General features: G+C 44.3%; 1 protein-coding gene across 2 annotated transcripts; it reads right to left on the reverse strand.

Moving 5' to 3' along the window:
• Positions 1-14,143: 14,143 nt before the first annotated feature.
• On the reverse strand, positions 14,144-33,126 carry GOSR2 (golgi SNAP receptor complex member 2). 2 transcript variants are annotated; one of them, XM_044298177.1, is made up of 6 exons: positions 32,976-33,126; positions 32,035-32,099; positions 30,862-30,970; positions 25,807-25,939; positions 25,048-25,188; positions 14,144-14,555 (listed from the first exon to the last, which is right to left on the reverse strand). In XM_044298177.1, exons 1-6 carry the CDS (start codon positions 33,002-33,004, stop codon positions 14,394-14,396), a joined length of 639 nt encoding a protein of 212 aa, XP_044154112.1. In that variant the 5' UTR covers positions 33,005-33,126; the 3' UTR covers positions 14,144-14,393. The 2 variants fall into 2 exon arrangements, with proteins under 2 accessions (XP_044154112.1, XP_044154113.1); XM_044298178.1 differs by lacking the exon at positions 25,048-25,188.
• Between the last annotated feature and the right edge of the window lie 38,963 nt (positions 33,127-72,089).

Genomic DNA, 72,089 nt, shown 5'->3' on the forward strand with positions numbered 1-72,089 from the left:
GACGCTTTACGGCCCTTAGACTTACCGGCAAACAGGATGAGGAGATTCTTGTCTATCCTGAACTCTCTGGATCTATCCACATAGACCTGGAGGCATCTAGAAATGTCCAGCGGGTCTCTAGCTGGAGTATCCAAGATGGAGGCTGAAAACAAAACTGGTAAAGAGATTACCTGGTTGATATTTTGGAAGGTTGGAACCTTAGGCCTGAAGTAGGGTAAAAACTTCTGGAGTACTCTGTCCTGCAGAAAAATGATGTAAGGGTGAATTGCGGAAAAAGCCTGCAATTCAGAGATTCTTTTGGCTGAAGCTACAGCCAGAAGAAAAACCATCTTTAAAGTCAAAAATCTGAATCCCACCTCCTCCAATGACTCGAAGGGGGGAGATGCTAGCCCCCTGAGCACTACTGAAAGATCCCACTGGGGAATAGGTTTCAGTATAGTAAGCTTTAGTCTTTCAGCTCCCTTAAGGAAGCGTTTGATGAGTGGGTCCCGTGAATGTGGCCTGTTAAGACAGGCCGAGATGGCACAAATCTGTACCTTCAAGGTAGCTGGAGAAAGACCTTTATCTAATCCATCTTGAAGAAATTGTAATATCGCAGGAAGGGGCGGATCTGCAGACGCCACCTGTTTGGAATCACACCATGACATGAAGATTCTCATGATCCTGGAATAGGCCTTCTTCGTAGACTCTGCTCGGGAATGCGACAAAGTTCTCAGGACCGACTCGGAAAGCCCTTCTATGTTGGGAAGGGACTGATCAACCTCCAGGCTGTCAGGTTGAACCTGTGCAGATCTGGGCAGAGGTGAGTGTCCCACGACACCAGGGTCTGCTCCGGGGGGAGTCCAGGATCTCTTGGGCCAGAACGGTATGATGGCTATTACCGAGGTCTGATCCTGACGGATTTTAGTCAATACCCTTGGTATCATGGAAAACGGAGGGAAGATATAAGCCAGCCTGAACCTCCACGGTATCGACAGAGCATCTATCGCCAGGGGGTTGTCTTCCCTGTATAGGGAATAGAACCTCAGAACCTTGGTGTTGAACCTGGTTGCTATGAGATCCACCTCTGGCATACCCCATCTGTGAACTAACTGCCTGAAGATCTCCGGGTGCAGAGACCACTCCATGGTCGGTAATCCTCGACTTAGGCGGTCCGCTTTCATATTGAGGGAGCCTCGAATATGAGTGGCAGATAGATGGGAAAGGTTCGACTCTGCCCACCGAAGAATTACCCTGATCTCTGAAAGAAGGGGCAATGATCTTGTGCCTCCCTGCTGGTTTATATAGAGAACTGCAGTCATATTGTCTGACTGGACTTTCACAGCTTTGCCCCGTATCTGAGGGGCGAAGTGAAGGAGGGCTAGCCGGATAGCTCGCATCTCGCGAAGATTGGAAGAGAGACGCCGCTCCAGGGGAGACCAAGATCCCTGTACTGGGGATCCGTCTAGGTGAGCGCCCCAGCCTACAAGGGACGCGTCCGTAGTCAATATGAGCCAAGCTGGTTGGGTCATAGACTTCCCTGCTGGTAGCCGAAACCACCATCTGAGGGAATTCCGGGTTTGACCAGACAGGGAGCACAGGGAATCTAGCCCCGCAGGGCTGCCGTTCCAAAAGCATTAGACCTCCGACTGAAGAGGACGGAGGTGCCATAGTGCCCAAGGGACTGCGTCCGCAGCCGCTGACATGAGCCCCAGCATCTTCATGAGAGTCCGGATGGAGACTCGACGAGGGACATAAAGGACCTTTGCCAGGTCCTGAATCCGCGCTCTCCTTTCTAGGGTCAACCGGAGGGACATCTCCACAGAGTCGACCACGAATCCTAGATAATGGATTGAAGTCGATGGGCTCACATTAGACTTCTGCCAGTTGATGATCCAGCCCAGGCGGAGGAGAAAGGAGATTGCGATCTGAAGATGGGGGGTAAGGATCGGAACTGAAGAGGCTAAGAAAAGCCAATCGTCCAGATAGGGGATAATAGTCAGTCCTTGAAGTCTCAAAGCTGCCACCACCGACACCACCACCTTGGTGAAGATAAGGGGGGCAGAAGAGATTCTGAAGGGAAGCGCGGCGAACTGAAAGTGCCTGCGAACCCCTAAAATCTGGACCGCGATCCTGAGGAACTTCCGGGAAGTGGAATGGATCGGGATGTGAAGGTACGCATCCTTGAGGTCCAGAGTAGCCATGACGTCCCCAGAGTTGAGGATATGGCTGACTGACCTTATGGTTTCCATACGAAACCTGGTTTTCCTTATAAATCGATTGAGGAATCTCAAGTCGATGATCATCCGGAGATCTCCCGTCTTCTTGGGAACCAGGAACACTGGAGAATAAATCCCTAGGCCTCTCTCCCCTGCCGGCACCTCCTCCAGGGCTCCCTTGGAGATATAGTCCTGAATATAAGACTCTAGGATCTTTTGTTTGGCAGACCCGAAGTTTCGCGTGGCGATGAATCTCTCTGGGGGGGGGGGGGGGGGAGATGAGATCTACCCAGTAACCGGCAGAAATTATATCCTGAACCCAGGGGTCTGCAATCTGCTGGGCCCAAAAGTCTTTGAAGTGGGAGAGACGGCCCCCCACGGGAATCTGGGGGAGGGGTACGGGAAAGTCTAGAGGAGATACTGCGGGGGTAGCAGGGCTTATCCAAGAGCCTCGGGGAGGCCCATAGTCAGGAGGGTTTCGCCTCCCTGGCGGGTTTGCGGGTGCGTCTCGAGAATCTACGAGACGCCCCCCCCCCCCAATCTCTGCGCTTAGCCTGCTGCCCTGAACGGTCTCCGCCTTTTTTATCCTGTCTGGGGCGTCCCCGAAAGGGCTGCTGGGGGAGACTCTTCCCTTTCTTGTCGCAGAGTCCCTCCGTGATTCAGTCCAATTCTGACCCAAACAGCCTATCCGGCTCGAAGGGGAGCCCACATAGATTAAATTTGGACGCGTTGTCCGCGATCCATGGCTTCAGCCATAGTGGTCTGCGGGCAGCCGAAACTAGAGCCATTGTTTTGGCAGCCAGTTTCAACTGCATCTGGGTGGAATCACACAAGAAATCCATGGCCAGATTGACTGACTTAAAAGCTGTCAAGATGTCGTCTCTAGAAACGCTCTGGTCCACGTCTGTCTGGATCTGATTAAGTTTGGAGCATAAGGAGGCTACTTCAGTGGCCGCAATGGATGTTGATGCGGAGGCAGCAGCCGCCGCGTAACCCCTTCTAAGGGTGCACTCTGCCCTCCGGTCTAGAGGGTCCTGCAGGCTAGACCCATCGTCTGCAGGGACCAGAGTGCGCCTGGACAACTTGGCTATTGCCATGTCCACCTTGAGAACGGAACCCCACGATTCCACCAAGGTTTTAGCCATTGGGTACATAAGCTTGAATTTCCTGGTGAGGACTGGACCTTTTTCTCCACTCTGTACGCATCACAGAGAGAAGGGTCTCATCCGCTCTAAAGACACGCTGTGTCCGTCCGGCGGGATCGGAGGACTCCCCCATGTCAACATCCTGGTCCCCAGACCTGATTGACATCAGCAACTTCTGCGTTTTCTCTGGCGGGTAGAACAGGGGGTAGGTCTCTCGACTGGTGCAGCCACTTCCATGGGAGTCTGAGAGGATCCTGGTAGCCTCTCATTAAGCAGGCGCACTACTCCTTTAATGGAATCATCCACGTAAGTTTTTGTCCACTGGAACATCTCTTGCATCGTGGGTTCCGTGGATGCCTGTGTGCGACAACTTTCACACCTTGAGTAAGGGCAGTTGTCGTCCAAAAGGTGTGTTACAATCGTAACAGGCCAAATGCTTCCTTTTGGCGCTGGACTTCCGCTGATCAAAATCTCTGGGGGAAGCCATAACTGTAAAGAAAAAGAAAAAACAGGTCATAACACCTACAAACACCAGGTGGAGGTGAAACGAGACCATATGGGCGCCCACCAGCACTTAAGCAAAATAGAGCCGTGAAGAAAAATACCCAAGCCAATCAATATATCTAGATAATATATCAAAAGCACAGGGAACTCTGGAGCTAGCTTGTGAAAGCGATGCAACCAGAGCACTGAATGACAGGCTCTGGGCGCTTAAAAAAAGGAAGCCCCTGGGCGGGGCCTCGATTGGAACAAGCCCAGAGAAGTAAAAGAGCCTAAATGAGGCTCAGCTTGACCCTATATGTCTCCCCAAGCTATCCTGACAATTCAGGATGTTATAAGGAGAAGAACAACCGAGCGGTGAGAAGAAAACCCCACTGCATCGGAGATAAGAAAAAAAACGGAAGTGACGTAGCGCAGCTGGTGCGCGTCACTTCCGGAAGATGGCGGCGCCCGTGGCGCCGCACACATGCGGCAAGGAGAGAGCGGGACACCGCAGAGATGCCGAAATCCAGGCGGTACCCTGTACAAAAATAGCCGCGATTACGCCTAAAATAAAGGCAAACAGCAACAAAAAGGGGCGATTTCCTTAGATTTAAGAAAAACAGAACCCCTCAGCGCTCTTCTGCTCCCTGAGGGGGAGCGACAAGCCAGTCCACCTGTCCAAAGGACAGAAAAAAACACGGTGGGCTGGGGGAAGATCGTTTATTGGTTCTTGGGCTCATTAAAAATTCCGCCGGTCCTACCAGTCCACAGGGGCAGTTAACCCCATCTGTGCTGCTGGTAGGACGTAAGGGAACCATTCATTTCAATGGTTCCACAAAAAAAAACTAAATGTACTCCGTATGCATTCCGTTTCCGTATTTCCGTTCCGTTGAAAGATAGAACATGTCCTATTATTGCCCGCAAATAACGTTCCGTGGCTCCATTCAAGTCAATGGGTCCGCAAAAAAAATAACGGAACACATACGGAAATGCATCCATATGTCTTCCGTATACGTTCCGTTTTTGTGGACCCATCTATTGAAAATGTTATGCCCAGCCCAATTTTTTCTATGTAATTACTGTATACTGTATATGCTATGCGGAAAAATGGAACGGAAACAAAAAAATGGAACAACGGATCCGTGAAAAAACGGACCGCAAAACACTGAAATAGCCATATGGTAGTGTGAATAAGGCCTAATATTGTTCTATGCCTGAAGGGCCGATCAGTGATGTGACTGCTGCACCCCTGTAGTAAAATGGCTGGTCAGTCCTTCTATAGACTACACTATCTGATAAACTGTACTCTTCCAATAAATCCACCCATAGATTATTGAAAATCTAGTATGGGGCTGAAATACTGCACTGAACACGAGTGAATAAACTGCATTTTGTATTGGAATTTTTGGAATGCTGCAAACTCTTTCATTTGTTATCTCTCATCTGCATCAACTTCATATCTACCTGCAAACATTTCAGTTTATATTTTGGAATGTCAAGGGAGATACCGCCCTCTTGTGGGTCTTGTAGAACATTTTTTTGTGTCGTTGTTCCCTTTGTTGACACTGAGTCCTTCTGCACACGAACGTATGTGTTCCGTTCCGTGCATTGGGGACCGCAATTTGCGGTCCCCAATGCACAGAGAACGTTCATGCGGCCTCCTGGACGGATCCAGACCCATTCAACTTGAATGGGTCCGTGATCCGCCCGTTCCGCAAAAAGATAGAGCAGGTTCTATCTTTTTACGGAACAGAAGTACGGAACGGAACCCCACAGAAGCACTCCGTAGTGCTTCCGTAGGGTTCCGTTCCATATTTCTGGATTTGCAGACCCTTTCAAGTCAAGGGGTCCGCATCTGTGATGCGGAATGTACACGGAACAGTGCCCGTGTATTGCGAATCCGCAATACGGCAATGGGACATCTACGTTCATGTGCAGGAGGCCTAAAAACGTTCATTTTCCAAATGAGCTCTGACTTTGGCAAAGTGGCAAGCGGGGCCTAAAACCATTTTGCACAAGTGGGGCATGCGCCAAACTTTACAACTTTTTGACACCAGTTGTCTGGGGTAAGGGGATAGATAAATGCTCCCTTTGCTGTCACTTCCACAAATAGCTTTTATTATGCAGAGGAAGTTAATACAAAGTATTACTAATGTATTGTTATTCTCCATCTTGCTTCCTTTGTTGGCTGGATTCGTATTTCCATCACATTATACACTGCTCGTTTCGATGCTTACGACCACCCTGCAATCCATCAGCGGTGGTCGTGCTTGCACACCATTGAGAAAAGCACCAGCCTATCTGAGCTCCCGCGCTCCCGGCTACCAGAGAGGCCGGTGCTTATTCATATGCTGATGGATTGCAGGGTGGTTGTAACCATGGAAACGAGCAGTGTACAATGTGATGGAAAAATTAATCAAGCCAGCAAAGGAAGCAATATGGACAATCACAATACATTAGTAAGTGCCTTGTATTAACTTTCTCTACATGATAAATGACATTTGCTGGAGTGACACAACCCCTTTAAGTGTACCCCCAAGCTGACTAGAATGTCTCTTGCCTTCACCATTCTCATGCTGCTCCTGCTCTGCCCTCCAGTCGGGGTCTGGCTGGGGGAGACTGGGGCAGGTGTATCCTGGCTATTGTTGGTGTGCTGCCCAGAAGTTCTGCTTGTCCTTGAATCCAGGTGGACATTGAAAGACAAGGAGAAATACTGGAGAATGTCACAGTGGCTGGAAACCTTGCGTGTCACTGCGGACACCGCCTATGCTCTGAGCGCAGCACGAGCGGCCAGCATACGGTCGTACTATAAATCTTTCCTCTGTCCATCATGTTCGACTGTTCCCTGGGTCTCCCTTCCGTCTCCTCTCTGTTTCCATTTTGCAGCTGAGTGGAAACTCTATGCCGCCCTCTCCAGCTTATAGCATATTCACACGCTATCCCTACCTCAGCACATGATCACGTATGTTAGGAGCTATGCTAATAACTGAATGTCTATGTGCAACCCATAGATGGAACTTGTTGCAGGATTAACGCCGAAATAAAAATAACTGGTTGCTAGGCGACACTTATACTAAACGAGGAGATCATGGCATTAATCCATAAATAGAGCATGGCTTTGCAGTAGATTTCATGAGGCTGACTCCTTGTAAATAAACATAGCGGGGCACGTTCCTTTATTAACGGCTGTTCGATGGGGGCAGAGTGGAGGCAGGTCTTCTGGCCCCAGCAAATGTACTAATTTTACGCCTGGAAAGTGGAGTAAATGTAGTAGAAAACTTACACCAGCTGTAGTTTTTTTAGCAGGTGCATACATTGCCATACACATGCCTAATTTATAGCAAGACGCATGCATGCGGCGTAAAAAGCGGTCTATGTAAATTACCTCCGGTAACTATTGCCTCATACTCTACACTACTCCTTAAAAAAAAAAACATTCTATTGCTTTATGTAACCTCCTCCTATTACTCCATATAGCCTCTCCCTATATCTCCTCCTATTACTCCATATAACCTCTCCCTATATCTCCTCCTATTACTCCATATAGCCTCTCCCTATATCTCCTTCTATTACTCCATATAACCTCTCCCTCTAGCTCCTCCTATTACTCCATATAACCTCTCCCTCTATTACTCCATATAACCTCTCCCTCTAGCTCCTCCTATTACTCCATATAACCTCTCCCTCTAGCTCCTCCTATTACTCCATATAACCTCTCCCTCTATCTCCTCCTATTACTCCATATAACCTCTCCCTATATCTCCTCCTATTACTCCATATAACCTCTCCCTATATCTCCTCCTATTACTCCATATAGCCTCTCCCTATATCTCCTTCTATTACTCCATATAACCTCTCCCTCTAGCTCCTCATATTACTCCATATAACCTCTCCCTCTATCTCCTTCTATTACTCCATATAACCTCTCCCTCTATATCCTCCTATTATTCCATATAACCTCTCCCTCTATCTCCTCCTATTACTCCATATAGCCTCTCCCTCTATCTCCTCCTATTACTCCATATAACCTCTCCCTATCTCTCCTCCTATTACTCCATATAGCCTCTCCCTATATCTCCTTCTATTACTCCATATAACCTCTCCCTCTATCTCCTCCAATTACTCCATATAGCCTCTATCTCCTCCTATTACTCCATATAGCCTCTCCCTCTATCTCCTCCTATTACTCCATATAACCTCTCCCTCTATCTCCTCCTATTACTCCATATAACCTCTCCCTCTATCTCCTCCTATTACTCCATATAACCTCTCCCTCTATCTCCTCCTATTACTCCATATAGCCTCTCCCTCTATCTCCTCCTATTACTCCATATAGCATCTCCCTCTATCTCCTCCTATTACTCCATATAACCTCTCCCTATATCTCCTCCTATTACTCCATATAGCCTCTCCCTATATCTCCTCCTATTACTCCATATAGCCTCTCCCTATATCTCCTCCTATTACTCCATATAACCTCTCCCTCTATCTCCTCCAATTACTCCATATAGCCTCTATCTCCTCCTATTACTCCATATGACCTCTCCCTCTATCTCCTCCTATTACTCCATATAGCCTCTCCCTCTATCTCCTCCCATTACTCCATATAGCCTCTCCCTCTATCTCCTCCCATTACTCCATATAGCCTCTTCCTCTATCTCCTCCTATTATTCCAAACAACCTCTCCCTATATCGCCTATTATTACTCAATATAACCTATCCCTATATCTCCTCCAATTACTCCATATAACCTCCCTCTATATCTCCTCCTATTACCCTGTATAACATCTCCCCCTATTACCCTGTATAACATCTCCCTATATCTCTACCTCCTACTCTATATAACCTCTCCTTATATCTCCTCCCATTACTCCACATAACCTCTCCCTATATCTTCTCCTATTACTCCATATAACCTCTCCCTATATCTCCACCTATTACCCCACATAACTTCTCCCTTTATCTCTACCTATTACTCCATATAACCTTACAGATCTTGAGCTGTCGCTACAGTCTGGGCTGGGATACAGTCTGGTTAAACGGTTCAATACGGTTGATTTTGAGATAGGCCTGTATAAGGCTATTTGCAAAATGCACCTCCATAAAATGTATAAAGACCCATTGTCATGCCCGCGGGCTACTAAACCAGGTGAAATACCAGCAGTAACCAATCCTATGGGGTTTAGTTTAGATAACTAGTTCCATGACAATGAAGTTTCTTGCTTGGAGTTACTCACTAATACTGACCTTCGAGGTGAGGCAGGTGGTTATACTGGAGGTGATAGATTCTGAGGAGGTATCAGATCTACTTTTTGTCCCCCTAGTCCGGCCGGTGGTGGCATCGACATCTTCCATAAACGGGTCCTAAGGTACATTAAGGCCCTTGTGTACCCTCAAGCACGAGAATCTCACTTCTGGTGAGAGCTGGATTGGCAGTATGGAGGATGTCGTTGTCAAGCCAGCAGATAAGGGGGGCAACATAGTGTTACTAACCCGAACATACTACATGCAGGAAGCATATAGACAATTGGGGGACAGCATTACATATGAGAAGTCAGGGCAGGATCCCTTAGCTGCCATATTGTCTGAATTGATAGTATTCCTGCATAGGTACGTCGCGGCTGATTTTATTTCTGAAGCCATGTTAGATAAGCTTATACCCCAGTATCCCAGGAAACCCTGTAGATAAGGTGCTCAACAAAACTGATAAAAGTGTCATTTACACTGAATTTGTCAGGGATGCATTTATGTTTATCCTCAATAATAACACCTTCAAGTTTGGCGAGCAATGGTACAGGCAAAAAGTAGGTACGGCGATGGGTACCCCTGTATCATGCACATGTATCTAGCGGTGTTTGAGGATAAATGTGTTCGCCCTGGACAACCCTTTTACACAATACATTCAACTCTTTTTAAGATATGTCGATTACATTTTCATCATTTGGTCTGGTACAGAAAACCAATGTAAGGACTTTGTGGCTTACCTAGATAGCAACAGTATGAATTTGGGGAACACCTCCCTGGAATTTTTAGATGTTTTGGTATCCATTCAAGGAGATAATCTACACACAGCTTGCTATCGTAAACCGCCAGCCACCAATTCTCTCTTACATTTTAATAGCTTCCATCTTAAAAACATCAAGAACTCGGTCCCATATGGTCAATTTATCCGCCTCAGGCGAACCAATAGCACGCAAGAAGGTTACAATAGACAATCTCAGGAACTAAAAAATAGGTTGCTATGTCGAGGTTATGTTGCGAAGGAGATAGAAAATGCCAGGATAAAAGCAGGATCATTGTCACAGGAGGAGCTTCTAAACAGAGGGAAACGTAATACACATAGAAATTAAAATAAGTTCGTGTTCACATTCAAATATAGTCCTGCGGCTGATTTGATTAAACGCATTATCAATGAAAATTGGGACATATTGAAAGATGAGACTGGTCTATCGAACCTCACTGAGAGCAGACCCATAACAGCTTTTAGAAGATGCCACACTAGTAAAGACAAGTTAGTCAGAAGTAGAATACGGGCAAAGCCAGACAGCAATTGGTTAACCAACAGTAAGCCTATTGGCAATTTTAAGTGTGGATTCATCTCTTTGTGTGGTTTCAGTAGCCAGCTAAAGTACCTGACGTTTGGAGGGGTCTCGCACACCGCTACACAATTTATGACATGTAGAAGTACTTATGTTGTTTATTTGATTAAATGTAAATGTGGGGCCTTTTATATATCGGGAAGACGATACGCCCTCTCTTCGAAAGGTTTAGGGAACATCTTAACTCCTCGAGGACCGGGAAAGGCTGTACTAGGCTCATCGAGCACGTCCGTGATTTACACGGAGGCGATCCGCATTGCCTAACCTTCCCAGGTATAGAACTGGAGCCTAGCATGCCCTGCGGGGGTGAAGGACACCGGGCAATCCTGAGGAGAGAAGCCAGATGGATCATGAAAACAGCCGCACTCGGTCCCCTTGGACTTAATGACAAAAATGACTTGAGTGTATTTATTTGACTCAGCTATACTGCCATTGTTCAGCTTTATTGTATACTCTGTATGTCGGCAAGTAGCAATTTTAGTAACGAGCGTTTAACTTGTAAGAGTCAGTGTCGTCCTGACAACCAGACGTGGTGTTAAAAGGCACTGACGCATACCAGCGCAGTGAGGTCAGAGGCCAGACGAAGCGCAAATTCGCGCCAAACGGCCGTCGCCGCTTTCATGTCAGTGCACTATGCAGATCTGCTCCTGCCTATTGCTTTTAGATGAAGAATTAAGGATTTCACGTCAGCAGTGGTGAGTGCCGCCATTCTTTTTGCTTTTTCTTCTCCATTTTGCTCATATTATGGGACTTATAATTATAGGGCAGAGCACCACATTCACTAGCTGTATATGTTGACAGGGTCTTGGGTCCTGTGCACTCCCACGCTATACACAGCAGTGCCGCCCCGCTCTTTTCTATTTTCACTCCATATAACATCCATCTATATCTCCTGATATTACTCCTTACATCCTTTCCCTATATATCTTCCTATTACTCTATATAACCCCTCCCGATATCTCCTCCAATTACTCCATATAACCTCCTATTACCCCATATAACCTCTCCCGATATCTCCTCCTATTACCCCATATAACCTCTCCCTATATCTCCTCCTATTACCCCATATAACCTCCTCCTATATCTCCTCCTATTACCCCATATAACCTCCTCCTATATCTCCTCCTATTACTCCATATAACCTCCCCCTATTACCCCAAATAACATCTCCCTATATATCCTCCTATTATTTAATATAACTTCTCCCTATATCTTCTCCTATTGCTCCATATAACCTCTCCCTATATCTCCTCCTATTGCTCCATATAACCTCCTCCTATTGCTCCATATAACCTTCTCCTATAGCTCCATATAACCTCTCCCTATATCGCCTCCTATTACTCTATATAACCTCTCCCTATATCTCTTGCTATTACTCCATATAACCTCCTCCTATATCTCCTCTTATTACTCTATATAACCTCTCCCTATATCTCCTCCTATTACTCCATATAACCTCCTCCTATACCTCTTATTACTCTATATAACCTCTCCCTATAGCTCTTGCTATTACTCCATATAACCTCCTCCTATAGCTCCATATAACCTCTCCCTATATCGCCTCCTATTACTCCATATAACCTCTCCCTATATCGCCTCCTATTACTCCATATAACCTCTCCCTATATCGCCTCCTATTACTCCATATAACCTCTCCCTATATCTCCTCCTATTACTCCATATAACCTCTCCCTATATCTCCTCCTATTACTCCATATAACATCTCTCTATATCGCCTCCTATTACTCCATATAACCTCTCCCTATATCTCCTCCTATTACTCCATATAACCTCTCCCTATATATTCTCCTATTATTCCATATAATGGGCATGTACATTACTTCGTGTGATTCAAGGTAACAGTTTTAACTTTTATTTTTTGTGAAACTACATTCAAACTCTCATTTAAGCTGTTCTGCAGTCTAACATCAGTACAGAATACACAAAGTTAGAACCTCTGTGATATCCTTTCCTATTCTCTACCCAATACCCTAATCATTCTACCTGTCACACAAGAACTCACCAGCAGAGGGTGCTGTTTAAACATCACTGATCTGATACAGTAATTGAGATATATATATATATATATATATATATATATATGATACTTATTACTGTTCGTGATATCAAATACTGTTCAACTCAAACTGCAAAAGTGCATCACTGCGACAAAATCCAACTGAAAAGTGAGATGGGATCTGCATAGGTTGCTTGGCCCAAAATCAAATATGGCAAAGGACCAAAACAAACAGATCATGTGACTGAGGCCTAAATTAACCCCGTGAACGAGAATCCAGTGTACATTCCAGCTACCGAAATTATAATTGTAATAACACACGGCTGTGCCAGGCATACTGTAGCATAAATAGGGGTTGTAGATGTGAACCCGCATACTCCATGCTTCAATGCCGTCGTTCTTACCCTGTGTCATTAATCAGTTGTCAGATGTACAGCTGCATGTTCCCTTTCCCTGACCTGATGCACATTCTGTCTGGAGGTTCAGGTGCACTTAACCCCTATGCTGCTAGCATTGAATATTTATATTATCACACTGCAGTATATTACATGTATATTACTATGACGTAGCTAGGTAAACATTATGGCGGAATTTATCAAGTGCTGCACCCCAGAATTCTAGCTTCAAATAGTCACATTTCCAACATTACGCATTTTTACACCCCTGACTCCAGTTTTACCATACCGTGTTTGGCCACATTGTCCACCAGACAAATGAAAGTCCATAGCACAGCCACATCAATGTCCATACTACATCCTATGCCCTAGTTGGGATGGGATTTGGGTCCTCACAATGGACCTCAGGCATAAAGTGCTTTAAAGAAAACATATCAGTATTGGTCATAAGAACCAATGCACATATAGAGGGAAATGAATGACAGGATCTGACTGGTTGCTACAAACAGCACTGACATTTTTCCTTAGAACAGTTTATAGCCACAATATCCTTATTACAAGGCTGAAATGGAAAATTCTAAAGGACAGGAAGTATTGTCATCAGGACTGCAAGCACAAAGTTTATAGCTTAGAGAGGATGTTCGGCCTAGAGAGATTGATGACCAGTCCTCTTGATAGGTCATCAGTATCAGATTAGTGAGGGTCCGACACCCCCGCCGATCAGCTGTTTCGGGCAGCTGCTGCACCCAAAACAATATGGTGTAAGGAGCTGTAAACAGACAGCTCCGTACACCGTGCAGTGGCCATGCTGGGGTACTGCAGCTCAGCTCCCAATGAAGGGAACCAGAGCTGAACTGCAGTATGCTGGCACCGGAAACTACACAGACTTCGACTTCTGCTTGGTTCACTGTATAGTTTCCACCTCTGTGGCTGCCCCCAAACAGCTGATTGGTGGGGGAACCCCCACTGATCTGCTATTGATGACCTGACGACTGGTCATAAATATCTCTAGCCTAGACAACCCCTTTAAAGTAGTTTCTCACAATGTTAGAGCACGGAGTCTCCCATTAATCACTAGTACATGGTTCCTAGACTTCTCACTTTCACATTTAAAAAAAAAAAAAACCTTTTGCAGACGATCATGCCCTCATAGCTAGATATAAGGACCTAGTATATACCTAGCTGTATCCATTTCCTTTTTTCATGATATCCTGCTAGCCCAAATCTGTATGTTCCATGAATACCATGCCAGCCACCCAAGTGAACAGTCCGCGGTCCATCAGCCAGCTTATGTCATTGAGCTGTATGGCGGTATGTACTTTTAATAGACAATGTGCAGTTGAGAAAAGTATTAAATACACTTAAGAACATCTGCATCTCTAGTTCGTTAAGCATTCAATGTCTTGTTTAAAAGTCTGTTCTTCCTTAAAATACTTTCCTCCTTCCTCTTCTTTAGTGGCTTTACCGAGATTTCACAGCATATGATGAGGGGGTGGGGAAAAGCACAGATAGGAGGCTGAGGCGCAGTCCAGGGAACAGAGGGTTCATCCTCCATCTCATGTCAGGTATTTGATGACTAGAAACATAACCACACAAGTCAGCAGCATCCCTCCAATCATGATGGCCTTGTCCTGGAACGCTCTCTTCTCAATCAGCCGCATAACCGTGTTGGAAAGGCCAAGCATGTTTGCAACATCCAGGATCTTTTTCTGGGTTCCCTGTAAGACGGAAAAGGGAAAAATGGGGGCAAAGTGAGGAAGGACGAACAGAGGTGAGGAGTTAATGGTGTTAATGTAAAACATGGTCGTATCAGATTTAGAATAAGAGTAAACAGAAGACCTGGAAGAAGTGAAATAGTCATCATGGAATAGAAAGTGACATCCTGAGAGAGAAGGTCCATCACTCCTACTGTACCCCTATTGCTCCACTCAATTGGCCTTAAGGACACTGCTCTCTCCTGGTTCTCTTCCTATCTCTCTGGCTGCTCCTTTAGTGGTTCTACTTCTTTTCCTCTTCCTCTTGATGTTGACGTTTCTCAGAGTTCAGTACTAGGTCCTCTACTCTTCTCCCTCTACACGGCCCCCATCGGACAGACTATCAGTAGATTTGGCTTTCGGTACCATCTCTATGCTGACGAAACCCAACTGTGCACTTCATCCCCTGACATCACCCCTTCTTTATGCCAAAACACCAGAAATTGTTTGGCAGCTGTCTCCATCATGTCCTCTTTGTTTCTCATCTACTAAACCACCTAAACATGATATTTCAATTACGGTCTGCGGCACTATCATAACTCCTGGGAAGCGCGCCTGCTGTCTTGGGGTCATGTTTGACTCGGATCTTTCCTTTGTTCCCCATATCCAATCACTTGCACGGTCTTGTCATCTACACCTCAAGAATATCTCCAGAATCCGGCCTTTTCTTATGGTGGAAACCGGGAAAACACTTGTTACCTTGATTCATTCTCGTTTTGACTAATGCAACTCATTACTAATCGGTCTCCCTCTTACTAAACTCTCCACCTTTCAGTCTGTCCTAAATGCTTCCTTACCTTTAAATGTGCCTTAAAAACACATATTTTCGGACAGGCTTATCAAGCTTCCTAAAAGGACTGTTCTCCGAGTAAGCCCCCTACCAACTCCTCAGACCTGAACTCGATCTTCTGACAGTCCACACATCTGAAGCAGATTGGCCTACACCGCTGCTTTCATTACAATAATGGCCAGATCGCATTCTTCGTCCGCGAACATATGGGGGCTGCCATCTTTTTTCACAAGTCCGGTGAGGCACAGGTAAGCCCTTACCTGTGCCTGTGCGCGAGGCGGTCTGAAAACAAGTGCGGTCAGCGGGAGTAGGCAGTTCCAAGAACAGCCACCGGGGACCTTCATCGGGCTGGTCCCGGAACTGCCTGCTCCCGGTGACCATATTTGTTTTCAGACCACCTCGCGCACAGGTAAGGGCTTACCTGTGCCTCGCCGGACTTGTGAAAAAAGATGGCAGCCCGCATATGTTCGCGGGCGAACAAGTCATCACTGTTGACTACAACATATCACAATCAACTACATTATGTATCACCCCAATTCCTCATAGATTGTAAGCTCTTGCGAGCAGGGTCCTCACTCCTAGTGTTTCAGTTGTATATTAGCCAGTTACATTGTGATGTCTTTTGTGTGGTACATGAACCCTCTGAATTTGTAAAGCGTTGTGGAATACGACGCTATATAATAGAATCTAACAACCGTAATCTGATGACTATGGCAGATGTAGGTGCTGATAGGGACCCGTTACAATCAGTAAATAGAGAGCAGGCCGGACACGTGTGGCTCTTTCCATTCACTGCTATGCGACTTCTGAAAATAACCAAGTAGGTGCCCCGTTGCTATTTTCGGAAGTTCCATGTGTCACGCTTTAGTGTGGGAGGGAAACGCCACACCGAGCATAAGAGGGAAAGGGTGGGGGGGGAGGGGGGGAGAATCAGGCCTGAGAACTAGGGAAGGAAGATGGACACCTCCTAGTAAAACCCTAACCAAAATCTTGACTGACTACTAATATGAACAGACCTCAGAGGTAGGCATGTTCATACGCAGGAATACCTAGAGTCCTATCTAGCCCTATAGGACCCTGGTACTAATGACAGGGACGAGACTACCTGTTCCTCCAAAAGGAAGGACGAACAGGAGTCTCCTTCAGGCCAAATACAAACAATAGGGGAATGCAACGCACAGAACCCCAAACAAAATACAAAAAGGGAAAAGAAAGACTTTACTTCAAAAGGGGCTATGGAAGCACCAGGAACTCCGCCAAGATCCACACACCATCAATCCACAGCTGAAAGTGAAGCTATAAACCGCACAGAATTGTGGGAGAAGCAACAATAAATAAGGAAGGTTCAATGACCACATTAGCAACACCTGAGGCAAGTGGTGTGGCCATAACCAGAAACAACACAGACACCTATTGATCCACAAGGATCAAACTACACGTTGCCAGTCTCACCGATCTCCTGCCACCTTGCCACCTGTCGCGGGAATGTCCGTGACAGTACCCCCCCCCTTCTACGGGTGACCTCCGGGCACCCAGGACCGACCTTATCAGGGTGAGACCTGTGAAAAGCTTTCACCAAAAGACTGGCATTCATGTCAGATGCCAGTACCACATCATCTCCTATGGTCCATAATCCTTCCAGTGAACAAGATACTGAAGACATCTACGGAGAACTCGAGAGTCAATTATCTTGGTGATCTGAAATTCCAAACTACCGTCCACCATGACAGGAGTGGGTGGCAAGGAAGACGGCTCCAAAGGTTCAACATATTTCTTCAACAAAGATTTATGAAACACATTATGAATTTCCAGGGCCTGAGGAGGTTCAAAACAAAAAGCTACAGGATTAATAATGACAGTGACCCAACTTCTAAGAAGGTACCTTCAACTTAATGTTTCTTGTGGACAGCCACACAGAATCACCCACTCTTAGGTCCGGACCATTCATACATTTCCTGTCAGCCACACGTTTATACCTCTTGCCCAGATTCATCAAGTTATTTAGAATTTTCCGCCATATAGATGACAATGATGAAGGAAAACGTTCCTCCTCAGGTATACCAGAAGTATCAGAACCGCAAAATGTGCCAAACTGCGGGTGAAACCCATATGCCCCAAAAAACAGCGACTTACCAGTGGAATCCTGTCTACGATTATTTATGGCAAACTCTGCCAAAGACAAAAACGAAGACCACTCCTCCTGGTTCGCAGAGACAAAACATCTCAAGTAAGTCTCCAGACTCTGATTAGTGCGTTCCGTCTGTCCGTTCGACGGAGGATAAGAAGCCGAAGATAAGGACAGTTGTACCCCCAGTCGAGTACAGAACGCCTTCCAGAATCTGGAAACAAACTGAGTCCCACGATCCGAGACCACGTCAGAGGGAATGCCATGGAGTTTCACAATGTTATCAACAAACACTTGTGCAAGTGTTTTAGCATTAGGTAGGCCCGGCAACACTATAAAGTGCACCATTTTACTAAGGCGATCAACTACCACCAGAATGACTGTCTTTCCTGAAGAATTAGGTAGATCAGTGATAAAATACATGGATAAGTGAGTCCATGGTCTGGACGGGATGGGCAACGGAAGTAGACATCGGGAAGGACAAGTATGTGTCACCTTAGCACGTGCACAGGTACTACAGGCTTACACATAGTCCTCAACAGACTTACGCAACCCCGGCCTCCAGAATCTACGAGAGATGAGGTCGGCAGTGGATCTACTCCCAGGATGTCCCGTAAGAACCGTACAGTGATGTTCCTCAAACACCTTGTGACGCAATTCCGATGGGACAAGAATCGGATATCACCACCCCTTCCGACAGTATAGGACTCAGATTTTCTAAATCACTTCCAGGAAAATGATGTGACAAGGCATCAGCCTTGACGTTCTTAACCCCAGGACGATAGGTGACAATGAAATTGAATCTGGTGAAAAACAAAGACCATCTGCCTTGTCTCGGGTTCAATCATTTAGCCGACTCCAAGTAAGCCAGGTTTTTGTGATCTGTAAACACCGTGATCTGATGAATCGCCCCTTCCGACCAATGACGCCATTCCTCAAAAGCCAACTTAATGGCCAGTAAGGCCTAGTTCACACAAACTTTTTTTGCGAGTGTACGGGCCGTTTTTTTGTGTTCCGTATATGGTCCGTATACGGAACCATTCATTTCAATGGTTCCGCAAAAAAAACAGAACACATACGGAAATGCATCCGTATGTCTTCCGTTTCCGTTCCGTTTTTTCTGAACCATCTATTGAAAATGTTATGGCCAGCCCAATTTTTTCTATGTAATTACTGTATACTGTACATGGCATACGGAAAAACGGAATGGAAAAACGGAAAGGAAATGGAAACACAACGGAACTCTAAAACGAAACAATGGATCCGTGAAAAACGGACCGCAAAAAACTATAAATGCCATACGTTCGTGTGAACTAGGCCTTAATTAGTCTGATCAGACTTCTGCCTTTAGCAGAAGTCTGATCAGCACCATGGAAAGCCGGAAGCCTAGTGAAGGCGTCCGGTTGCTATGGTAACCATCACCCGCTGCCACATCAGAGCATTGGGGTCCGAAGAATTGGGGGCCGAAAAGGCACAGCAGCCCCGATGGAAGAGGGAGGGAGCTCCCTCCCTGTTAACCCCTTCCATACAGTGGTCCCTACGGACTGTGGCATGAAAGGGGTTAAACGGCTGACATCACAGCACAGATGTCAGCCGTTTCAAGCAGAGTGTCAGCAATGTGCTGACACTCTGCTTGCTAACCGCTCGGCCATCCTGGAAATGAGAGAGAGGGTAAGGGGGCGGGATGATCGCGCGCCGCCCGCTCCCCCAGCACCGCCCGGGGGGGTTAAAAATAAAAATTTATGTCATGTGTTCTTAAGTACCGGGACATCATGACGTACCGGTACGTCATGTGTCCCCAAGAGGTTAAGACAGGCCTGGTAACCACCACTAGGACCAGCAGCCTGTGGTCTCTGCATCTGCAAGACAGTCGTGCGGAGGTCAACTACCTCCAAAAACAGCCCTTGCAGCTGACCTGCCAGTGCAGCGATAGGATCCATGGATGCACACAAACAAAAAAAAAAGGCGGTTTGGGCTGTTTATGATGTCACGCTTCAGTTTGGGAGGGAAACTCCACACCGAGCATAAGAGGGAAGGGGGGGAGACAGTGAATCAGGCCTGAGAACTAGGTAAGGAAGATGGACACCTCCTAGAAAAACCCTAACCAAAAACCTGACTGACTACCAGTATAGGGTTGTTTCAATACCAAAATTTGGATTTGATTTCGATACCAAAAACTGCACCTGCGCCGATTACGGAGCCAGGGGCGGTCAGACAGTCACTGCGCCTGCGCCGAATACAGACGCACACGGCGCAGGCGCGAGAATTCGGCCGATGGATGTGCCGCAATAACTATTTCCCCCCTTAGGGGCTAGAACCTTGGATATTTTAATCCCTTGTGTTCATACGCAGGAATACCTAGAATCCTATATAGCCCTATAAGACCCTGGTACTAATGGCAGGGACGAGACTACCTGTTCCTCCAAAAGGAAGGACGAACAGGAGTTCCCTTCAGGTCTAATACAAACAATAGGGGAATGCAACACACAGAACCCCAATCCACACCCCAGCAATCTACAACTGAAACTGAAGCTATAAACCGCACAGCATTGTGGGAGAAGCAACAATAAATAAGGAAGGTTATAAATGACCACATTAGCAACACCTGAGGCAAGGGATGTGGCCATTACCAGAAACAACACAGATGCCTATTGATCCACAAGGAAAACCTATCAGATCAAACCACGTGTTGCCAGTCTCACCAATCTCCTGCCACCTGTCGCGGGAATCCTGTCGCGGGAACGTCCGTGACACCATAGCAGTGAATGGAGAGAGCCACACATGTCCGGCCTGCTCTCTATTTACTGCAGCAGGAGACAGGGTCCAGCTCCTCAGTTAGGAACCGGTCTCAAGGCGTTACCCACACCTATCGGAGATTTACAGCATATCCTGTGGATATACCATAAAAATCCGGATGGGTATAATCTTTTAACTGGCATCTTGAGTTCAGTATCAGAAGCACTAAACTCCAACCGCCATGGCAGATTTGATGCAGAATATTCTGCGGCTGAAAATCTGTCTCATTTATCTGAATGGGGTTATTTTGGCAGCAAGCGCATGGATTTTTACAAGCCCCATTCACATGAACAGAACAGTTGCAGAAATCTCTGCAACAAATTTGCCACGTGTGAATTCACCCTGACGATATATTAAGAAAGTATTCAGCGCCGAACTTTGGACTTTAGATTAAAAATAAACAGCGTTCAAAAGGTGGCCATGACATCATGCTAGATAACCCTCAATATACTGTACCATGGCGTATAAAAGGTCTTTCTGCTTGATCTATGGAACCGGAGCCAACCCAACTATACGACCGGGCTTCATTTATCAAAACTGTCAAACAGAAAACCAAAAAAAGCCAATCGCGGACCTTGGAAACGAGTGGTTTTGTGTCTGGAGAAATCAAGCTTTTTTTTTTTATTTTTTTTATTTTTTTTTATCCTGGACCGCTCATTTTAGGGGCTGTCAAAATCACGTTTTTCCCTATGTTTAAACATATATGTTGAGGGGAAAAAAGGAAGCAAAGGCATAGCATACTACTCTTTTCCATCATGCAGAGTCCAGCCAAAAAAAAAAAAAGGTACGTTGATGGATATTTTTTTACAATGGAAACCGATGGTGACGGATGCCACTGTATGACATCGGTCAGAGGCATTCGTTTAATGCATACGTCATGTGTATACTTTAACCGTGGGACAAAAACATGATGTGAATTCAGACGACAGTAGTGTTTTGCGGACCGCACATGGCCGGCACCATCATAGAAAATGCCTATTCTTGTCCGTAATTGTCAAAAAGAATAGGACATGTTCTAGCTTTTTTTCCGGGCCCGTGGAACGGGCCATGTGGCCATGTGGCCATGTGAATGGGCCTTAAGATTGTTAGGGACAAAGTGAAGTTTTCAGTTAGGCCTCATGTACATGGCAGTATCAGTTATTTGATTTGCAAAAAAACGGATAGCTTCCATGTTCATTTCATTTTCCACACCGCCATTAAGAGAAGAGCCTATTCTCATCTGTAAAAATGAACAGGAATAAGATTTGCTGTAAGATTCTTGAATCGGGCACAGTGATCTGTAATAATGGATGTGTGCATGGATCCATTAAAGAGGACCTGTAACCTCTCCTGATATGTCTGACTTGGTAACTATTTGCACCCCCCCCCCCCCCCCTTCATATAATAATTCTAGAGCATTCATTCTTATGACTCTATATTGTGCCTATATTGTGCCAATCCTTTGTTATTCCTTATAGAAGTCACAAATAAGTTACTAGCAGTTTGCAATGAAGGTCCAGATGGAAGTGTGTTCCTAAACAGTCTGACACTATCTAAGCAATGCTGCCAGTGTCAGAGTGTGCAGAGACACACCACAAACTGGTAACACCCAGCTGGACCTTCACTGCAAACTGCTAGTAATTCATTCATAACTTCTAGCAGGAATAATAATAGAATGGGACAACATAGAGTCATAAGAATAGATGCTGAAGAATTGCTATTACATGGGGAGTGCAAGCAGTTACTAAATCAGACATGTCAGGAGAGGCGACAGGTCCTCTTTAAAAGAGGTTTTCCAAGAGTTTTTTTTTTTTTTTTTACTAATGACCTATCCTCAGGACAGGTCATCAGTATTTGATCAGTGGGGGTCCCACACCTGGGACCCCCACCGATCAGCTTTTTAAGAAGGAAGAGGCACTTGCAGTAGCACCACAGCCTTCTTCGTGAACAGCGCCATACATTGTATAGTGGCTGTGCTTGGTATTTCAGCCCAGCTCTATTCACTTCTATGTGGCTGACCTAGGACAGGGGTAGGCAACCTCCGGCTCCCAGCTGTTGTAAAACTACAACTCCCAGTATGCATACTTGCTCTGCTCTTCTAAGAACTCTCATAGAGATGAATGGAGCATGCTGGGAATTGTAGTTTCACAACAGCTGGGAGACGGAGGTTGCCTACCCCTGACCTAGGAGATGCTAAAGAAGGCCACAGCGCTACTATACAGGTCCCCCACCGATCAGATACTGATGACCTATCCAGAGGACAGCTCATCAGTAAAAACACTTGGAAATCCCCTTTAAAATGTATGGGTCAGTGTACTATCTGTTTTAAAAATGGATACTGCCATGTGCCTGACCCTATATAGTTTCACACGGCGTGCTAAAAATTTTCTGCACTTCCAGGTCAGAAGCTATGGCATTAAGAATTTTATATTCATGTACTTGCAGCATCCCGCTGAATGCACATGGATACGAGACATCAGAATTTCCAGTACGTGATTGTGGGAGGTGCAAGACAATACGTTAAAGGACAATGTCATCGCAATTGTTAACATCCAGCCTTGTAATGGCACAGAAATAGAGAACAACCACAGGGCAGCTATCAGAACTGAGTGAATGAGTGAGCCCATGAATATGCAGCAACATTAACGGTTATATAAAGCAAATAACTATAATCCAGTGGCTCTACTATAACTAGGCACAGGTTACACAAAGCACCTACTGCGCCCATAGGTAATATATGTCTTCTTGTAGGTGCAGTGAGTTTTTCAGAACATATGGTAAGGCTACATTCACACGACTGTATGGTATCCATTTTTTTTGCGGATCCATTGTAATAATGCCTATCCTTTTTTTTGCGGGGCTATGGAACGGACATACGGATGTAGATAGCACACGGTGTGCTGGCCACATTTTTTGCGGACCCATTGAAATGAACGGACACGGAAACAAAACACGCTTGTGTGAATGTAGCCTAAAAGGCATCTGTCAGCAGATTTGTACCTATGACACTGTCTGACCTGTTACATGTGCACTTGGCAGCTGAAGGCATCTGTGTTGGTCCCATGTTCATATGTGCCCGCATTGCTGAGAAAAAAGTTTTAATAAATGCACTCTGCCCTCTGCACTTTGATTGACAGGACCAGGAGGTGTAAATGTGATCATGCCTGGTCCTAACTTCTCCTAAAGTCTTGTGATGCGCTGTGCGGTTCAGTATCCAGCGCAGTACAGGAAAGAGGCTTGCAGTACAGAAGAGAACAGCCTCTTTCAAGTGCTGTACCTGCACCGGATAATGAAGCGTACAGCGCATCACGAGACTCTAGGACAGGGATCAGCAACCTTCGGCACTTCAGCTGTTGTGAAACTACAATTCCCAGCATGCTCCATTCATTTATGTGAGACTTCTGAGAAGAGCAGAGGTAGTATGCATGCTGGGAGTTGTAGTTTCACAACAGCTGGAGTACCAGAGGTTGCCTACCCCTGCACTAGGAGAAGTCATCGCCAGGCGTAATCAAGTTTACAATGCCAGGCCCTGTCAAAGTGCAGGGGGCACAGCAGTTGCAGAGAGAGCAGAGCCTCTAGGTGTAATGGTAGCGTCCCCGTTTCTCCTAGAGGCTCATTTGCATTTATTAACCCCTTAGTGACCACCCATACGTGTTTTTACTGACGCAAACAAAGGGGGTTTTAGCTAAACGGCTGGCTTTAATCAATCATTACATGTACTTAAAATTGTGCATTAAAAACTATAACTTGTCCTGCAAAAAATAAGACCTCATACAAGTACATTTATGAAAAAACAAAAAAGTTCTAGCTCTTGGAATGCAATTTTATGTGCTTGGTCACTAAGGGGTTAAAGCTTCATTTTCTCAGCAATGCAGGCACATATGAACATGGGGCCAACACAGATGCACATGTAACAGGTCAGCCAGGTTCATAGGTACAAATCTGCTGACAGATGCCCTTTATAAAAGGTTGGCCAGGATTAGATATAAGGTTTTGTTTTTTTCCTCCCAAAAAGAGCGCCACTCTTTCTTCTGTTATTGCAGCTCATCCCCATTTGAGTGACTAGGGCTGAGCTGCAATAACGAGCACAATCCATGGACAAGAGGGGAGCTGTTTCAGGGGAAAAGCAAGCAACCCTTTTTCCTAAGGCTACTTTCACACTCGCATTTTGTGCGGATCCGTTAATACAACGGATCCGCACAAATAATACAGATAATACAACCATCTGCATCCGTTCAGAACGGATCAGTTTGTATGATCTTTAACATAGCCAAGACGGATCAGTCTTGAACACTATTGAAAGTCAATGGAGGACGGATCCAATTTCTATTGTGCCAGATTGTCAGTGAAAACGGATCCGTCCCCATTGACTTACATTGTGTGCCAGGACGGATCCGTTTTGGCTCAGTTTCATCAGACGCAAGCAGTGTTTTGGTGTCCGCCTCCAGAGCGGAATGGAGACTGAACTGATGCATTCTGAGCGAATTTGCATTAGAATGCAAACTGATCCGTTTTGGACCGCTTGTGAGAGCCCTGAACGGATCTCGCAAACGGAAAGCCAAAACGCGAGTGTGAAAGTAGACTAACCCTGGCCAACCCCTTAGACATCGCTTTCACCAGTATATCACACACTTCTCCTGATGCATATAGTAGTTTCTATGAACAATATGAAGCAGATTGTAGAGGAAGCGCAGATTGTATGTGGTTAAGAGCTCACTGCCATATTTCTTCCCCCCAACTCCATCTTGTCCCTTCTGATTCCCCACCTTTAAGGTCTTCCTTTGGTCCCTCATCCCTTCCAGTATACTGGTCCCACTCCCCAGAAGGTCGTCTATCCCTTGGTGTGCATTACGGACGGAGGAATTATATTGGAGGGTCTCATCAATGTGTATTGAGGTCTCTGAATCCTGTGTGAGAAATTGGGAAGGGGGTGACCCCAGTGGTTATGTTGTTTTACAGGAAACAAAAAAATCGTTTTCAATGATATGATTATCAGACAACCCATCACCCAGATCTATGTATTAAGTAAACTGAACTGCGTAAAGGCATATGAGGCTTGAAAAGCCTCAATAAATTGTAAAACGCATGAAAGACACTGAATCAGCGGCGCTTTGAGCGCTTAAAGGCTATGATTTGGCTGAGAGTCTGTAGATAAGAAATTATTAAGCGGCACTCTCTCTGCGGTTCAGAAGGATGGATGGTTTAAGCACCACTGGTGTGACCGTTTATAGACTAAAAACATGGCTGCTTCCTTCCGCAAACTGCGCCACACTTGCCTACAGGTTGCGTCTGGTATTGCAGCTTAGCTCCCATGAAATGAATGGCGCTGACATGCAATACCACACGCAACCCAGGGGTGGTGCTGCTCCCAGAAGAAAGCAGCCGTGTTTTGTACAAACCCTTCAAGGGAAATCCAGGAAGACATATATCGTGCACTCCTTTGCCTCGCAAATGAAAATGCTAACACCTAATAAATGTATTTATGGATGCTATGTGACGAAATTTAGGTGTGGATCGAAACTTACGTTGGTGGTGTAAGTCCGTGCCATCAGCTCCTCTCGCTCTCGCTCCTGTTGCTCCCGGGCGTAGCGCCTATGCTGAAAGTTTTGCAATGCTGTCTGCAGATGCTGCACATCGTATTTCAGATGATCGACTCTCCTATCAAAGCAGGAACGGGGAGTTAATTCTAAATGATTATATCTGCCTGTATTATTCCATGTGAGACACACAGGGCTGCCAAGCAGAGTTTTTATTTTTCTCTGGACAACTTATCCCAAAGTAACGGACAGCCGACACTTTTTACGGACAAATTGGAAAACTATAATAAATAATACAGATTATAAATAATACATGTCTATAGCTCAATATATTGATGAAACGTATTGCCATCATTTACAGGGAGCTGTAAAATGATTATAATTACTACTACTAAAATAATCTAGTCAATACCACCAGCCACACAAAAAAAATTAAAATCACGGACACATCTAATTTTTTCACGGACACAGGAAAAGTCGCCTTTTTTTCTGGACGGTTGGCAGCCCTGGTGAGACGTCACATACACACGACGCATTATTTTCTTACTGAAACATGGCCGATTTCTTAAAGAAACAGCACCACACCGGTTCAGAAACTGTGGCCAGATATGGCTATTTTGGGCAGAAGGCAGCCATGGTTTTCTATCCCCTTGGATCTGTATTCCATTACTTTAAGAGAATGTAACTATTACTGGACAGGATTCCCACCCAACACATACAATAGGCCATATGTAAGTAAATCAGAATGGAATATTGGCATTCAGTTAAAGGGGTTGTCGCCACAGCGTCTCACATCCATGGCAGACCTGTTTTTGCCGGAGGAAGATTCTCTTGCATGTCTAATACATAGTATCACATCTTGGTCATTGTAAAGAGTTGCCATCCATGGAGTTAACCAGAGTGAGAGCGGCACAGTCCTCCTCCCTGGTCCATAGAGGGGTCTCCTGAGCAAGAACAGCCCCCCTCCATGAGGGCATATGGATGGTTATCGTCTGTTCTCCTTAAAAGGGGTCGGCCAGTTCCCCGTATTGATGATCTATCCTCTGGATAGGTCCTCAATATTAGATCCCGGCACCCCCACTCATCAGCTGTTTGAAGAGAACGTAGGGCTCCTCATTTTTCCTTTTTAATAAATTTGCAAACTTTTCTATAATTCTGTTTTCCTTCTCATTATGAGGTATCGAGTGCAGAATGATGGAGAAAATGTTTTACTTTAGCACAAGGCAGCAACATAATGTGAAAAAAGTGAGAGAGTCTGAAGACTTGTAATATAACATTACTTTCATAGGAATGTAGGTCTATGCTTTATAGAACATACGTGATCTATACTGTCCTTGTATAAGGCCTCACGGCGTTACGTGCGGCGTTCGGCTCCGGCGCAGGGAGGGTTAACCGAGGTATATACCTGCTCAATATGGAAACTAGAATCACTATCAGAAAACCCACACACAGGAAACCTGTTCTGTGCCCTTCTTCTGACCTGCTTCAATTAAAAGCTTCCCAAGAACGCCCTAGGGGGGTGTGTGGAATCCGAGGGGGGGGGGGGGGGGTCTGCATGCCAGCCTCACAAGTATTTCACTTCTCCCTCCTTGCATCTCTTTTTAGTAAATTATTATTCTGAAGCAATTGTACCTTTTTGAAGTTTAGGTTATAACAGGAGATAAGAAAAATTCCCAGATCCTATTTGAAACCATAAAAAAACTAATTAGGATTATTGAAGCAGCGACATGTAAAGAGATGACTGGCGTTTCCGCTTCACGATGGGAAAAATTATTATTTTTAACCCTTTCCTGTATTTGTTTGATACGGCCAGTGAGTTGAGAATGGTCATCACTTTCACTATGGATGATGAGGGTTTTGCTTCGGTTACACACCAGTTGTACGGTACTGAGCTGTAATACCAGACATAGCCCATGGACACCAGTTGGCTTCCCTGATTACTGGGGACCTTTTCCTCACTAGATCATGCCGCTCTGACACTCTCCGTCAATGCAGCTCAACCCAAACCACCAAAATATCAGATTACTCAGATCTTTTACTCTCATTGTATTAAGATTTCTGTAACGTTAAAGTGGGTGTCAGACTTCATTTGTTTGTTTTTTTGGTTTTTTTAAATACCCCATCCAGTGGTACCTGTCGAAGGAGAATCCAATGAAAGGGAAAATTTCGTCACTCGAGCTGACAGTAGGAATAAAATCACCATTTATTGAAAAAAAACATTAAAATAAAAGTACATGACACCGAGCTCTGGTCATATGGCTGACATGTTTCCCCTAAAGTGGGAAAAATTGGCTTCTGCCTCACAGGGTTTTTTTTTTTGCCTTCCTCTGGATCAACTTGCAGGATGACAGGCCGAACTGGATGGACAAATGTCTTTTTTCGGCCTTATGTACTATGTTACTATTAGACCGAGTTGTACCTGTCACCAAAGCTGCGGATCCTGGACACTAAGTCTGATGACTATAATAAGATACAACACTATACTCACCTGTCGATGGAAGCATACTTACCTACTCTTCGACACTTGCTTCCGGGGGTCCACCATTTTATTCTCTGTGCTTTGGTCCCTGCATGGAAACTTTTGGCATGGACAGCTTCACATTCGCCACTGTGGCCAGTCATTGGTGGCAGCTGCACGTGTGACTCAGTCCATGCTGGAAGTTTATATGTGGGGACAGTGAAGACCTCGTGGATCCACAGAGCTGGAACAGAGCGTCAGGGGGTAGATAACTATGCTTTACCCAACAGGTCCTGCCGGGTGGGGTATTTAAAAAACGACAACCCCCTTTCAATAATAATACACCAGTACATACTATCAGTTCCACTCATGAAGTGGATATTAAATCTGTCACTCCCTTTGCATTCTGTCCATGCTTTGTGACAAAGCTACAGCTGCCGCCATATGACGGAACTGCAACATACTGTAAAGACAGTCATGGTTAGGGCCTACTGCTTACACAGTAATAGTTTGCACTTGTTTGTCAGCAACTACAACCACATTACTTATTTCAGCCTCTTTTTATGTATCTGGCCAGAAGTTTTATGTTTCTCACAATAACTGAAATTTATAGGGCATCTCCTCTAATGCCTGAGCCTCCCACCTGCGATGCTAGGAAGGCTCGTCCCCGTCGCAGGAGGAATGCAGGGGAGGCATCTGAAGCGATGCGGGTGCCAGGGGGCAAGGTAAGTACAACCTGTGTGAGGGGCCTGGGCAAAAGAGGGGGCATTATAGGGGTTGGATAACCCCTTTAAATCTTGAAGGCAGCAAATACCAAGTCACTTTTGTTAGATTGAAGGGGTTGTGCAGGGGGTAAATATTGATGAAATTCCCTCAGGATAGGTCATCAATATCAGATCACGTCCGACTCCTGGCACCCCTGACGATCAGCTGTATAAAGCTGCGTGCATGAGCTACCCCTTCAAAATCACCTGGGCATTATCTCGCTTACAACTGCTTGTCCCATTCACTTTTTTACACTGTGCCTCCTCTGTATGTGAGATGAGCAAGAAGACGTACACGTCATTTTGAAACGGAAGCAGTGCTCGCAAACAGCTGATTGGCAAGAATACCAGGAGTGGGAGCCCCACTGATGTGATATTGATGGCCTATTCTGAGGATAGATCATCAATATTTAAGCACTGCACACCCCATTAATGCCCAAAACACCACTAAGGCCTCATGTACACGACCGTATTTATTTTCCTGGTCCGCCAAAAATACGGATGATATCCGTGTGCATTCCGTATTTTGCGGAACGGAGCAGCTGGCCCCTGAAAGAACAGTACGTAATCCGGACAATAGGACATGTTCTATTGTTTAGCTGAACGGAAATACGGAAACAAAATGCACACGAGGAGTAACTTCAGTTTTTTTTGCAGACCCATTGAAATGAAAGGTTCCGTATACGGTCCACACAAAAAAAAACTGAACGGACACGGAAAGAATTTACGTTCGTGTGCATGAGCCCTAAATGAATAAAATAAATAATGAGCCTATAGTCACCTGTTACTCCCCAGCCGTTATGAGCACTGCAGCTCTGCTCCCCTTCCGGGTGTTTGTATACAAGGCGGTATAGGTCATATGGCTTCACTTCTGCGGTATATATTACGAGACGGTGCTGCAGGCTTGTACACAACCACAGCAAAGACCGCTGGGAATGGTAATGGCAGAGGAGTGAGAGGATGAAGAAATCGCTGGCACTCACCGGAGTAGACAAATTGTTGCTGCTTTTTTTTAACTTCCTTAGAAGACGATACATGAAGGATCCAGGGGCGGACCGAGGAAGCGCGATCCCACACGCGAAACGGCCGTCGCCGCTTGCAACAGTGTGTCCGCCCCTGGATCCTTCATGTATCGTCTTCTAAGAAAGTTCAAATAAAGCAGCAACAATTTGTCTACTCCGGTGAGTGCCGCGATTTCTTCATCCTCTCTCTCCTCATCGCAAACCATTGCCTTAACCTCTGTCGCTGAGCACCATGCAGCGGAGTATACTGTACCACACTAACGGTTTCCTACCACTGAAAGCTACATCAGCGAAGGCAGTGCCGCCGTGTATCTCTTTCCTCACACGTATCAATGGCAGAGGAGTAACAAGTAAGTATAGATTGATTATTTGACATTTTGTGACGTTTGGGAAGTTTTGTGTTTTGTTTTATATAACTCAGACAACCCCTTTAATAACCACACTTCCAGCTCATGTATCTATCTGTCCATCTATCTAGAGAAAAGCAAACAAACTGTATATGTTTTCTAGCATGGTGTCTGTGTATTGCAAAGCATATACAGATGTATAGTAAAAAGACACATTTTGGGCATTTGTCCGTTCCACCAATCGTCATGTGAACTTAGCTTTCGAAAGTACAAGCGGTTACGCATGTACAGTGCTCAATTCATTAAACTTTATTTCTAAAACCTAAGAGATGTCCTTGTGTGGTAAAGGCTGAAAGCACACGCGTTTCATGCCGGATGGCTCTTTAGGGAATGAAGCAGTTACTTAGTATGGTTACCCATTAGATTACACAGCGGAAACCTGGATTACTCACATTTTGGCATTCTGACGCTTGGTGGGAGGTTCTTTGCTAGACAAGATCTCTAGACGCTCCAGGTTACTAAAAATCTGGTCTATTCTGGCTTGGATCTCGTTTTCTAGGACTGGTAAAGAACAAATCAACAGATGGTCAGTCAGAGGACATTCGCCAAAGTCTGGCACTGTACGGGGGCAAAGGTTTGCCTCAATTTTCTAATGCACATACGATTTTAGGCTTTATGAAGCATACAAAAGGAAGTGGAGTTCTTTTATATTACATAAAAATGAGCCTCTAGGAGCAACGGGGGCATTTCCATTACACCTGGAGGCTCTTCCCTTTCTCTCTGCAACGGTGGTGCCCTCTGCACTTTAACGGACAGGGCCTGGCAGTAAAAACATCATAATGCCTGTCCCTGTCAAAGTAGAGAGGGAACAGCAGTTGCAGAGAGAGCAGAGCCTCTAGGTGTAAGGCTACTTTCACATCTGCGCTTTTCCTTTCCGGTATTGAGATCCGTCATAGAATCTCAATACCGGAGGAAAACTCTTTAGTTTTATCCCCATTCATTGTCAATGGGGACAAAACTGAACTGGAGTGCACCAAAATGCATTCCGTTCCGTTGCGTTCCCATGACGCACACAAAAGTGCTGCAACCAGTGTATTTGAGTGCGAAGCAAGACGGATCCGTCATGAAACACAATGTAAGTCAATGGTGCCGGATGCGTTTTCTCAGGCACAATAGAAAACGGATCCAGTATCCATTGACTTACAATGGCTTTAGTGCCAGATCCGTCATGGCTATTTTAGAGATATTACAAATGGATCAGTTCATAACGGATGCAGCCGGCTGTATTATCATGACGGAAGCGTTTCTGATCTGATCCATGATGGATCCAGCAAAAACACTGATGTGAAAGTAGCCTAACAGAAACGTTCCCGTTGTGCCTAGAGGCTCATTGGAATATATGGCAACTTCATTTTTCTCAGCAATGCGGGCACATATAAACATGGGACCAACACATATGTCTTTAGATGCCAAGCGCACATGTAACAGGTCAGCCAGGTTCATAGGCACAGATCTGCTGAAGACAATATATGTGACTGATGTTCCCACAAAGGGAAAAGAGATTACGATCCTGACAGGTTTATCGTGAGACACACAGCTGGAACTCATAGAGTTACCATACTTACTATGTACAGACTGTTTGTCACATGACTCCAGCCGTCCCATCTGATTCTGAACTTCATGGACATGTCTAAAGAAAAAAAAGAAAAATAACAATAATCATTAAACCATATGTTTTAGTGCCATTTGCAAGATCTCTGCTTGCTGTCAGTTATATGAACACACCGTTTCCCACAAAGAGTGAAAACAAGTACAGAGCCTAATACTTGTCACAACTAAGATTTTGCTTTAATTGTATCCAGTTTAGGCCTCATTCACACAACCAAATGTCATGCATGCACAACACGGATCCCAGCCATCTGCATGGCACCATTTTTCCCCCTTGTGGAAATCCTGGTCCACAAAATGGACAAGAATAGGACATGTTTCTACCTTTTTTTGCGAGCCGGTTGAAAGGACAACCAAGTGCTGTCCACATCTTTTAAGGCCCTATTTAAATGAATGGGGCCGCATCCGATGCGCGAAACAAAGGGGACCAAAAATACAGCGGTGTGCCTAAGGCCCTAAACTAAACTCATCTGCATCACATTTCATATGGAGGCACTATACAGAAGCACGCGGAGTGCCTAGGACTCCACAATATGGAATTGCGGGCCTCTACAATGCATCTACGACAATATATACCATCGCATGATGCAATGCAAATGTGAATACAGTCTGTCCTGATGTTACATTTGCCACAATCCGGATACGTGGAGGGATCAGCGATTTCAAACCGCTATAATGCTGCCACATCTTCATATAACTGCAGGAAACCCACACAGTATAGCCATAATAAAGACACTAACATGAGTCTGCCTGACACATCAGAGCCCCGCTATTATCCATCTCAGATGCATTCTGTAATATTATTAGATAAATTCATACATAACATTAGATATATCCTAGTAATAATATAATGTATCTGTACAAAGCCTCTGACATCTGTCTACCTTCACACACTCACTTGTTACTTTGATGGTAAAGAGCCTCCATGGCTCTAGGTCCTGTGTGTCACACCAATCTGAGCTCGGCAATCGATTGCTTATTGATCGGTAATCAGCTGCCTACGCTTCTATGCCTAGTCCACAATTCCCGGCACACGTCATCACTTCCGGGTTCTGTCAGGGCCCCTGACGTCTCTGGGCTGTCTGTTTCACTGCCTAGCGCCACCATTTCAGCGAAGCAGCGGCAATTAACGTCGCTTTGTACGGGATGTGGGGCTGTTAGTGTATTTTATTACTTGGTGTTTGAATTAATATCATTGGAAATCAGTAGAAGAGCGGCGACTGGGTTATTTTGACACAGGAAGGGAACGACTCGGGGACTTTAGGATTGTTGCCATGGTAACGACCAGTGGCTACTTTATGTAGCTGCAGGTTACAGAAAGTGAGTTTGCTTCTCCCTCTCCCCGGGTTAGGTACTAGTAATGTAGAGTGGAATTTCATAGAATAAATGTATGTATATATTATATGGAGAGGGTATACAGTAAGTAAACACTCCTTTTTGGGAATGGGTTACTGTAGTAACAGTTATTTCCCATGTTGCAAATTGCCAATATTGTATATTTGTCCATATATATATATATATATATATTTTTTTTTACTATGGTAGCGATCAGATTGTGTCAGGATATTTTGTAGCAGGCTAAGGCCTCTTTCACACTACCGTATGGATATTTCAGTGTTTTGCAGTCCGTTTTTCACGGATCAGTTGTTCCGTTTTTTTTGTTTCTGTTGTGTTTCCGTTCCGTAGTTCCATTCAGTTTTTCCTTATAGTAGATACAGTATACAGTAATTACATAGCAAAAATTGGGCTGGACATAAAATTTTCAATAGATGGTTCAGAAAAGACGGAACGGATACGGAAGACATACGGATGCATTTCCGCATGTGTTCCGTTTTTTTTTGCGGACCCATTGACTTGAATGGAGCCTTGGAACGTGATTTGCGGACAATAATAGGATATGTTCTATCTTTCAACGGAACGGAAATACGGAAACGGAATGCATACGGAGTACATTCAGTTTTTTTTTTGCGGAACCATAGAAATGAATGGTTCCGTATACGGAACACAAAAAACGGTCCGCAAAACGGAAACAAAAAACGGTAGTGTGAAAGAGGCCTAAGGGGGAGATTTATTAAACTGGTGTAAAATAGAACTGGCCTAGTTGCCCATAGCAACCAATCAGAGTCCTCCTTTCATTTTCCAAAGGAGCTGTAAATAATGAAAGGTGGAATCTGATTGGTTGCTATTGGCAACTAGGCCAGTTCTACTTTACACCAGTTTGATAAATCTCTCTCAGTGTGCGGAATTACTGCGCATAACATTTGCAGCGTAATCCTGTACCAACTAAGTAGATTACATTTTCACAATCTCATGTACACGGTTTGGAAATTGACTTGTGGCGTGGATTTTGAAATTTGCAGCATTTCAGAAATGGTTTATGTGGATTTTCAGTGCGGATTTCACACTTCGCAACACAAAGGTTGAGATCCAGGGCAAAACATTGTGAAAATCCATAAGTAAGGCCAAATGCACACGGCCGTGGAACACGGACGTGAGCGGTCCATGGTATCCCGGCCTGGCATCCTGCTGACAGCAGGAGCGCACGGCGTCATTGCACTAGAGTAATACACTCGTATAGATCATACCAGTGTATTACGGTAGTGCAGTGGTGGCATGAAGTGCACGGCGTCATAGCAACCAATGAAGTCGTGCGCTCCTGCTGTCAGCAGAATGCCAGGCCGGGATACCACGGACTGCTCACGTCAGTGTTCCACGGCCGCGTGCATTCGGCCTAACACATACAGAATTTAGTGCGGAAATGAGCAAAACCTGCACGACAATCCATGTGAAAAATCTACATGAATGACATCCTTACAGCTACATGCACACAGTAGTGTAGTTTATTCAGATTTTTTTCACATAGATTTTGCTGTGTTTCTGCACCAAACCAATACCCAAATTTGCAGATAAAAAAAATGAAAATCAGACATCATACAGTACATGACAATCTCTTTCTAACAAAGCTAGAACCAGCCCTGTACCTCACATGGATCCAGAGATCTCCCCATTCATTGCTCTGCTAGATTTATATCAAGCTGACAGCTCAAGGGGAGTGTCTTTTCTGCTGCAGCTAAGGGGGCGTGTCCATGCTCTCCCTATCACAGCTCAGAAGTCAGTAAAGGATGAAACTGAGCATGTGCGGCCTTCTTAATGAGCAGGACAAAGAAATAAGAAAAAAACAAACAGCAGGTGGTGCTATACAGATACATTTTATTGAATAACTGTAGCTATAATACGTTTTACATGCAATTACAAAATAATTCAGATTCAGGTGCTGGTTTGAAAACTGTTGATTCTTTTTTGTGGGACAACCCCTTTAACCGCCTCCGGACCGCCTAACGCAGATGTGCGGTCCGGAGGCGGCAGCCCTGCGCTCAACGACGCATATACGCGTCATCTCGCGAGGGCCGGGATTTCCTGTGAACGCGCGCGCTCACAGGAACGGAAGGTAAACGAGTGGATCTCCAGCCTGCCAGCGGCGACCGCTCGATGGCAGGCTGGAGATCCGAATTTTTTAACCCCTAACAGGTATATTAGATGCTGTTTTGATAACAGCGTCTAATATACCTGCTACCTGGTCCTCTGGTGGTCCCTTTTGTTAGGATCGACCACCAGAGGACTCAGGTAGCTCAGTACAGTCGCACCAAACACCACACTACACTACACCCCCCCCCCCCCGTCACTTATTAACCCCTTATAAACCCCTGATCACCCATGATCACCCCATATAAACTCCCTGATCACCCCCCTGTCATTGATCACCCCCCTGTCAGGCTCCGTTCAGACGTCCGTATGATTTTTACGGATACATGGATCGGATCCGCAAAACACATGCAGACGTCTGAATGGAGCCTTACAGGGGGGTGATCAATGACAGGCGGGTGATCACCCATATACACTCCCTGATCACCCCCTGTCATTGATCACCCGCCTGTCATTGATCACCCCCCTGTAAGGCTCCATTCAGACGTCCGCATGTGTTTTGGTATCCATGGATCCGTAAAAATCATGCGGACGTCTGAATGGAGCCTTACAGGGGGGTGATCAATGACAGGCGGGTGATCACCCATATACACTCCCTGATCACCCCCTGTCATTGATCACCCCCCTGTAAGGCTCCATTCAGACGTCCGCATGATTTTTACGGATCCATGGATACATGGATCGGATCCGCAAAACACATGCGGACGTCTGAATGGAGCCTTACAGGGGGGTGATCAATGACAGGCGGGTGATCACCCATATACACTCCCTGATCACCCCCTGTCATTGATCACCCGCCTGTCATTGATCACCCCCCTGTAAGGCTCCATTCAGACGTCCGCATGTGTTTTGCGGATCCGATCCATGTATCCATGGATCCGTAAAAATCATGCGGACGTCTGAATGGAGCCTTACAGGGGGGGTGATCAGTGACAGGGGGGTGATCACCCCCTGTCATTGATAACCCCCCTGTAAGGCTCCATTCAGACGTCCGCATGTGTTTTGCGGATCCGATCCATGTATCCATGGATCCGTAAAAATCATACGGACGTCTGAATGGAGCCTTACAGGGGGGGTGATCAGTGACAGGGGGGTGATCAGGGAGTCTATATGGGTGATCACCCGCCTGTCATTTATAACCCCCCTGTAAGGCTCCATTCAGACGTCCGCATGTGTTTTGCGGATCCGATCCATGGATCCGTAAAAATCATACGGACGTCTGAATGGAGCCTTACAGGGGGGGTGATCAGTGACAGGGGGGTGATCCGGGAGTCTATATGGGTGATTACCCCCCTGTCATTGATCACCCCCCCCTGTCATTGATCACCCCCCCTGTAAGGCTCCATTCAGACATTTTTTTGGCCCAAGTTAGCGGAAATTTTTTGAAAGTTTGTTTTTGTTTTTGTTTTTTCTTACAAAGTCTCATATTCCACTAACTTGTGTCAAAAAATAAAATCTCACATGAACTCACCATACCCCTCAAGGAATCCAAATGCGTAAACATTTTTAGACATTTATATTCCAGACTTCTTCTCACGCTTTAGGGCCCCTAAAAAGCCAGGGCAGTATAAATACCCCACATGTGACCCCATTTCGGAAAGAAGACACCCCAAGGTATTCCGTGAGGGGCATATTGAGTCCATGAAAGATTGAAATTTTTGTCCTAAGTTAGCAGAAAGTGAGACTTTGTGAGAAAAAAACAAAAAAAAATCAATATCCGCTAACTTATGCAAAAAAATAAAAAATTCTATGAACTCGCCAGGCCCCTCATTGAATACCTTGGGGTGTCTTCTTTCCAAAGTGGGGTCACATGTGGGGTATTTATACTGCCCTGGCTTTTTAGGGGCCCGAAAGTGTGAGAAGAAGTCTGGGATCCAAATGTCTAAAAATGCCCTCCTAAAAAGAATTTGGGCACCTTTGCGCATCTAGGCTGCAAAAAAGTGTCACACATCTGGTATCGCCGTACTCAGGAGAAGTTGGGGAATGTGTTTTGGGGTGTCATTTTACATATACCCATGCTGGGTGAGAAAAATATCTTGGTCAAATGCCAACTTTGTATAAAAAAAATGGAAAGGTTGTCTTTTGCCAAGATATTTCTCTCACCCAGCATGGGTATATGTAAAATGACACCCCAAAACACATTCCCCAACTTCTCCTGAGTACGGCGATACCACATGTGTGACACTTTTTTGCTGCCAAGGTGGGCAAAGGGGCACATATTCCAAAGTGCACCTTTCGGATTTCACCGGTCATTTTTTACACATTTTGATTGCAAAGTTCTTCTCACACATTTGGGCCCCTAAATTGCCAGGGCAGTATAACTACCCCACAAGTGACCCCATTTTGGAAAGAAGACACCCCAAGGTATTCCGTGAGGGGCACGGCGAGTTCCTAGAATTTTTTATTTTTTGTCACAAGTTAGCGGAAAATGATGATTTTTCTTTTTTTTTCTTTTTTCCTTACAAAGTCTCATATTCCACTAACTTGCGACAAAAAATAAAAAATTCTAGGAACTCGCCGTGCCCCTCACGGAATACCTTGGGGTGTCTTCTTTCCAAAATGGGGTCACTTGTGGCGTAGTTATACTGCCCTGGCAATTTAGGGGCCCAAATGTGTGAGAAGTACCTTGCAATCAAAATGTGTAAAAAATGGCCTGCGAAATCCGAAAGGTGCACTTTGGAATATGTGCCCCTTTGCCCACCTAGGCTGCAAAAAAGTGTCACACATCTGGTATCGCCATACTCAGGAGAAGTTGGGGAATGTGTTTTGGGGTGTCATTTTACATATACCCATGCTGGGTGAGAAAAATATCTTGGTCTAATGCCAACTTTGTATAAAAAAATTGGAAAAGTTGTCTTTTGCCAAGATATTTCTCTCACCCAGCATGGGTATATGTAAAATGACACCCCAAAACACATTCCCCAACTTCTCCTGAGTACGGCGATACCAGATGTGTGACACTTTTTTGCTGCCAAGGTGGGCAAAGGGGCACATATTCCAAAGTGCACCTTTCGGATTTCACCGGTCATTTTTTACACATTTTGATTGCAAAGTTCTTCTCACACATTTGGGCCCCTAAATTGCCAGGGCAGTATAACTACCCCACAAGTGACCCCATTTTGGAAAGAAGACACCCCAAGGTATTCCGTGAGGGGCATGGCGAGTTCCTAGAATTTTTTATTTTTTGTCGCAAGTTAGTGGAATATGAGACTTTGTAAGAAAAAAATAAAAATAAAAAATCATCATCATTTTCCGCTAACTTGTGACAAAAAATAAAAACTTCTATGAACTCACTATGCCCATCAGCGAATACCTTAGGATGTCTACTTTCCGAAATTGGGTCATTTGTGGGTTTTTCTACTGTTTGGGCATTGTAGAACCTCAGGAAACATGACAGGTGCTCAGAAAGTCAGAGCTGCTTCAAAAAGCGGAAATTCACATTTTTGTACCATAGTTTGTAAACGCTATAACTTTTACCCAAACCATTTTTTTTGCCCAAACATTTTTTTTTATCAAAGACATGTAGAACTATAAATTTAGCGAAAAATGTATATATGGATGTCGTTTTTTTTGCAAAATTTTACAGCTGAAAGTGAAAAATGTCATTTTTTTGCAAAAAAATCGTTGCATTTCGATTACTAACAAAAAAAGTAAAAATGTCAGCAGCAATAAAATACCACCAAATGAAAGCTCTATTAGTGAGAAGAAAAGGAGGTAAAATTCATTTGGGTGGTAAGTTGCATGACCGAGCGATAAACGGTGAAAGGAGTGTAGTGCCGAAGTGTAAAAAGTGCTCTGGTCATGAAGGGGGTTTCAGCTAGCGGGGCTGAAGTGGTTAAAGAGGTATTCCCATCTTGGGCATTGGGGGCATATTGTTAGGACCTCTGGCATCCACACCTATACTTAGAACAAAGTCCGCAAATTGGCGGAGAGCGGCCGTGCATGCGGTACTTTGCAGGCTCCGCTGTAAGTATAAATACGGTTCCCAGAGGTGAGACCTGCACCTATCAGACATTGGGGGCATACCCTAGCGATATGACCCCAATGTCCCACCTGCACCTATCAGACATTGGGGGCATACCCTAGCGATATGACCCCAATGTCCCACATGGGAATACCCCTTTAAAATAAAAAAGGAAACTACACCGTTAAGCACAATGTTAATATCTACATAACTAATTGAGCAGATTGGCCAACCCTCACTTGTTTTGTACTGTTATTAGGCTATTGGTTCTTTTTATCCTCCGTTCACTCACAAAATAAATATTGTGATTACTGATTGCTGGATCTGACACAACGCACTGTTTTCTAGTAACAGGAATCTAATGGGATTCTACATGCAGCTTTGCAGGTGATTGGAGAAGAAACGTGTAACTGAAAATCAGCAAATACATACATTTTATGTATAGATCTAAGGGTAAGTATAGATGTGTAATTTGTAGGTGAGCCTGATGAAGGGACTCATATCTTGGGGATCCTGTTTATAACCATTAAAGGGGTTGTCTCACTTCAGCAAAAGGCATTTATCATGTAGAGAAAGTTAATACAAGGCACTTACTAATTTATTGTGATTGTCCATATTGTCTCCTTTGCTGGCTTGATCCATTTTTCCATCACATTATACACTGCTCATTTCCATGGTTACGACCACCCTGCAATCCACTAGTGGTGGTCGTGCTTGCACACTATAGGAAAAAGCGCCGGCCTGTCTGGCGGCCACCTCGTATCTGTACTGCAGAGGTAGAAGTAACACCTGGATAAGAGCCGTGTATAATGTGATGGAAAAACGAATCCAGCCAGCAAAGGAAGCAATATGGATAATCACAATACATTAGTAAGTGTCTTGTATTATCTTCGTCTACATGATAAATGCCATTTGCTGAAGTGAGACAACCCCTTTAAGCATTTGCTAAGACTTTACTCACATCTTCTTCTAGACAGATGATGAAACTGCTGCTATCATTAGGATTATTGATCCCAAGATTTTCATACCATTGCCTGCCCAAACAACTGCTTTTCTCAAGGGAAATTCTTTTGTTTGGGCAGGCAGAGGTGTGCCAGCTCCAAAACTGACACTTTATGGACATATTAGTTGGCCATTAACAGCTGTCACTTTGAGACCAACCTCATCATCTCAGAAAATGTGAAAACAAAAACATCACATTTTGGGGGTATTTGTTCTCTGCTTTTACTTTTTATTAAATGTCGTTATCCGTCTCCTAAGTAATATAGATATATTTGCTGCCAAGTCTAAAGACCTTGTCACCTTACCCTCCCAGATAGATCAGAGCATGTTCCAACCTCCATCCCTTCACTCCTGAGAGATCAGCGTCTATCACCTCCCTCCACAAGAGACATCAGAACTTGTCACTCTCCCCGCTTTCCCCATTGCAGCCCCCCCAGGCCAGAGGCTGTGGATTTTTGGGCAGGTGTGTCACAGGGATGAGTATTGTAACATGTCACGGACTGAGCCGGCGGGTACAAATTTGGACACCGATGCTGAGATGAGGGGGGGGGGGAGGGGTGAGGAGAGCGTTCATGTAGTCACAACAGCCTGGGGGCGGACGCAGAAGGACTTAATGTTTTAAAAGTGATTGTGTATTGTAAATAGGATAAAAGAGTTACCGATCGCTGGGCATGCACTTGCCTCAGGGTCATTCTTATATTTAGAACCCCCCACGCACCAGAGAAGGCAGAATACTCTTTTTCTGTCTATCTATACTGTCCGAATTCCCTCTCTGGAATTTTTTTTATCAGATTTTGTATCAGTAGAAGAATCACAGCTTCTTACTGATGTGCTTGACTCTCTAAGAACGCACAAATATTAACCCTGTATTATTTAGAGTCCTTGTTATCTCGTTGCTCTGTCGCAGTGGCTGTGCACTTTCTTCTGTCCATTAATATTGAATACCCCTATAGCTTCTATATTGTACATACAGTATGAGTGGACATATCTGGAAGGGGCGTGCACTGTGTAGGGACAGCCCCAGAGGAACGCAGTGATTTGGTCCACACTCTCAGCAGACTGGTAACTTTAGCCACTTGCTTATTTCCCTTTGATGCTATAGTTCCTTAAAGTGATTCTGTCACCAAGTTTTGGGCTATAGAGATGCGGACATGCACGGCTAGATCGCCGCTAGCATGTCCGCAATATATCTGTCCTATAGGGCTGTGTGGTTTTATTTTCTTTAAAAAAGGATTTTAGAGATATGTAAATTAGTCTTGTAGGTTCCCAAGGGGCTATACGACTTTCCTGGTGCCCTGTCGTGCCCAGCCACGCCCGCCTGTGAAGGAGCCCAGCACCACCTATGTCCTCCGAATCTCCTCCTTTCATCAACGATAGATTGCCGTAATCTCGCGATGCGCGAGCTCGCGCATGCGCAGTCCTTTCCCTGAGGCTGATGCCAGCACAGGGAAGGAACACTATACCGGCACTGCGCATCTATTGTTGATGAAAGGAGGCGATTCGGAGGACATAGGCGGTGCTGGGCTACTTCACAGGAGGGCGTGGCTGGGCACCAGGAAGGTTCGTATAACCCCTTGGGCACCTACAAGACTAATTTACATATCTCTAAAATCCTTTTTTAAAGAAAATAAAAGCACACAGCCCTATAGGACAGGTATATTGCGGACATGCTAGCGGCGATCTAGCCGTGCATGTCCGCAGCTCTAAAGGCCAAAACTTTGTGACAGAATCCCTTTAAAGAAGTTGTCTCAAGCAAAACATTACAACTGCCATCAATGTTGGATTGGTGGGGTCCGGCTTCTGTGACCCTGCCAATAGCTGGCAGCGATGCCTGTCAGCTCCACCTTGGTTTTTCCAGAGGCTGTATGGGCAGCCTTTGGCTATCATTTGATACCCATGAGTAGAGGAGATGAAGTGGCATGACACTTCCTCAGCGCAACTGCCATTTGTTCAAGCGAATGCCTCGGTCTCGTTGGTTGCATCCCCTATGATTAGACACTGATGCCATATTCTAGAAATGCGCCGTCAATGTTTGTGCCGTAACTGACTTTTCCTATATTAAATATCCTCAACACCTGGTATGCTCAAAACAGCAGAGGGTGGATTAGTACTGGCAGCCCCTACCGCTAGGCCCAATAACGGTGACAGAATTGGCTTCTATAGCAGGCTTACCACTGATTGTGGAGTATAATTGTAATTAACACATGAGTTCGGATTCCTTAACCAAAGCTTATACTACAGTCAGGGCTGGGGTCGTTTTTACTACTGCCGGCGGTGCACCTAAATTATGGCGAGGCCTGAGCCTTGTCATAAATTAGGCGCTTTCTCCGTCTGCTGAGAGGGGAAAAAAAGACCGGTGTAAAACGCGCTCCTTTTTAACTTTCCATTTCTTTGGAAGACCTCGGCATAATATGAAAGAGGAAGGACGGAGCTTGGAAAAGTCATGTCAGACCCTGCGGCCATCGATTTTTGCTTAATTCATGTATAAAATATTTCTGTAATTCTTTACTGTATTAGTCACCGCATAAGCAGACAATCTATGTTTTTGTGTCACCTCCCTGATTTCCCATAATAAGTCTCTATCATTTTTCCTTCATCCTCTCGTGGCTTTTTTCCCCACTGTCTGCAGTAGAAATGCTAACATGTCTTCCCATCCATAGCAATGCGTTTGCTTTCTCTTGCTACATCCCCTTTAATCTTGTACTAAGAAGCCCCTCTTCACATATCCCTTCCAGTGATCAGCCCTCTGATTTGTACTTATACGCGTAATTAGCAACAATTTACTTATCCTTTTACTTCCAGGTCAGCGGATTAAACCCAGCCGTGATCAGTGCCAAACTGGCCAGCACATGTGATGAGAAGGTGGTTTGTATGTGTGTGGGGGCAATTACTGGTCTGTTTTCCCAGGATAGTGGGAGACTGGAGGTTACAACCCCTCTTAATCGGGTCAAATGTACTTACGTATCAGTTTAGTGCAAAGGTATTTGATCAGTAACGTTTTTTTTATGCCTCGCACGAAACATCATGACCTTTGACAGCAGGATGACATCAGCGGCCCTGTCCTGTGTAGCCCACATCAAAGACGTGAAAGACATTTCAGAATCTTGAAGTTTAAATGAGTTTCTTATTGCGCAAATTGCTGCTAAAGTCAAGCAAGCAGTGCATGGATAGCTATGATAACGTGTGCAGCCTTCCATTGAAGCCTATGGCTACCATTCAGTTACAGTTAAAAGGCTTGTGCCATCTTTTATATACTTTAGAAAACTTTTTGATTTACTTTGCGTTTCAATTCCATGCCCTTTGTTTGCTGTCAGTGAATAGAAACCTGCTCCTGTTTACATCCAGAAGCTGAAAACCTGTCCTTACTACACCCTGCTTACACAGCTACAGTTCGTTACAATGTATTAGTGTAGGCAGGGGCCGACACAAGGACAGATGAGAGAATCTGTCCTGTGCAGGCTGGAGTGGCACTGCAATACCTGAAAATATAATCCTGTTTCTCTAATCCTAGACAAACCCCTTTATATTAGGCGACTTTCACACTGGCGTCTTGGTTTCCGTTTGTGAGATCCATTCAGGGCTCTCACAAGCGCTCCAAAACGGATCAGTTTTTCCCTAATACATTCTGAATGGAAAAGGATCCGCTCAGAATGCATCAGTTTGCCTCCGTTCTGCACTAGAGGCGGACACCAAAACGCTGCTTGCATTTGGGTGTCCGCCTGACGATGCTAAGGCAAACGGATCCGTCCTGACACACAATGTAAGTCAATGGGGACGGATCAGTTTTCACTGACACAATCTGGCACAATAGAAAACTGATTCGTCACCCATTGACTTTCAATGGTATTCAAGACGGATCCGTCTTGGCTATGTTACAGATAATACAAACGGATCCGTTCTGAACGAATGCATGCGGTTGTATTATCTGAACGGAGGCATTTGTGCAGATCCATGACAGTAGCCTTAAATGGATTTTCTGGTTTGGAGATCTAATTTTCAAATACTTGAGTAGGGAATTCTGAGTTTAGAAAAGTGCGGAAGGATCCACCATTCAGAACCTCTATCAATTAGCTGGAGGGAGAGCTACAAAGAGCATTTCTCTCTTGATAATCGACACAACCATGCATTACATAGACACAGGGCCGTTTGAAGGAATTTGGGGGCCCCAAGCAAAATAGACATGGAGGCCCCCCCCCCTCCACACCTTACACACGCAAAGCCTACAGGAACCACAGTATAGCCATACAGTTTAAGTTCACCCACACTTTATATAAATAAAAAAGGAGGTTTACAGTGGAAATACTGCTGTTGCATTTAATGTGCGTGAAATTTGAACAGTGCCATCTACAGATCCCCTCCCCTAAACAGTGCCATCCACAGATCCCCCCTAAACAGTGCCATCCACAGATCTCCCCCCTAAACAGTGCCATCCACAGATCCCCCCTCCCCTAAACAGTGCCATTTACAGATCCCCCCTAAACAGTGCCATCCACAGATCCCCCCTCCCCTAAATAGTGCCATCCACAGATCCCCCCCTAAACAGTGCCATCCACAGATCCCCCCTCCCCTAAACAGTGCCATCCACAGATCTCCCCCCCTAAACAGTGCCATCCACAGATCCCTCCTCCCCTAAACAGTGCCATCCACAGATCCCCCTCCCCTAAACAGTGCCATCCACAGATCCCCCTCCCCTAAACAGTGCCATCCACAGATCCCCCCTCCCCTAAACAGTGCCATCCACAGATCCCCCCTCCCCTAAACAGTGCCATCCACAGATCTCCCCCCTAAACAGTGCCATCCACAGATCCCTCCTCCCCTAAACAGTGCCATCCACAGATCGCTCCTCCCCTAAACAGTGCCATCCACAGATCGCTCCTCCCCTAAACAGTGCCATCCACAGATCCCCCCTCCCCTAAACAGTGCCATCCACAGATCTCCCCCCTAAACAGTGCCATCCACAGATCTCCCCCCTAAACAGTGCCATCCACAGATCTCCCCCCCTAAACAGTGCCATCCACAGATCCCCCTAAACAGTGCCTTCCACAGATCCCCCCTCCCCTAAACAGTGCCATCCACAGATCTCCCCCCTAAACAGTGCCATCCACAGATCCCTCCTCCCCTAAACAGTGCCACCCACAGATCCCCCCTCCCCTAAACAGTGCCATCCACAGATCTCCCCCCTAAACAGTGCCATCCACAGATCTCCCCCCTAAACAGTGCCATCCACAGATCTCCCCCCCTAAACAGTGCCATCCACAGATCCCCCTAAACAGTGCCTTCCACAGATCCCCCCTCCCCTAAACAGTGCCATCCACAGATCTCCCCCCTAAACAGTGCCATCCACAGATCCCTCCTCCCCTAAACAGTGCCATCCACAGATCCCCCCTCCCCTAAACAGTGCCATCCACAGATCTCCCCCCTAAACAGTGTCATCCACAGATCCCCCCTCCCCTAAACAGTGCCATCCACAGATCTCCCCCCTAAACAGTGCCATCCACCGATCCCCCCTAAACAATGCCATCCACAGATCCCCCCTAAACAGTGCCATCCACAGATCCCCCCTCCCCTAAACAGTGCCATGATGGCACTGTTTAGGGGAGGGGGGATCTGTGGATGGCACTGTTTAGGGGGGATCTGTGGATGGCACTGTTTAGGGGGGAGATCTGTGGATGGCACTGTTTAGGGGGAGATCTGTGGATGGCACTGTTTAGGGGAGGGGGATCTGTGGATGGCACTGTAGGGGGATCTGTGGATGGCACTGCCATCCACAGATCCCCCTACAGTGCCATCCACAGATCCCCCGACGCTCACAGCAGTATATTTATAAACTAATTAGTAACTACTTTAACTTTAATCATTGCTCATTGCTGAGCTCTTTAATTGGATTATTTGGATATCTTACTTTGTCTTAGCTCCGGTAACAGCAGGCAGTGCAGGCGGCGCTCACTCACTGACATCACGCGACTGCGCCGCCTAGTGGGAGGAGCAGGCGCGTGACGTCGGTCAGTGAGTGAGCACCGCCCCCCGCACTGCCTGCTATTACCGGAGCTAAGACAAAGTAAGATATCCAAATAATCCAAATAAAGAGCTCAGCATTGAGCAATGATTAAAGTTAAAGTAGTTACTGATTAGTTTATAAATATACTGCTGTGAGCGGCGTGGCCCTGTATATTCTAACCCCCAGGCAAGCGTCCTCGTCACCATGGGAACGCCTGGGGGTTAGAATATACCATCGGATTTAAGTTTTTACGATCTCACTGAGCTCGTAAAACTCAGATCCGATGGTATATTCTAACCCACAGTCAAGCGTCCACGTCACCATGGGAAAGCCTGGGGGTTAGAATATACCATCGGGCACCGGCCAGCTTGGGGCCCCAACCAGCTCGGGGCCCCAAGCAATTGCTTGTTTTGCCTGTTGGATAGCGACGGGCCTGCATAGACATAAACGTTGATTTTAAAGGGCTTGTCCGGCCTTGGAGCTGACAACCTCTGAGGTTGTCCCCTGAACACAAAAATAAAATCACTTACCTGTCTGTGGTTCTGCTGCATTCCCGGCTGCTTCTGAGGCCTATGATTGGTGGCAGCGGTCACGGTGGGACCATGGACAGATGGGTGGCATTTTCTTATGTTCAGGGACAGGGTAAGACTCCAAGGATGGACAACCCCCTTAATGGGCACTGTAATCTTTCATTTCTCTTGTATGATGGTGTTGCAGAAAACTCAACATTTTCACATAAAAAAGGCTTTATAGTAGTCATTGGTTATTGTGGCCTTTGATTATTGTGTATCTTCGTTTGGGAACAGTGACCTAAAGGTATCCATACACCTTCAATAAATGTTGGATGAACAATCATTCTCTCTTGACTCATATACTATACACATATACACTCGACAGAATTTGTATGTTTTTCATTGAGGAGAGTGGAAAAAGCCACTTCCAAGAAATCCATTTCACCTGGACCTTCTCTTCTCCAACATCATCTGTTGGGGTAGAGTTGGAAGCTCCCCACGGTGGGTTCTTCTGACACTACACTAATGTGTATAGGGAACTTAACCCTAAAACCTAACCTTTTCTTTATTAATGAGTGTTCTTTTCTTGGGGACATCTTTGGTTAGAAGGCTAAAAACACTCTCTTATTAACACCAAAAACCTATAGCTTTATATAAGTAATCTACAGTCCTGTCTTGAAAAGCCGCCACAGAAGAAGGGTATCAAGATTTCACTCTTAAATATAACATTGTGACGTTAAGTCTCGACATCATGCCAGGAGCAGACTATTAGAGGACCCTCATCACTGGTTGTCCATAATGACGCAGACCTCTCTGTCTACATTTAAAATGCCTGCCTAATCGCCCCCCACCTGTGCCCGCGGTTTGGGTGTGGGAAGGTAGACAGTCACGCCATTTGGTAGACAGAAAGCAGAACATCACTAGCCCAGGGCAAGTGTGTGGGGAGGAGAGAAGTGAGAAGAGGGTGAGAGAGTAGAGTGAGAGAGAAGGAGATTATCCTGAGTGACAGTCGTCAGTCCCCCCTCCAGGCACCGAGTCTGACATCTCCATCTTGCACAACACAGACCTCACATGGTGTCTTGAACATACTCATCTCCGCTTGGGGGTGACTAGCCAACCTATGACTGACTAGTAAAGAGGGCAATTAACTCTTAGCTTGCTGTTGTCTTCTTAATCACCAATTCTAAAAGGGAAAACTTTGGATAATAACATTTATATTATGGGATTGGAGCGCCTAATATGTTTGTGAAGGTCACATAGGCTATCCAACAAGCTTATCCTGGTAGAACAAGGACTTTGTTTCATTTCTATAGTTAACTGTAGTTGTAGCTACTTACTGAACATTTTTGGGCCCTTGGGTTCAGTTTGGCTGTACATGTTTGCCCTTGCAATAGGTAAGTGGATCCCATGGAATTTACCTATTATGTTTTAGACAACGACTGCACAAATAACCCTTTGGGGGCACATTTTATCTACATTGACAGATGTTTGGTGTGTAAAATGATCCATTTCATTAAATGAATAATATTTCTGTCTATGTTATGCATTTTACTATGCAGACGCTGGCCCAAAAAATATACTCAATACTTCTAGATAGATCCATTCATTCAGGACACACACTCATGAACATTTCTTCTCCACAGTGCAAAACTTTATATGTTCTTTGGAATATAGAACACAATCAAAGTGATTAAAAGAAACATCCCCATAAATCCTTTGGAAGCCCTCCTCAACAAATAAATGGAAAAAGCATGTCTTCCGCTTAGGACTTTGAATTATATTATAGCTTTAAGCTGTAATATGACACCTATAGACTTCTATGAGGCCTTTTTCTATCTCTGCACCTTCGATTTATTTCCGTGTGAAGGGGGGAAAGTTGTGACATGCTCCATTGGATGCCATATTACTGAATTGTTCTTCTATAGGGCAACACTTCCATAATTTGGCAAGTTATACAATGTCACATGGCAGCACAGGAGTTAATTAGAGGGCACAAGGTTATGTGGCTCTGCTGTGAGCATGAGGCCTTAGTCACCAAGAGGAAGAGGTATTGGTGCAATACTGGCAGTAGTGAGACAGTTCTCTTTCTTTGAATAGTAATCCCATGGAGCATTGCCATACACAGCTTGTCTCCTTAAAGCGACCCACCGGTTCAAGAAATTAAATTAACATTAACTGTCAAATAAACGGAACACTTATCTGGTGCCTAACTTTGTATCTCCTCAGCTGCAGATCTGTAAATCCCAAGGTGCCTCCTCTGCCAATCAAGGTGGCTACAGCGCTCCTCAAACTGCCTGATGTACCCTGTGCTTTTGGTAGTCCAAGACACTTCCTGTTGCCCTTGGATTGGCCAGCACTGCTCACGTGAACAGTGCTGACCAATCCAAGAACCGGTCTGGACAATTAACTTACCAAATGAACATTGTGCATCTGGTAGTCTGAGATGTGATGCTGACATCTTGGATGGCAGAAGAAGAGACTGTGAATTTTCAGATCTGCAGCTAAAAAGATCGTCTATTCTTTCCTCAGTTAATGTGAATGTTGGCCCTTTTTAATTAGCCCCTGTAATATGTGGTCACCTGCTCCGTGCTGCTCCGTTAGGGAGCCCTGATGATTCATTTGGTGATCTTCAGGACCCCGGCTTGTTTACTTCAGGCAGTGGTACAGGCAAAGTCACGTGTACCTCTAGTCTACAGCCAATGACTGGCCTCAGCAGAGACATGTTCCCCAAGCAGAACGTCGCCACTGGATGACCCCTGAGGAGAGTCATTTTGTGCAGCGGCACACCTGACCTCTTCTATAACCCAGCCTGAAGTAATCAAGCCAGGGACCAGATAATGGCCGAACAGAGCAAGGAAGCTGGAATAGATCAGTGGAGAGCAAGAGAGTATTCATTAGGTACAACACACTATTGGGACTGATTTAAAAGGCCCATTTTAAGGTTACAATGATATGGTTGTCACTTATCTTTGATACATGTTAATGCAGTGTTCTCCAACTGGTGGCTCTCCAGATGTTGCAGAACACCTAGTATATGCTAAGTTTGTAGTTTGGTAACACCTGGAGAGCCACCAGTTGGAGACCACTTCTTGAATAAACACTGCATAAGCTTAAAGGGAACCTGTCACCATGAAACGGCGAATGAATATGCAAGCTGCATGCTACAGAGCAGGAGAAGCAGAATGATATATCATTTTGTAAGAAAAGATTCATTATAACCTGTTTCTCATTTATTTAAATTCCTGCTCATTCTGGGCTTTGAAGTCCAGGAGGTGGTCATAGCAGTGATTGACAGGCTTCCCTCTATGACTGAATACAGAGCTAGCTGTCAATCACTGATAGGACCGCCTCCTGGACTTCAAAGCCCAGAATGAGCAGGAATATAACTGAATGAACTATAGCTTATACTTCTCCTTTAAAACTATATATCGGTCTGCTCAGCTCCTTCTTCTCTATAACATGCTGCCTTCAGCTCAGACACCATGTTCAACATGACAGGTTCCCTTTAAGCAACTAATATCATTCTGCTGTGACCATTGAAGGTGATGCCTCAGATTTCTTGTATTGTACATTGAAATTCCTTAGGTGGTTTGAGAAAAATAATGTTTCCAGACACCCTCCGGAGCAATGATCCCTCTCAACCATCATTATAGAAAATAGCTGTTCATTAGAGTGTAACCACTTTAAGACATTTGAAGATGGTCTCTTGTTTATGGATTCCACCACAGAGAGCTTGTAGAACATTTAACAAGGTATATGTGACATTTTCAGGACGTTGCCTCATTTTTTTCTCCCATTTTGCTTTGCTCTACCGGAGGCTTCGGCTGACAGATTAATTGTAAAACTCCATGCTGATGCACAATAGGGGAACACAGATTGTATCCTTTATTACTTGCACCTTATACTGGATTATTGTCACAACTTTGCTGGCACGTTTACACCACACACTACCATCGATCGTTGCATAGTCAACCGCTATATCATGTTGGTTTGTTTTTTCTCTTTTCATCATTCCATTATGCCGTCTTATCTTTAGCAGTTACAACTCATAGTACATTTTTCTGTCACTGAATGCCTCTTATTCTTGAAAAGTAACACTTTTTACATAAGGCTACTTTGACACTCGCGTTTTGGGCGGATCCGTCATGGATCTGAAAAAACTGATCAGTTACAATAATACAACCGCATGGAACCATCATGAACGGATCCGTTTGTATTATCTGTAACATCGCCAAGATGGATCCGTCATGAAGTCCATTGAAAGTCAATGGTAGACGGATCCGTTTTCTATTGTGTCAGTGAAAACAGATTCGTCCCCAAGTAGCATTTTGGTGTCCGCCTCCAGAGCGGAATGGTGACTGATCGGAGGCAAACTGATGCATTCTGAGCGGATCCTTTTCTATTCAGAATGCATTAGTATGCAAACTAATCCGCTTTGTGAGATCTGCCCTAAACAGAAAGCCAAAACGCGAGTGTGAAAGTAGCCTAAGAAGTGCGCTAATTACATAGCAGAACTTAAAGAATTACCTCTATATATTGCTGCAGTTACAGACATCAACATGCCTCAAGAATAAATATAATCTAACACTTACCTCTTTCATTTATTGTCATCTAGGCTTCAGGACAGATAATGCATTTCCTTCTAATATCTGGAAAACCTATTCTGTCAATGCAGAATCAGTCGCAATCAGATGATCTCCATGAGTCCAGAGAATGGTGGTAATAAATGGTTTTATGAATGAGGAACATTGTACTGCATGGTTGAGCGGAGTCCTCTTTGCAGAATAGGGTCCTGATTATGAATCCCCGTCTATGACGGGCGTACCCGTACATACAGATATTATTCTAATGGGACATCTCTTTTAAGTTAATTCCTGGTTAAATTTGTACTTTGGAAAGCTGTGACAACCAATCTAACCACCAGTTTCCTGAATGCCAAGTCTACCTATTTACACTATATGGACAATAGACTTAAGACACCTACACATTACACCTACAGGTGCTTTTATAAGTACCCATGGTAAATCCACAGAGATTAATATGCAGTTGCCCCCTCTATGCAGCTAAAACATCTCCCACTCTTCTGAGAAGGCTTTCTACAAGATTTTTTGAGTGTGTCTGGGAACTTTTGGCCATTCATATAGAAAAGCATTTGTGAGGTCAGACACTGATGTTGGACGAGAGGGCCTGGTTTGCAATCCTGTAGTTCTAGTTTATCCCAAATGTGTTCAGGGCTGTGTGCAGGTCAGTCAGGTTCTTCCATACCAAAGTCACCCAACCATACCTTTATGGACCTAGCTTTGTACACTGGAGCAGAAAGGGCTTTTTTCACAAAGTTAAAGAGTTGAAGCTGTTTTGTACGGAGAAATGGACTACATTTCCTTCAAGCCGATATGCAGGACTTAGGCTACTTTCACACTAGCGTTCGTCGGTCATCTCGTGAGCTCCGTTTGAAGGAGCTCACGAGCGGACCCGAACGCAGCCGTCCAGCCCTGATGCAGTCTGAATGGAGCGGATCCGCTCAGACTGCATCAGTCTGGCGGCGTTCAGCCTCCGCTCCGCTCGCCTCCGCACGGACAGGCGGACAGCTGAACGCTGCTTGCAGCGTTCGGGTCTCCGCCTGGCTGTGCGGATCCGTGCGGATCCGTCCAGACTTACAATGTAAGTCAATGGGGACGGATCCGTTTGAAGATGCCACAATATGGCTCAATCTTCAGGCGGATCTGTCCCCCATTGACTTTACATTGAAAGTCTGGACGGATCCGTACGAGGCTATTTTCACACTTAGCTTTTATATGCTAAAATAATGCAGACGGATCCGTTCTGAACGGAGCCTCCGTCTGCATTATTATGATCGGATCCGTTCAGAACGGATCCGATCGAACGCTAGTGTGAAAGTAGCCTAATAAATAATTACTGGAAACATTTTGCTGCCATTACTGCTGCAGAAGGGGGCCACACCAGATACTGAATGCAAAGGTTCACATACTTTTGCCACTGACAAATGTGATTTTGGATCTTTTTTTCTCAATAAATAAATGACCAGGTCTAATATTTTTGAACCATTTGTATGATTTGGTTATCTTTATCTGCTTTTAGGACTTGTGTTAAAATCTGGTGTAGTTTTAGATTAAATTTATGCAGAAATCTAAAGAATTCTGAAGGGTTCCATGCACCACTGTAAGAGGGAAGAAATTTCATGACCCTTTTGCAACGGTGGCATCCTATTACAGTACCATTCTCAAATTCAGTGAACTCTTTAGAACTAACCTTTTGTAAAGGCACATGGCATGGCTAGGTGCTGGATTTTATACACCTGTGGCAATGAGACTGAATGAAACACCTGAATTCAGTGATTAAGAGGTTATCCTCATGCTTTGGTACGTATAGCAGTGTATGTTGTGATGCTGCAGTGGAGCAGTGAATGCATAAATAGAGGACCTGCCGGCTCACCTGACATGTTTGTTTCAGTAAATAATTGTATTCTCAATTAATAATTCAATTGGATTGTTCCTCTGATATTCCTCCTAGAAATGTTTACCTATACTAACACCTGGGTGTTTCCAGTTGAGCACGTGTTCCTTCATGGTTTAACAATGTCTAATCCTGATCTTGAGCATCTATACCCCATGACAACACGTCTTGCTCCTGCACTCTAGTAGCTTAGTGATATTATAGAGGCTTTAGGTCTCATACTAACTTATCAGTTCTTTTCTTGTAGTTCACTTTCTTGTAGTAGTAAAAAACAATAGCTCACACTTTTCTATCTCCTCTCAGCAGCAGGAACACCAAAGAGGATCTGTTACATCCTCCTACAAATAATAGTATATTGGCGGCATAAAAAGGTTTCACCTTTAAAGTCATATATGCCTTTAAATGGGACCTTGCACATCCTTAAAAAATGGCAGCTGCCTTTACCTTTTTATTGCTGAACAATTGGTACCCTTAGCTTTGGCTCCCAGTTTGCTATTATGGCCATGCAGTGTCAAGGGGGCATAATTCTCAACTGGAAGTAAACCAGAGGTCTGAGGCTTTCCAATTATCATGGACGGTGTCAGAAGCATACAGTGAGGAACAGAAGTATTTGAACACCCTGCGATTTTGCAACTTCTCCCACTTAGAAATCATGGAGGGCTCTGAAATTCACATTGTAGGTGCATTCCCACTCTGAGAGACAGAATAAAAAAATCAGGTAATCACATTGTATGATTTTTAAAGAATTTATTTGTCTTGCACTGCTGAACATAAGTACTTGAACACCTGAGAAAATCAGTGTTAATATTTGGTACAGAAGCCTTTGTTTGCAATGACAGAGGTCAAACGTTTCCTGTAGTTCTTGACCAGGTTTGCACACACTGCAACAGGGATTTTGGCCGACTCCTCCACACAGATCTCCTCTAGATCTGTCAGGTTTCGGGGCTGTCGCTGAGCAACACGGAGTTTCAGCTCACTCCAAAGATGTTCTATTGGATTTAGGTCTGGAGACTGGCTAGGCCACTCCAGAACCTTGATATGCTTCTTACGGAGCCACTCCTTGGTTATTCTGGTTGTTTTCTTCGGGTCGTTGTCATGTTGGAAGACCCAGCCATGGCCCATCTTCAATGCTCTGACTGAGGGAAGGAGGTTGTTGCTCAAAATCTCACAGTAAATGGCCCCATTCCTCCTCTCCTTAATACAGTGCAGTCGTCCTGTCCCCTTCATAGAAAAGAACCCCCCAAAGCATAATGTTACCACCCCCATGCTTCAGAGTAGGGATGCTATTCTTGGGAGGCAACTCATCCTTCTTTTTCCTCCAAACACGATGAGTGGAGTTTAGACCAAAAAGTTGTACTTTGGTCTCATCTGACCACATGACTTTCTCACATGCCTCCTCTGGATCATCCAGATGGTCATTGGCAAACTTGAGACGGGTCTGGACATGTGATGACTTGAGCAGGGGAACCTTCCGTGCAATGCATGATTTGAAACCATGACGGTGTAGTGTTCTACCAACAGTGACCTTTGAAATTGTGGTCCCAGCTCTCTTCATGTCATTGACCAGCTCCTCCCTTGTAGTTCTGGGCTGATTCCTCACCTTTCTTATCATCAGTGATACCCCATGTGGTGAGATCTTGCATGGAGCCCCAGTCCGAGGGAGACTGACAGTCGTCTTTAGCCTCTTCCATTTTCTAACAATTGCTCCAACAGTTGATCTATTTTCACCAAGCTGCTTGGCAATTGCCCCGTAGCCCTTTCCAGTCTTGTGGAGGTCCACAATTTTGTCTCTGGTCTCTTTTGACAGCGCTTTGGTCTTGCCCATGGTTGTAGTTGGCGTCTGACTGACTGTGGGGTGTACAGGTGTCTTTAAAGAGCTCAGACAGGTGCTACTAAGTTAGATTAATGAGTGGAGTAGAGGTGGACTTTTTAAAGGCACAGTAGCAGGTCTTTGAGAGACAGAATTTTTGCTGTTTGTCAGGTGTTCAAATACTTATGTTCAGCAGTGCAAGACAAATAATAAAAAAAAAAAATCATACAATGTGATTTCCTGATTTTTATTTATTTAATCTGTCTCTCAGAGTGGGAATGCACCTACAATGTGAATTTCAGACCCCTCCATGATTTCTAAGTGGGAGAACTTGCAAAATCACAGGGTGTTCAAATACTTCTGTTGCTCACTGTATACAAAGAGTGTACAAGAGTAGCCATCCTATAGTACATCACAATCTCTTTCTAACAAAGCTAGAACCAGCCCTGTACTGCACATGGGTCCAGAGATCTCCCCATTCATTGCTCTGCTAGATTTATATCAAGCTGACTGCTCAAGGGGAGTGTCTCTTCTGGTGCAGCTCAGGGGGCGTGTCAATGCTCTCACTATCACAGCTCAGGAGGATTAAACTGAGCATGCGCGGCCCTCTCAGTTTGCAGGTCAAAGAAATAGCGCTATACAGATACATTTTATTGAATAACTCAGCGGCTATGCTAAATTTTTAATTACATGCATTTATAAAATAATTCAAATCCAGGTGCTGATTTAAAAACTGTAGAATATTTTTTATGGGACACCCCCTTTAACCACCTCAGCCCCCCTAGCTTAAACACCCTTAATGACCAGACCACTTTTTACAATTCTGCACTACACTATTTTCACCGTTTATTGCTCGGTCATGCAACTTACCACCCAAATAAATTTAACCTCCTTTTCTTCTCACTAATAGAGATTTCATTTGGTGGTATTTCATTTCTGCTGCCATTTTTACTTTTTTTGTTATTAATCGAAATTTACCAAAATTTTTGCAAAAAAATGAAATTTTTCACTTTCAGTTGTAAAAAAAAAAAAAAAAAAAAAAAAAGACATCTATATATACATTTTTCTCTAAATTTATTGTTCTACATGTCTTTGATAAAAAAAAATGTTTGGGTACTAAAAATGGTTTGGGTAAAAGTTATAGCGTTTACAAACTATCGGACAAAAATGTGAATTTCCGCTTTTTGAAGCAGCTCTGACTTTCTGAGCACCTGTCATGTTTCCTGAGGTTCTACAATGCCCAGACAGTAGAAAAACCCCACAAATGACCCCATTTTGCAAAGTAGACACCCTAAGGTATTCGCTGATGGGCATAGTGAGTTCATAGAACTTTTTATTTTTTGTCACAAGTTAGCGGAATATGATGATTATTATTTATTTATTTTTTTCCTTACAAAGTCTCATATTCCACTAACTTGTGACAAAAAATAAAAACTTCCATGAACTCACTATGCCCATCACGAAATACCTTGGGGTGTCTTCTTTCCAAAATGGGGTCACTTGTGGGGTAGTTATACTGCCCTTGCATTTTAGGGGCCCTAATGTGTGAGAAGTAGTTTGAAATCAAAATGTGTAAAAAATGCCCTGTGAAATCCTAAAGGTGCTCTTTGGAAGGTGGGCCCCTTTGCCCACCTAGGCTGCAAAAAAGTGTCACACATGTGGTATCGCCGTACTCAGGAGAAGTTGGGCAATGTGTTTTGGGGTGTCATTTTACATATACCCATGCTGGGTGAGATAAATATCTCGGTCAAATGCCAACTTTGTATAAAAAAATGGGAAAAGTTGTCTTTTGCCGAGATATTTCTCTCACCCAGCATGGGTATATGTAAAATGACACCCCAAAACACATTGCCCAACTTCTCCTGAGTACGGCGATACCACATTTGACACAAGTTAGTGGAATATGAGACAAAAACCAAAAAAAAAATCAATTTCCGCTAATTTGTGCCAAAAAAATGTCTAAATTGAGCCTTACAGGGGGGTGATCAATGACAGGGGGGTCTATATGGGATGATCACCCCCCTGTAAGGCTCTATTCAGACGTCCGTATGTGTTTTGCGGATCCGATTCATGGATCCGTGGATCCGTAAAACACATACAGATGTCTGAATGGAGCCTTACAGGGGGGTGATCATCCCATATAGACTCCCTGATCACCCCCCCGTAAGGCTCCATTCAGAGGTCCGTATGTGTTTTACGGATCCATGGATCAGATCCGCAAAACACATACGGACGTCTGAATGGAGCCTTACAGGGGGGTGATCAATGACAGGGGGGTGATCAGGGAGTCTATATAGGGTGATCACCCCCTTGTCATTGATAACCCCCCCCCCTGTAAGGCTCCATTCAGATGTCCGTATGTGTTTTTCGGATCCGATCCATGGATCCGTGGATCCGTAAAACACATACGGACATCTGAATAGAGCCTTACAGGGGGGTGATCAATGACAGGGGTGTGATCAGGGAGTCTATATGGGGTGATCAGGGGTTAATAAGGGGTTAATAAGTGACAAGGGGGGGTGTAGTGTAGTGTGGTGCTTGGTGCTACTTATTACAGATCTGCCTGTGTCCTCTGGTGGTCGATCCAAGCAAAAGGGACCACCAGAGGACCAGGTAGCAGGTATATTAGGCGCTGTTATCAAAACAGCATCTAATATTCCTGTTAGGGGTTAAAAAAATCGCATCTACAGCCTGCCAGCGAACAATCGCTGCTGGCAGGCTGTAGATCCACTCGCTTACCTGCAGTTCCTGTGAACGCGCGTGCCTGCGTGCGCGCGTTCACAGGAAGTCTCACGTCTCGCGAGATGACACACCAATGCGTGACTCTGCCTGAAACAGCCGCCTCCAGACCGCGTTCCTGCGTTAGGCAGTCCGGAGGCGGTTAAAGGGGTTCTCCGGGAATTAAGAAAATGTTAATTTATATATTACTTTATTATAAATATATTCTCAATTACCTTTCTATATTTATAATGGCTCGTTTTGTCTGGGGAGCAATTATCAGTGGAAACAAAATGACCACTGTCCCATTCACACAAAACCTGTCCTAATCACACATGAGGACAAGTTACTTTACAACACTGAGGTAAAGAGCTGCCTCCTCCTCCTCTCTACTTGTCAAGGATTATGATCCTGAATACAGATGATAAGAACTTGAATCTTTGGGGAATTTAGTTCATGACATGAAGTACAGCGAGGACGGACAGGGCCGACTGTGGTAATGTGTTGCTGTGGTAATGGAGACTGCTTACAAATGCTGCTGCTCATTATCCACACCTCACCCTCCTCTCATGTCTCCTCATCTTATCCATTCCCACAGAGATTCACCTGTATCATGATTCCTGACAAGCAGAGCAGAGAGGAGGATGAGGCAGCACTATGGCTCATTGTGGTGAAGGAACTTGTCCTCCTGTGTGATTAGGACAGGTTTTGTGTGTACTGATAGAATGGCAGCCATTTTATTTATCCTAATGATTGCTCCTTAGACAAACCAAGCCATTCTAAGTAATGAAAGGTATTTGTGAATATATTTATAAAATAATATTTAAGTATTTTTTAAATTCCTGGAGAACCCCTTTATGCTACCAATATAGCATTACTTATGTATCGGTGCATTAAAGGACCTTCAGTGATGTTTCATACATTTTTCTTGGAAAGAAGTAAACTGTGAGTTAAGTTTTGTGACTTACATCTGAGATTGGAAGATTAGCTCAGTATGAATACATGTCTAAATATAATCAAAATTTTTCATCAGATGATAGAATTATTATCACACTTCATATCCATTACTCATTCAACTCCCACACCTGTTCTTTTTTTCACTTATTCTCTCTGTAAGTTCCTTTCTAGTGACATAATGAAGATTTTGACATTTGTCAAATAGACCCAACAAGAGATCATACCGGGATATCTCCTCTTTTTACCATATCATTATCCAGTGACGTTCATGTGGGCATTCATTACTTACGATGATAATAAAACTTGCAAAAATTCTGTTAATCCAGTATATGTTTGACAAAAATTAGTTCCAGTGTAGATAAATAGTGGTTTACTAAAAGCCCTTTTACCTTGGCTGAGGATCGGGACAATTATCGAGGATGAGCAATCATATGAATGATTGTTCCCAATAAATGCCCAGTCTAAATTTGTTCAAATAATGATCTCATTTTTAATGTGGCACAAAAAATAATTTTTGACGAAAGCACATAACCCTATTTAATCAGGGATATGCTGCTGGCAAACAGTTAATCTGTATAGGGAAAATGATATCTTTAGCAATCATTTGTCTCTATACAAGATGATTGCTGTATGTTAATGCACCTCCGCTTAATGATCAGACAATTTTCTATAACATAAAAAACGGTCACCTCACCCAATACCATGATCCTTGTATTGTGGGGCTTGAAAACTGCAGGGCTGGTTCCTAAGTGTCAGTACATCCAAAATTCTGGAGATTCAGTACTTCTCAAAAATTCCAACTTCATTATATCCTAGGACTATTCAATTTTTGCGAAGTACTGATTCTCCATAATTTTGGATGTAATTTTCTGGAACTTTCAGTTCATTGTCAAATTTTATCATTTTATTTATTTTATGAAATGTATTTGGAGTTACGATCCAGATATCCAGCTGTAGGTGTTCCATTGACCTCACGCCACCACTTGCAAAGGCTATCATGGTGCACAGCAGGATGACAATGGAGGCTGGAATGGAGTATATCCTCTTCAGCAATGAGTCCCGCTTTTGTCTCAGACTAAGTGATAGCCAGAGATTGGTGAGGAGACCACGTGGGCAATGCCATGAAGAGACTTTCACAAGGGAATGTCACACCGATCCTCCTCCCGGGATTTTGGTTTGGGGATGCATAATGTACGTTAGCCAGGCCCTTCTAGTGTTCATTCCAGGTACAGTAACAGCTCAGTGTTACATTGATTTGGTCACGGAACCAGTGGCATGGCCATTTCTCCGAAGTGTCCCAGGAGCCATTTTTCAACAGGGGAATGACAGGCTGCTTGTGCTACTGTGAGTACCCTGCATGGTCAAAACGTGCTACCATGGCCTGCAGCATCTCTAGGCTTGTCTCCCATCAAACACATCTGGGACTTCATTGATCTGAAATTGTAAAGGGAGCTGCCAGCAGAATATCTTGCAGATTTGCATGCCCAAGTTTATCCAGCATGGCAGAACATTCATTCCTCAGACAACCATTAATACCCTCACAGAAAACATGCCAAGGCGTGTAAGTGTGTGTATTTCTGCATGTGTAGCTCATCCTTGATACTGAATAAATCAGGATGTTTTGAATATTTGGTTTCCATTTTTTATCATTTGCATATCATTGAAATGTCTGGCGATTCTGTGATTTCCGTAATTCCATGATTTTTTCCTTCTTGATTTTTGCAATTTCAATCGTGAGTGTGTATATATATATATATATATATATATATACATTATTATTATTTTTTTGTGAAAATCTATTTTACTTTACTTTTAGCTGGGCAGTAGGAGACGAGCCTCATATGCAGGTGTGTTTCACCTCCATAACTGCTAATTCTCTTTGTTGTATTTCGCTGTACTGTCAAGTCAGGTCTTTATGGGAAAATTGACCATGTATATTACTTAAATACCTGGGCTAATTTACATGTGTGTGGCACTGATTAGTAGATTGTTTCATACCTGCTTTGATCTTGGTGACAGCACAGTTAACCATACCATCTTAAGAAGCCTCCCTGGACAGGCCATACGGGCGCAAAGCGTGCATTGTATTTCTACCCTGTAACCTTAAACAGGACTGATTATTAATGATTTTAGCATTCCACGTGGAGAGAATTGTGTTTATAGCTGACATCCAGAGTAGCCTACATTGTTTGTTGTTAAAAATTGACCAAAAACACAAACTTCCTGCCCAAAACAAACTCCAGCCCCCGGGGGATAGATTCCACATGACTAGGACTTTCTGAGTTTTTGGAGAGGGACTTGTTAAATTGTCTTGTAAATGCACTCAGTATATAATGCCATTTAGGATATGGAGTCTGATATTTAGCAAAACTTAGCACGTACACAACCTCAATATGCCTCCAGAGAATCTCCCTTTAAAATTGGTTATATGCAATGTGGTATAATCTGTGTAAATCCTGCTGGTGTCAACATAGATATCTCAAGACTGGCAAGGGTAGACCAGTGGGTTCTGGAGTGTTAGAACCAGGGTCGGACTAGCCCACCAGAGTACCAGAGGATACTCTAGTGGGCTCAAACGCTGACACAATTATGGGTCCCTTATAAAACAGGGTGCTTAATGTCTGGCAGAAAATAATTTGGAGAAGACCTGGGAACCAATAACCACCAGATATCCTATTAACCGGTTTTAAAGGGGTTATTCCATGACTGATATACAAAATGAAAAACAGACATCACACATCCTGTCTACAGCAGCTCTTTCCCTGGAACTGTTAGGCCCCTTTCACATGGGCGAGTTTTTCCGCGTGGGTGCAATGCGTGAGGTGAACTCATTGCACCCGCACTGAATCCGAACCCATTCACTCCAATGGGGCTGTGCACATGAGCGGTGATTTGTGCGTTGCGTGAAAATCGCAACATGCTCTATATTGTGCGTTTTTTCAAGTACAAGTGAATGGGGCTGCGTGAAAATCGCAAGCTTCCGCAAGCAAGTGCGGATGCGGTGCGATTTTCACACATGGTTGCTAGGTGACGATCGGGATGGGGACCCGATCTTTATTATTTTCCCTTATACCATGGTTATAAGGGAAAATAATAGCAATCTTAATAGAGAATGCTAAGTAAATTAGGGATCGAGGGGGTTAAAAAATAAATAAAAAATTTAACTCACCTCAGCCACTTGTTCTTGCAGCCCCGCTTGTCTTCTTTCTTTTTCTTTGAGGAACTGGGAGAAAAGGACCTTTGGTGACGTCATTGCGCTCATCACATGGTCCTTCACCATTTGATGGACCATGTGATGAGCGCAGTGACGTCACCAAAGGTCCTCAAAGAAGAAGAATTAAGACGAGCCGGGCTTCGTGAACAAGTGGAGGAGGTGAGTTAAATTTTATTTATTTCTTTAACCCCTCCATCCCTAATTAACTTAGCATTCTGTATTAAGAATGCCATTATTTTCCCTTATAACCAGGTCATAAGGGAAAATAATAAAATCTACACAACACCGCTCCCAAACCCGAACTTCTGTGAAGAAGTCCAGGTTCGGGTCTGGGTACCAAACATGCCGATTTTTCTCACACGCATGCAAAACGCATTCAAAAGCTTTGCACTCGCGTGAAAAATTGCGCATTTTCCTGCAATTTACCCGCATCCTATCCAGCCCTTACACGTCACACCCGTGTGAAAGAGGCCTTACAGTTTTTAACAGTAGATATGGCTGGAGGCAATTGGAGATTTAACCTGAGCGTGTGCAACCACCTCAGTAAAGTGGATGGAGAAATAAGGAAAGGAACAAACAAAAGGTGGTTCTATACAGATACAAATACATTTTATTGAATAGCTCAGTGGCTATACCAAATTTTGAATTATATGCAATTACAAAAAAATCTGATCAGGTGCTGGTTTAAAAAATGTAGAATATTATTTGTGGGACAACCCCTTTCATGATAAGATCTGAATGTGCAATAATAAAAAAAATTCTTAGCAAGAACATATATAGGTCCTGTACACACACAAAGGGTGAGCCCTCTAAATAATTTCCTCTGGTCTCCCGAGACAAATTCAGTTTGACGCTGGTCAGAACCCACAGTTTTCTGATATACACTGTATTTATTTCTGGGCTGTTCGAATACATTTCTAAAAACACCTTATAATCCAGCTGTTTATACTTTCCTGTGACAGTATCTGACAGTGGCATTTCTGCTTTTAATAAAATTTCTAATTAACACATTGCCCTTGTATTGTGGGGAAGGAAGTGTTCCTTTTGGACAGTTGGCTGCTTGTTTAGTGGGGGTGAAGCACTGCATTTACATGCAGCAATCTCCTCCACAGTATGAGAACAAGGGATCACTAATGAAATCGCTTGTCCTCATAGAGCTACATTGTTTCTAAGCAGCAGATCGCTATTTAGACAGCACTGTCTGCTGCCCAGAAAAAGTAATTTAGGTGCCTACACAAACGACAGGATCACCTGATGAGCGAGCATTTTGCTCGATCATTGGGTGATCAGTTGGCCCTTTCACGGGCATATTGTCGGTATCGAGTGTTCGCAGGATGAGTGCACCATGTAAATCCATGTTAAAAGGGTTCGCCGGGAATTAAGAAAATGAAAATACTTAAATATTACTTTATTAAAAATATATTTGTAAATACCTTTATTAGTTATAATTGCTAATTTTGTCCAGGGAGCAATAATTACAAATAAAATGGACACCGTCCTATTAGTGCACACAAAACCTGTCCTAATCACACAGCAGGACAAGCATCTTTAGGACACTGAGGTAAAGAGCTGCCTCATCCTCCTCTTACTTGTCAGGGATTATGATCCTGAATACAGATGATATGAACTTCGGCTGAATCTCTGTAGGAATGGAGTTCATGAGGAGACATGAAGTACAGAGAGGAGGGTCTGTGGGTAATGATTCTCAGACTACTACTATTACTGTACAGTACCAGTACACAAAGTAAAGAAATCACTACAGCATGCACTGAGCCAGCAAGGATTGCAGAAACATTTCAGCTCTGAAGTCTTTAGAATGCAATGTGTTAAAAAATTGTGTTGAAATAGATACATTTATTTTAAAGGGGTTTTCCAGGATTCCTATGGTTTTTTAACAGATATGCTCAGTGCTGGACTGGGATTCACAAGTAGCTGGGATCCACATACTGCAGTGCAGCACAAAATGACTCCCGTCCCCAGCAGCACCTTATGCCACAGTGCAGCATAAAATATCTCAGCAGAAGTACCAAACTAATAAAAAAAATTGCAGTACAAAATACCATTGTAGCAGCACCACGGACCAAAGTGCATCACTAAATACCTCTGTTAAAGCACAACTTACTACAGAGCACAATAGTTACATGTGGACACATCATCACTATAGTTCAAATAAACATAGTGAATATCAGCCTAAGGTGCATACACACAAGATGGCCGTGCCCGTGTTGCGGACTGCAAACCGTAGGTCTGCTAAACAGGGGCACCGGCTTTTGTTCACCCTGCATCGCGGTGCAGACCCACAGACTTCTATAGGATCGCAATATGCGGTGAAAGATAAGACATGCTATATCTTTTGTGGCACAGAAGCACGGATCTGGAAGCACACAGAAGCCCTTCATGTGTTTCTGGGTCCGTGACTCTGCACCGCAAAACATGTCCTATCTTTTGACGCATCTTGCTGAAGGGAGACCTATTGAAGGGGTGCACGCAGCCAGTGCCCGTCTTTTGGCGGATCTGCAGTTTGCAGTCTGCAACATGGCCACAGCCTTCCCACGATCTATGAATCCACCCTTAAACCCATGCAGCAGATTGTTAGACAACGGCAGTAACCACACTAGAATCCAGAAGTAATGTCAAGAGTATTTCCTACTGTTATGTGGATTCATTAGATAGAATGATGATTCTTTGGGGGGGAAACTGACCAGTACTAAAAGTAAGGAAACTATCATTGTTAGAGGCATGGTGCTATTCCACAATATGTCCATATATTAGCCCTGGTTATAGGGCTAGTAATGTCACTAACACTCACTTTCTCAAGCAATTAATCACTGTCCCATTCCGGTGGCTCCTCGCTGCCCCCAAATTAATGATGGCCATAGTCTCATTCCACAACTCCTCACTGTCCCCCTCAATTACTGCTGACCACACTCTCATTCCAGCAGCAGCATGCACCGCCTCCCCCCACAAAAAATAGCTATTCACTAAACAGCCGCTGCAGCATTAGAATGCTCTCAAATCCACCCCCAACCTACAAATAGGGTTGTCTTTCCTAACAAAAAATACCAGCCAAGTTTATACAGGTAAAAAAGGGGGCATGGCTTAACACAGGAGAGGTTTGAGTTTTGCACCTTTAAAAAAATTAATAAAAAAAAACATTTTTTCCCCAAAAATGAAGATCCGGCACCATGTGCTGCCCCTAAAGCAGGAATCTCAAACTGCGGCCCTCCAGCTGTTGCAAAACTACAACTCCCAGCATGCCCGGACAGCCTACAGGTATCAGCCTACAGCAGGGCATTGTGGGAGTTGTAGTTTTACAACAGCTGGAGGGCCGCAGTTTGAGATGCCGGCCCTAAAGTGTGCAGTCCTAGTTTGCCCTGGTTTGTTCTGAAAAACTAATAGAAGGGTTTGAGTCCCTGCTCTGCTGACTCCATATTTGGCTGTATCCATATATGGAGTCAGTGCAATGAAACTGAGGGGGCAGGGGGTATCCCCAAAAACTGCCAGTATGATTGAGGATACCCCCTATGTATTTAACTTTTACTCTATTTTTTAATTGGCTTTGAACCCACAACCTTATATATTGAAGGCAAAGATGCTCAATCCTAGTAAGTGGAAGATTTTCTTTGAATGAAACCCTCAGTAGTATATTTCCCTTGTATATGTATTCTCATGTTTTTATAGAGGATAAAATCAGATGTATCAATTTATATTTTTTAGAAATTACAGAAAATTGAATGGCACAAAATAAATTACAGTAATTAGAAAACCGTCCATTAGAGAAGAGTACAATCAAAATAATGAAAGCGACACTTCTTCCACTTATTATTGTTTAGCTCTGTGGCTCAGTGGTTGGAGTCTTTGCCTTCAATACAGAAGGTTGTGGGCTCAATTTAAAAATAGAGACTAGATAAAAGTTAAATACATACAGTGCCTTGCAAAAGTATTCACCCCCCTTGACTTGTTTCATATTTTGGTGGCTCACAACCTGGAATTAATATGGATTGTTTGAGGATTTGCATCATTTAATTTACAGAACATGCCCACATGCGCTTGTGAACAGCAATCTTTAAGTCTGACCACAGATTTTCTATTGGATTGAATGAGAATGCCAAGAGTGTGCAAAGCAGTAATCAAAGCAAAAGGTGGCTACTTTGAAGAACCTAGAATATGACATATTTTCAGTAGTTTCTCACTTTTTTGTTATGTATATAATTCCACGTGTGTTAATTCATAGTTTTGAAAACTCTTTGAATGAGAAGGTGTGTCCAAACTTTTGGTCTGTACTGTACATCTTTCCTATGCTTTTTAATTTTTTTTATTTGGACTCTTCTCACCTGTTTTCACCATGTAAGCAAATTACTTTGGTTTGTTTCCATCCTGTATGTAATACTTCTTGTTGTATCTAACCAAACCCATGATGCTCTTCTCCTTTTTCTTCCACAGCCCCAGCACTAACCTACCTCCTACCTGTCACGGATCTGTCGGGGTAGTTTCTGGATTTTGGCAGCTGTCCCACGGTCCTATCAGGGCTGAAGCATGTCCTGATTTGAACTGTATCTGCATCCTGTATCTGCAGATACAGTTAAATGCAATGATGAAGCAGGGAGCCTTCAGCTCCCTGCTCCATCATTCCATGGCTTGTGCGCTCCCCAGCAGACAGGTGTGTTTCAGTGACATCATCATGCCTGCTGAGCCGGAGAGAGTACAAGCAGGGGAATTAAGTGAGGTGTCACATTCATTGGGGGAACGCGGTTAGGTAAGCATTACTTTTTTAAATTTTATTAATACTACAGGGGCTTCACTATTATGAGGGGGCACTAAGGGGACATCACTATTATAAGGGGGCAGGACTATTGTGAGGGGGCAGTAAAGAGCAGCACTATTGTGATGGTGGCAGTAAGGGGTCATTCTTACTGTGAAGGGACACTAAAGGAGCATAAGTACTGTGTGGGGGCACTAAGGGTGCGTAACTACTGTGTGGGGGTACTATCGTGGCATCAATACTGTGTGGGGCACAAAGGAGACTGGGTGATATTGGATATATATTACTGTAAAGAAAAGTTACTGATATGAGCACCACCCCTAACAACACCCAGTTAGTTTATAGCTCCCTCTCACCCACCTACAGTAGATATATAGACTCTTTCATATCAATGCCCCTGTTGCTGCTTTGCATGGCAATGGACAGAAAATAAGAAAGAGCTGCATATACATGGTCATGTGACCACAGCCCAGAATGGAAGATAGGAGCAAAAAAAGTAGAATAAATCACAAAAATAAGGGGGGAAGGTATGGCCAGCAGCCGATCACATGTGAGGAGAGCTTCACGGCTGCGACCACAGAACGGGACAAATCCTGACAGAACTGTGAATGTTTGGGCCGGACCCTGAGTCGACCCAGCAACGCACTCCACCTAAAGCCGCACGAGCAGACCGGTCAGAGCGCACACAAGAGAGACGCCAGGAGGCGCGGGGAGGATGGCTCCAGAGACCAGAGTGAGTGGATTGTGTGCCATCTCAAGCCGAGGACTGGCAGCAAGACCTGGCACTTTGCTTCTAGTGGTGAGGCATACAGGAACAAGCCAGGGGGACCGCGGGAGGTATACCTGAGGTGGTGGGAAGGAGACATGGCTGCAAATCCAGCCGGCAGAAGTTTCCCGCCAAAATGCCATCTTGTGGAGTCTTCTACAGAGCTGGGGGAGAAAGGCGGGGACATAAGCAGACCTGGGCTCCTGCAGCACCACATACAACAATCTCCTCAAACACACAACAGCTCTGCAATATCCTCCTGTGTATAATATATTCTCAAAACAGGACCAAACTGCATGTCTCAGCATCAAATTCAGTGTTATATATACAAAGAAATCAAATACCCCTAGAGAATACAAGTCTTGAAACTGCTACCTATACTACTGTGTATGCACGGTACGCTATACCATATTCAGCCCCGATCTTTGCTCTGATTAGTATAGAACTGTCTGCTATCTTGGTATTACAATGGGGCCACAAAAAACACAAAGCGCCACTGAAAAACTGCGCCAATTTGCCAGACAACCAGAGGACTGAGTGCGGTCGCCATTACCACAACGAAATGTGCACACTAGAGCAAGTACAGCGGCCGAAACACCGTCCCAAACAACTCCCCAGGAGGAGGACCAGGAAGAACCCATGCTCAAACAAGTAACCACTCAGGTCTTTGAAGCTATCACCGCATGCAAGACTTCCCTTACAGGAAAACTGGATGAAGTGAAGATAGATCTGGGTCTACTGCACCAAGACCTGCAGAATTTGCAAGAACGAGTCCAACATACTGATGAACGCATATCCCGTATAGAGTATTCCACTGCTACTATTCCAAGATCCATCTCAGAACTAAATACCAAAGCTGAGCAATGGAAGCAGAAAGCAGATGACCTAGAAAATAGACTCCGTAGAAACAATATTAGAATAATTGGATAGCCTGAAAGAGCTGAAGGCAGGGCGCCAGATGAATTCATAGAAAATTGGATGAAGGAACTTTTTCCAGATGCAAATTTCTCCTCGGCTTATGTGGTGGAAGGGGCACACAGAGTACTGGCAAAACCTCCTCCACCAGGGGCACCACCTTGCAGCATGCTTGCAAGACTCCTCATTTGCAAAAACATGGACAAGAAGGCGGCAGACTTTTCTATGAAACTACAGAAACAACGTGCCACCTTCATGGATGTCAAAAGACGCCTGAGAGAAGCTAATATCCCATACTCAATGCGCTATCCTGCCAGACTCAGAGTGGTGGACGGCGACAGAGTGGTATTCTTCACCTCCTTTGGAGAGGTCTCCGAATGGCTGGCCCCACGGCGACGATCACCGAGACGCTGAAACATCTGGCACATCTAGACACGGTCATCTGACAATGCCTGCGGACTGGTTTGCTCTCATTGAGATATGTGTTAATTATAGCAGAGGCATCCCGGATTTACTGGCCTATAGTCTGAAATAAGAAATTATTACAGACCTAATACTCAGACAGTATACCATTAGAAAACACTGATTGTTCGCAACTTTAAAGTTTTTTTTCTTCTGGTTCTATAATTACTATGTTTTATTCGTTATAATGTACTACACTGGTACAGCGATATATTAACCACCCAACTAATACCAATAGTTGGTGGCTGCAAGCGGGAAGACATATTTAGCGAGACTTAGGAACAAGGCTGATAGGAAATTATTTTTGCTGAAACAGCATTCGAATTGGGAAATCAGTCAGCCAAACTATTGGCTCAACTAGTCCGTCATGACTCACCATCCTCAAAATTTTTAGCAGTTAGAGATTCTTTGGGACAACTGCACAACACACAAGAGGCGATACTCCGCGCCTTAACAAACTTCTACCAAGATCTATATAGATCTAGCATAATAGCAACTGAAGCGGAAATAGCTGCCTATTTGGAAGACATAACTATATCTACCCTTACTACAACACAGTGTACATAACTAGACCAACTAATTAGCTTAGAAGAAGTTATGCAAGCCATAGCAGACCTTAATAATGGTAAATCCCCCGGTCCAGATGGGCTCCCCAAAGAAGTGTATACCAAATATGGGGAGGTTCTAGCTCCTCAATTGCCCTTCAATTTTCTTTGGCTAGAGGACACCTACCTGACATTTTTATGGAAGCCGCTATAATATTATTACTTAAACCGAATAAGGACCCCTTAGATTGTGGCTCATATAGACCCATAGCATTACTAAACGTAGATTACAAAATCCTGAGATGGGTTCTGGCCACTCGGTTGAATCGGGTAATCCTGTCATTGGTCCACCCAGACCAGACAGAATTCATGCCAGGGAAACCCACCCCCAAAAATATTAGGAGGGTCCAGGTAGCTGCTCAGGTAGGGTTCTCCTTAAACGAGGACTGGGCCTTGGCCTCATTAGATGCTGCCAAGGCACTGATAAATGGAAATTGGAAAACACTACCTATCTCTGTGGCAGGACGCATTAACCTAATCAAAATGATTATACTCCCCAGGGTGTTGTATGCCCTCCAACATTCAGAGGTACCCATACCCAAGCCGATATTTAGATAAATAAACTGGAGAGAAGCAAAAACACTAACCCAGTTCACGGGTATGGTCTCAGATATACCTTTCTGGGCCAATCAATTGCTACCACGGATAAAAGTAGTCATGGGGGCTGATAGATGGCAAGCAGCAGAGGTGAGGACTCTCGGGGATATATACGATCAGGGTGTACTGATGACATTCGAATTGCTGACTCAAAAATATTATATTTATCGCACCCTCTTCTTTTTATACCTACAACTTAGGTCAGCCATACAAGCCACAATTCCGAGCACCAATACCACGATCTCAAAATACCCACTAATAGGGGATGTTAAAATCCAGGGCCCCAGAGGACTAGTGTCAGCAATTTATTTCCACTTAGTGCAAGCAAAGGTCAAGAATAGCCCTCTCAAGGTAATTGATAAATGGAAAAGAAAGATACCCACACTCGCAGATTAGTTCATAGCAGATTTATTGGGATCACACATACAACTATAGCCAGCAAAATCATACAACTGTACATTATTCATCAAACATATTTAACACCAACTAGGCTACACAAAATGGGCAGGGCTTCATCTAGTGCATGTTCACAATGTGAGGAGCTAGACGCAGATTTCTGGCATATGATATGGAGTTGCAGTGCAATTGCCACGTTTTGGAGAGAGGTAATTGCCTTTCTATCCAATTTGCTGCCAATCCAGATAGAGTGCACTCCTGAGATTTGTCTGCTTGGACTCATAGGTGAATATAACTGGGATCACTACATGGCAATATTCTTGAGAGAATCACTATTTATGGCACGCAAATGTATTGCTCTGAGATGGTATGACCCCAATACACCGACCATATCCACGTGGAAATTGCAAATCAACCAAATTATACCATATTTAGTGTTGGTGTATAAACACCGTAATAAACCCCCAAAAATTGGGAAAGTCTGGGGCCTCTGGTGCAACTCTCCACATACACTGTACTCAGCCCAAAGAATGCCGCAGACACTGTCGGCAGCCCAAGGATCTCCGGATCAGTCGGTTTAGTGTAGTCACAAAAATGTTCTGTATAAACCTTTAATAATAGATAAGAAACATTATAGCAATGCAGCAGATGACTGAATTATAGATATGAAATGGACTTGATTTATCTGTGAACACCAAGACATGCAATGTGGTTGTAAGTTGTTGCTGTTCTTTCTTTTGTGTCAATAAAAGAGTTAAAAAAAAAGGTCAAAGAAATCACTAAAACAGGAGGGTAGCGAGGAAGCATTGAAAAACTATAAGGGATTTTTTTTATATATGTAAACGACAAATAAAAGCAGCTAAACTAGAGACAGAGAGATTAATTGCCAAAAAGAGTAAAATTAACCCTAAAATGTTCTTCACCCCCGTTTCCTAAGAGAATTAAGTAATGTCATAGCCAGACCATTTTCTGATATTTAAGAACTCTATACTGACAGGGAGTGTTCCACAAGATTGGTGCATAGCAGTTGTGGTGCCAATATTCAAAAAGAGTCCAAAAACAGAACCCAGAAACTATGGGCCGGTAAGTTTAACATCTGTTGTGGGTAAACTGTTTCAAGTTTTTCTAAGAGATGCTATCTTGGAGTACCTCAATGAAAATAAGCAAATAACACCATATCAGCATGGCTTCATGAGGGGTCGGTCATGTTAAACTACTTTAATTAGTTTCTATGAGGAGGTAAATTCTAGACTTGACCGCGGCAAATCAATGGATGTCGTATATCTTGACTTCTCAGATGTCAAGAATGCTTGGACTGGGGGAAGATCTCTGTATGTGGGTAAGTAACTGGCTCAGTGATATAAAACAGAAAGTGGG

This window comes from Bufo gargarizans, chromosome 6 (assembly GCF_014858855.1).
Source record: "Bufo gargarizans isolate SCDJY-AF-19 chromosome 6, ASM1485885v1, whole genome shotgun sequence".
Lineage (NCBI taxonomy): Eukaryota > Metazoa > Chordata > Amphibia > Anura > Bufonidae > Bufo > Bufo gargarizans.

What these genes read in the sequence shown, in the direction of transcription:
- GOSR2 (XM_044298177.1), bottom strand. Translation starts at nt 33,004, where the DNA reads ATGGAGGCTCTTTACCATCAAAGTAACAA. An exon ending in CTTTACCATCAAAGTAACAA is followed by an intron (nt 32,100 to 32,975) that starts GTGAGTGTGTGA and finishes TTTTTTCTTTAG; the next exon opens with ACATGTCCATGAAGTTCAGA. An exon ending in CACGGACTTACACCACCAAC is followed by an intron (nt 25,189 to 25,806) that starts GTAAGTTTCGAT and finishes TTTCTCACACAG; the next exon opens with GATTCAGAGACCTCAATACA.